Genomic DNA, 72089 nt, shown 5'->3' on the forward strand with positions numbered 1-72089 from the left:
TGAAACGAGCACTGTATCAACATGGGCTGAAAGGCCACTCTGCCAGGAAGAAGCCATTACTCCAAAAGAAACATAAAAAAGACAGATTAATGTTTGCAAATGCACACAGGAACAAAGACTTTAATTTTTGGAGACATGTCCTGTGGTCTGATGAAACGAATATTTAACTTTTTGGGCATAATGACCATCATTTTGTTTGGAGGAAAAAGGGAGAAGCTTGAAAGCCTAAGAACACCACCCCATCTGTGAAACATGGGGGTGGCAGCATCATGTTGTGGGGTTGTTTTGCTGCAGGAGGGACTTCTGCACTTCACAAAATAGATGGCGTCATGAGAAAAAAAGATTATGTGGAAATACTGAAGCAACATCTCAAGACATCAGCCAGGAAGTTAAAGCTTGGGCAGAAATGGGTCTTCCAAATGGACAATGACCCATAGCATACTGCCAAAATGGTAACAAAGTGGCTTAAGGAAAACAAAGTCAATGTTTTGGAGTAGCCATCACAAACCCTGATCTCCATCCTACTGATAATTTATGGGCAAAGCTGAAAAGGCAGGTGCGAGCAAGGTGATCTACAAATCTGGATTAGTTACAACAGTTTTATCAGGAGGAATGGGCCCAAATTCCGACCAACCATTGTTAGAAGGTTTTGGAAGGATATCCCAAACATTTCACACAAGTTATTCAGTTTAAGGGCAATGGTACCAAATACTAATGAAATGTATGTAAATGTTTGACTTTGCAGTAAGTAATAAAAATGCCTTAAAACATTTCTCTCTCATTACTTTAGCATTTGGCAAATATTAAAAATTACGGTAATCCTATTTGACCTAAAACGAGAAAGGTTTATTCTGATTTCATGTCAGATATTGATAAAAAAACATGCATGTGTGTCTTTTTATATAGTGTATGTAAACTTCTGGTTTCAACTGTATGATACACAAAATAGTTCAGATATGTCACACAAAATAGTTAATAAATAAAGTTTCCCACATGTCTACTTTACATCAGCACAATTTTTGCAACAACATTTTTTTTTGTTAGGAAGTTATAAGAGTTAAAAGTTGATCAGCGATTTCTCATTTTTCCAACATTTACAAAACAATTTTTTTAGGGACCACATCACATTTGAAGTGACTTTGAGGGGTCTATAAGACAGAAAATCCTCAAAAGTGACACCATTCTAAAAACTGAAACCCTCAAGGCGCTCAAAACCACATTTAAAAAGTTTATAGTGACCATTTTGAACCTAGAGGTACGACACAGAATTTGATAGCATTGGGTTGTCATATTGAATATCTTGTCATTAGTGTTAAGCATAAGTGCTCGCTACTTGAGTTTGCATTGGGTGCTTGGGTATGCACCGAGTATCGCGGGTGCTCGAGTGAGATGCTTGAGTCCCTGCTCCACATGTTTCGCGGCTGTTAGACACCCATAAAAAACATGCGGAGATTGCCCGTGTATGGCAGGCAATCCTATGTGTTTTTATTTGCTGTATAACAGCCGCAAAACAAGTGGGGTGGGGACTCGAGCATGTCACTTGAGCATCCGCGATACTCAGTGCATACCCGAGCACCCGATGCAAACTCAAGTAGCGAGCACTTGTGCTCAACACTAGTCGTCATATCGTCATCATTTGTTTTTACTTTACTTTTGAAAAAATCCTAACACCAACACAACCCTAACTCCAACCCGAACACAACCCTAACCCTACCTCTAATCCTACCCCTAATTCTAACCTTAATCCTAACCCTAAATCTAACCCTAATCCTAACCCTAATCTTAACCCTAATTCTAACTCTAATTCTAACCCTAACCCTAACCCTACCCCTAAACGTAACACAACCCGAACCCTAATTCTAACCCTAATTATAACCCTAATCCTAACCCTAACCCTACCCTTAATGCTAACACAACCCTAACCCTAATCATAACCCTAATCATAACTCTAATTCTAACCCTAATCCTAACCCTAACACTAATCCCAAACCTTACCCCAAACCCTAATTCTAACCCTAATCCTAACCCTAATTGCAAAGAATGGAAAAAAAAATATTTTAGAATTTTTATCTAACTAAGGGAGTGATAAAAGGGAATCTAATTTCTTTATTTTTTTCTTTTGATAGGATTTATCACAGTGATCAGAAGGAACCAATATGGAAAATTCCCTATTGTTGCAAGGTGCATGCTGGCAGATCTCGGTGGGCACACTGTGCATGCGCCCGCCATTTTTTTTTTATCGGAAGATGATGGAGGGCCGGGGAACAGATCAGGAGATCCGAGGGACGGTGGAGGTACCAGGTGGGCTTGGGAGGCTTCATTTCTCTTTCCTCTGACATGTATATCATGTCAGACAGAGAAACCATTGTAAACATGGGCAAACATGTTCCTTCACGTGATCGGGGACTGGAAAAACTGGCCATGATCATGTTCACCAGGGTCTAAGCTACCCTGGTAGCTGACACCTCAGAGAATTTTTGATGTTGGGGGGTGCTACAGCCTTAAACCTCAGCGACGTGAAAGAGCATCGCTGAGGCATAAGTACCCGTAACTGCCGCCGTTAAAATGCATTGCAGCGGTCGTTAAGGGGTTAAACCTGTTTATCATTGAATAAATGAGGACAGCTGTTGCTCCCTTTTCTCATTTTTGGGTGTCATTTTGTGATTGTACATCCTAGTAATTGATTTTCATTTAAGGCACCATATTACCCATTCTATGTAATTATAAAATATTGGGTTTTAAAATAGATGCTTATTTGATGGCTCCTTTGGATAAATCATTAATGATGCTTGTTTGCATTTTATAATGTAACCTGGATACTGGTCATGACTCGTTACTGCCTCTCCTGTATTTCATCCTGCATACCACAGACCGTAAATCACATGCGGTGTCATCTGGGGGCAGAGAGGCAGGATGAGATACGTGAGCGTTCCCCCTGCGTTCCACGATGCGAACCATAAGCAAGATATGATGTGCCTCGATGACCGGAAAAGAATCAGATGAGTTGCATGGTGAGATACATAGGCTTTTCATCTGCGTTCCACCATGCTGGCCATATACCGGGTATGATGCGCCTCGGCACCTGGAAATGAGTCACCAATGACCCCGGCGCACACATACTTGAAGGGTATATCAGAGTGAGTACCCTTAGAGATTTACTATGTCCTGTTGACTGTGGTTAAGTGGTGGAACAAAATCCCAATTTTTTTTGGCTATTTACTGGATGGAGCATTATCAATCCCCCAATGAACCTAAGGATAGGTAGAAACGCGTTGGATGAATACTCATAGCCAACTTTTTAATCTCTCTATGCTCCACTAACCTGACGGAATGAATGGAATAATCAACTATCAAGTTGGGTGAGATCAATCCTTTGTTTTAAGGTATAAATACTATACATTATGATATGGATTGTTGAAACCAACTATGAATACTGTCATTGTTATAGCATCCCTTGATTGATGTTTGACGGATCATGACTGGCATTGAGATAACTGTATTTACTCTGTGGATGACTTGACCACAGCTACAGCATTATCTCTTACTGGATTACCACAGCAATATTTCTCTATTTGAGTATTCAGTAATAGACTGTGATTTGTACTGAGGTAACTACATTTACTTTGCTGATGACACAGATAAGATCGTACTTATCTGTTCTATTACTCCATCACAGTTCTGTAATACTTCTCTGTCTGGCTGATCGGTGACAGACTATGTTGGATTTTTGAGATATCTGTATCTTAGATTGATCTCACACCCACAAATGGTATTAAGAGAGCCAAATCTACCGATTTCAGATTTCCCCTTCATCAGGATGGACAAATAACTTTCTAACTGCTTTATATACTACAGCACGTGGCTTCCTGAGATGTCTCTCACAGGAAATTACATATCTTCATCCTGTTTAGACTATACTCTCGTCTTTTAAAATATCTATATAATGTTCTAAAAAATACAAAAATACTAACAATAATAATATTAAAAAATAAAAAAAATCTAACTTTAAAAAAAAAAAAAACTTCCAATTTTTTTTTTTAAATGATTTCCTTTTCCTTTCCCTTCATCCCCCTATTCTCAAAAACTTTTTCTTTGTTATATATTAAATTAAAACTAAATTATATTTTTTTTTGGGGGGGGGAATTTTTACAAGAATATTTTTTTGAGAAAAGGGGGAAGAAGGGAAAGGAAAGGAAAATAGAAAAAAAAATGTAAAAAAAAATTTGGAAGCTTTTTTTTTTCCTTTTAAAAAAATTCGATTTTTTTTAAATATTTTTTTAAATACTGTTATTGTTAGTATTTCCGTACTCTATAATCTATAATTCCATAGTCTATAACCTGCAAGCCCATATTAATAGCTTAGATAGGACAAATGTGGTGACAAATTCCCTTTAAAAATATGCAAAGATAGATGCCATGTTGCCATGTTCCGTTCAGACTGTTGCTTCTTGGTCGAGGTAAAGGTTCCTAATGAGGCTGATCACGTGGTTCTGCACACCCGTATTTCAAAATTTTTGGTGATCAACACGGTCGAAGGCTTTGCTATAGTTGATGAAGCAAAACTACATCTCCTTGTATTCTTTGGCCTATAAAAAATTAAAACTAAAAAGGATAAACTGGACTATGGATAAACTGGGCTGGATAAACTGGACCACGATAAACTGTTGTATTAATTATTGAAACATTGAATGCTCTTGGCCCACTCTTTCTCATGTAGCAGCATGTGTCAGAGTGCATTGCCTTCAACACTTTTAACTTTAGCATAGCCATTCCCTTTTACATAAAGGCCTAAATCACATGATGTAGAATTTACTGCTACAACTTTTTACTTAAGCATTGTTCAACTTAAATAAAGATCATCACGTCTTAAGGTATTTCTTAGTGCTTGAGTGCTTGCATTAATATGGAAGTGCTGTTCCATTTCTTGTTTAGTATTCTTCATCTCTGGCCTCTTTCTACCACTAATGCTTACAAAAACAAAGGACATTGCACAGTGCTAAGCAGCACTGCAGACATTAAGCTCATGCTAATGAGAAGGAACAAACACATCTGTTACACTATTTCTTTCTAATATACTGTACTTAAAGGCTGACATTTCTGAGAAGGACAACCTAAGATTGCTATTCTTCAGCTGATATTGCAATTTGAGTAATAAAAAAAGATTTGCATGTAAAATAATTGTCTCGAGACTTCTTTGGATTAACAAGAATATGTTTAATGCTCACTTAAATAAGAAATGAATGTGTATTATGGCAATAAAACCAATATTACAATTGCCACATATTTTATCCCCCAAGTTTTATTGATTAGAGAAGTCTCTTTGGGGCTTTTAGGACCGCACTAAATTTTTACATTTTTCTTCTTCACGTGTGAGAAATATCAACATTTTTAATTTTTACATTAGGCACTATTATTTGCTGTTTTTACAGCAGTTTATTTTTGATTTTTTTTTTACATATATGTATATATATATATACAGTATATACATAAATAATGCAGCTAGGTATCTTCCATTAAGCCTGAGTGCACACTATTCTTTAGCTATAGGCCGTGATATATTGTCTGGCATCAATTTTGTTGAACTTGGATATGTGAGAGAATAATTTCTATGAAATTGGATGACGGAACATGTTTTTTTGTTTGGGCATATAAAAGGTTAACGAATGCTGCAATGAAGTTAGAGTAGAAAGTGTATAAAACAGCATGTGAGAATGATGATGGGACTGATGACAATTACAAGGCACTTCTTGTGGTTGCTGACTGGTTGCCAGGAGGATGATCACAAGGAGAGGAAGGAGGATAGCTTGAGCCTTGCTCATCTTGCTGGTCAGTTCGCTTTATCCACATAAGCAAGTGATGCCATTTCATGTGCTGATTGAGTGACGTATTTCCTACTCATTGTGTGCTAGGATGTACCTGGCTTATTTTCTGACAACACACACTGCAACAGATTGGTCCTCTGGCAACGCTGAAAACTGACAGCAGAACAAGAATATTTTGCCCCACATACTGTTTTAACTACACAGAGCCTGTCTAGTTCCAAAGTTCTCTCCTTTACAGAAACATCGTCACCACTGATTTATCTGACAGGTAACTCAGTGTTGGAAATAGTCTGACCTCCTTGTGGCTATGCCTGATTCCCATCTTGAAATTTGCCTTCACATAGGGGTTTACTATCATTACCGGTGGCCCTACCACCACAACTCCCAGAGCCAGAACCAGATCTTGGCATTAAAATTTTATTCTCCTTCTCTTTCAGCCTCATGTCATCTGAGAACAAAGGCTGTTCATACCTTTCAATAAATCAACGGGAGTAAATTATTCTGGTGTATTCAAGTTCCTTAGCCTCCATGGGTGCCATGGTCAGGCAATAATGGAGCAGAAAAAAATAGGTTTAATTGATGGATTAGAAATTCCACTGGCGGTAGACTAAGCAGAACACTGACTCCAGTTGACACCGTCACTGTCAGAGTCCACATCAACCTGCTGTGATTGAGATGACTAATGGGACATATACATCCCTATTCCCTCCACTTCCTACACATTTTTATGCACAGAAGCAAAGAAAGCAAAATGCTACCTGCATTTGGTACTGCAACTGCCAGGACGTATGTGCCAGCAGTGCCGGTGATGCTGTTGCTAGTGGCTAACACATTATCATCCATGATATTAGTATTTTTTTCTATTACACTACGATGTCTATTGCCCGTGCCACTTTTAGATTTAGAATACATTTTGGATACAGTAATAATGTATTAATGTAATAAATGTAATAATGTTTAATTTATTTCTAAACTTTGTTGACAACTGAGCCAACCCGAGATAAAAAAAATGATGTCAAGTAGAAATGCTAGGCACTGGAAGAGATGATGTGATGGGCAAAAAGGATAATTCAACAACAGCCTGGATATAATATCAGTGTGGAATATATGTGTCTGCGTTTTGAATATTTAGACAGATGTGGCAAAAACAGAGCATACAATTAAATGTCTCGATTTACTATAATAATTTGTGTACAGATTTTTGGGATAGTTCACATGAATTTCCCCTGGCCAAATAGGATCACGTAAGAACTAATGCTAAGAGGTAGGAACACTGCCTAAAAATAAAGCAACAGTCCACCGTATGGTTATTTGGTGTGCTGTTGCCAAACTGCAATATTTAAATAGGTAGGCAAATGGTAAAATGTGTGTTAGGCCAGGGTCACATGACCAGAGATTGGAATCTGGTCTATTATACTAATGACACCCAGATCAATGTCTGATCCGGGTTTGCTCAGTGTCAAGATAGTAGGATCCAATCCTTTTGTGAGGACCAGATGGAGAGCAAAATTTCTCCATCTTCTTCATTCTGTGAGTCGGCCAAAAATAGACTGCACTCAGATGTCATAAAAGTGCAATCAGATATTTTTTCACTCATCCAGAGTGAAGTCACAGCATGCTGCGATTTTTAAAGTCAGATTCTGTCAGTGAAAAAAATTGGCCATCAGCACTGCCCCATTGAATAACATTGATCAGAGTGCTATCCAATAAAAAAAATTGAATAGCACTTGTCCAATTCATACGCTTGTGGGACCCTAACTTAGCTGTGTCTATTTTTTTTCCCTTCTTTTGATATGGGAGGGGATTTTTTTGGTTAAATTCTCCTACCCTTCTCAAAAAATGCTTAACCTTCAATACATTATGTTGACTCAGATGAATCCGTGACTTGAGAGATAGGGAAAATATAAATTCTTGTACTGTGTTAGCCAGTAGATAGAAAAATATTTAGATTTGAGAGTCCTCAGTGGTTGATACCTTTTAATGGCTAACTGAAAAGATGGTAACAAATTGCAAGCTTTCGAGACTTCTCAGGTCTCTTCATCAGGCATACTATACCACAAAATCTGAAGAGTCACATATTTATACACAATAAGACACACAATTTTTTGCATTTTTTGTGTCTTATTGTGTATAAATATGTGGCTCTTAAGATTTTGTGGTATACTATGCCTGATGAAGAGACCTGAGTAGTCTCGAAAGCTTGCAATTTGTTACCATCTTTTCAGTTAGCCATTAAAAGGTATCAACCACTGAGGACTCTCAAATCTAAATATTTTTCTGCCTTGAGAGATAATTTTCTAACAGTTTCAAAATTAATAATGAGGGATTTAATACTGACCCTCTTTGCTTGCATTGTGAAAAAAATGCAGCTATTAAGGTCTTGTTACTGGAGTACATTTTAGAACAATCAATTCACAGTTGCACTGACTATGCTGCTAGTGACTATACAGCGTATTACTTGAATTTTGGATTAGTATTACAGACTGGAACTGACACGTGGTGAATGACTGGATAGGATGGTGCAGGAGTATCTAGAGGTCAATATCAATACCATCAGGGAGGGTTTGGACCCTTTTACATTTTGGTCTTCAAAAATGGATGAATGGCCTGACCTTGCCTCTCACGCCTTGGAGGTTTTATCATTCCCGGCAGCCAGCGCTCTCTCTGAACATGTCTTCAGTGCTGCTGGTAGTGTCTTGACGAATAAGTGCACCCGGCTGTCCCCTGAAAGTGAAGACCGCCTAACTTTCATCATGATGAACAAGTCATGAATCTCCAAGGACTTTTGCACCCCTATTGCAGACTGTACAGAGTAGGTGATGTTGTCGTTTTGAGTGTGCTGCATTGACCTCTTGAAATTGCAGTCTGTGATGTGGCTTCTGTGCCTACTCTTGCTGCTGCTGCTGGTGCAGGTTTTAGGCCCTAATTTTGGGAAATGTGGAAAATTCTGATTATGTCTCCATCCATTGGGTTGGCTGTAGTGGAACAGGTATGAGTCTGCGTTAAACTACTTGTAGTCTGATGACATTAACCCCTTTCCAAATCTTGCCGTATTAGTACGCACATTTGCGTACCCCCGGTTCAGTGAGGGCTGCTGCGCTGAGCCCTCACTGAACCGAGCACATGTCAGCTGATTCTTACAGCTGACATGTGCCTGCAACAGCCGCGGGTGGAATCGCGATCCACCCACTTCTGTTAACATGTTAAATGCCGCTGTCAATCTCCGACAGCGGCATTTAACGCGTGCTTCCGGGTTGCGCGTCATAAGCCCTGCCCACCGGCGACCCCGTCACGTGATCGCGGGTCACTGATGGGCTTGCATGACAACCCAGGGTCTGCAGCAGACGCCTGTGGTTGACATGATCTCGTCGCTATGAGCGCCACCTAGTGGTCGGCGCTCATAGCACAGGACCATTTCTGCTATATGCAGGGGATCTGCTGATCCCCTGTATGTAGCAGAGACGATCAGACAACTGCTTCTTCTAGTCTCCTATGGAGACTATTGAAGCATGCAGTAAGTGAAAAAAAAATGTTTTTAAAAATATAAAAAAAATATAAAAGTTTAAATCACCCCCCTTTTGCCCCATTCAAAATAAAATATATAAAAAAAAACCCACATACACATATTTGGTATCGCCGCGTTCAGAATCGTCCCATCTATCAAAATAAAAAAAGAATTAATCCGATTGGTAAACGGTGTAACGAGAAAAGAATTCTAAATGCCAGAATTACGTTTTTTGGTTGCCGCAAAATTTCAATAAAATGCAATAACGGGCGATCAAAACATCAGATCTACTCCAAAATGTTATCAATAGAAACGACAGCCCGGCGCACAAAAAATAAGCCCTCACCCAGCCCCAGATCCCGAAAAATGGAGACGCTACAGGTCTCGGAAAATGGCGCTATTTTTTTTTTGTTTTTTTTACCAAATTTTTGAATTTTTTTTCGCCACTTAAATATAAAATAACCTATACATGTTTGGTGTCTACGAACTCATAATGACCTGGAGAATAAGAATGGCAGGTCAGTTTTAGCATTCAGTGAACGTGGTAAAAAAAATAAATAAAAAAACACTGTGGTATTGCACTTTTTTTGCAATTTTACCTCACTTGGAATTTTTTTCCATTTTCCCGTACATAATATGGTGAAACTAGTAATGGTGTTGAAAAGTACAACTTGTCCCGCAAAAAATAAGCCCTCACACGGCCATATTGTCCAAAAAATAAAAATGCTATGGCTCTGGGAACAAGGGGAGCAAAAAACGAAAAAGCAAAAATGACAAAACCCAAGGTTGCGAAGGGGTTAATGTCACTTTGGTGGTGTTAGGCCCTCATTTAGAGCAATGTGAACACTCCTGGTTAGGTCTCCATCTCCTGGGTTGGCTGTATGGAAAAGGTGTGGGTCTTATTTACACTATTTCTACTGTACTGAAATTGATGCCACTTTGCTGGCGTCTGCCACAAATTTTTTAAATGTGGGGAATCCTGATTGGGTCTCCATCTATTGGGTTGGCTGTAGTGGAACTGGTTTAGACCACCTTTGCAATACTTATAATCTAGTGAAATTGATGCCAATTCGATGGTGTTAGGCCCTCATTTATGGCAATGTGAACACTCCTGGTTAGGTCTCCATCTCCTGGGTTGGTTGTACTGGGACAGGTGTGGGTCTTATTTACACTATTTCTACTGTAGTGAAATTGATTAGACATTGCTAGTGTGTGCCACTAATTTTTTGAAATGTGGAGAATCATGATTGGGTCTCCATCTTTTGGGTTGGCTGTAGAGGAACTAGTTTTGGCCTCCTTTGCAATACTTATACTCTAGTGAAATTGATGCTACTTTGATGACGTCTGCCGCAAAATGCGAACACTCCTGGTTAGCTCTCCATCTCCTGAGTTAGCTGTACTAGAAGAGGTGTGGGTCTTATTTACACTATTTCTACAGTAGTGAAATTGATGCCACTTTGCTGGCGTCTGCCACAATTTTTTTTAAATGTGGGGAATCCAGATTGGGTCTCCATCTGTTGGGTTGGCTGTAGTGGAACCTTCCTATTCTGTAGTCTAAGTTGTGTAAGGTTGCGTACCAGTCCTTGCTGCACTCCTAATACAGAATCTGCCTACTGCATTCCTGATACAGACTCTGCCTGCTGCACTCTGATACAGACTCTGCCTGGTGCACCATCTAGTCTGTCCTATTGGGTCCAGCTGCTGCGCGTCCGTTGGTCTGTCCTGAAGTGACATCTGGCGTTGATCATCGGGAGCCAAGTCTAACGTCACCATCAGAGGCTCTAGTGAACAGTCCGGTGCTCGCTTAGTCAAGCCCCTCCAGGCTTTCTGGGGTCCGTGGTACAGTGGTTCAACAAACCACATCCGTGACAGTGCACCCTCTCAGGCAGGGTCCTCGCTCCTGTTGTATCAGTCGGTGACCCTTTTTGACAAGTAAAGCGCAACTGAATAAATGTCGCTGTCACAGTAATAATAATTATAGTACTTGTAATCTGGGTCAATTGATGGCACTTCCCTGCTGTCTACGACTAATTTGATGTGTTTTGGCATCTTTTGGTCCCGTTTCTATGTGTTGTATATGCATTTTTTTTGGTCCCCCCATTGACTCCGATGGGATTCTGTATCAGTATCAGAGACTGTATTATTCTGGCATTTGGCAAATATTAAAAATTATGGTAATCCTAATTGACCTAAAACGGGAAAAGTTCATTCTGATTTCATGTCAGATTTTGAGAAAAACATGCATATGTGTCTTTTTATATAGTGCATGTAAACTTCTGGTTTCAACTGCATGTTTAGTAGAAAGGATAGGATCCTGCACTGTGGATCTTACAAGACAGGATCAAATTTCAATCTCAACTCTTGCATTTACCTCTTAGCACTATATGATGGATATCCATCATGAGCCCAGGTCTCTTATTGCATAATGATGGATATATCTGTCAAGCTTGATTGGACAGTACAGCTTCTACACCAATGCGAACAGCTGCAGGAGGCCAACTGATATTTACAGCCAGGCTCCTCCTAAAACTGCTAGGACTGGCATTCTCACCAATCCTAGCAGTTTAACCCCCATTTATTTCACTTTCAAAAGTTAAAGAAAGGGGAATCGATACCTTTGTCAGCCCATTGACATTCCCACAGTGCCTGACAAAAGGCATCAGGGATTGCCATAAATCACAGTGATTTGATTGATAGTCAAGCAATGACAGTGTAGTGTAACACACTGCACTCCTAAGAAAGTACTGTGCATTATTAAAGCTATCATGAGATAGCATGTTAAGGTCCTCTTTGGAGACTAATAAATATTGCAAAAATTAAGTTAAAAAATAAATTTAATTGTTTAAAACAAACACCCTTCCCAAAATCCAAGTTTTCTCCGCCAAAAATGTTTTCATCTATAAGAAGAAAAATGTAGCTAAAAAAAGTCCCATATTTGGTATTGCTGATCCTACAAAAACAATTATAACATTATAATATTATTCATGCACTGTGAATGCAGCAAATTAAAAATTAATTTAAAAAAAGTAATCAAAAAGTATTATGTATTTAAAAATGGCACCAATAATTACGCAAAAGAAATACCGTTACTCAGCTTTGTAAATGAAAAAAAAAAAAAAAGTTATGGCTGTCGGAATATGATGCATATGTAAAACAATGATAAAAGTTGCATATCACTCTAATATTATTTGTTGCATATTGTGCAAGCTGTAAGAAAAAAATATATAAAAAAAAACTATTCTAGAATTGATGGATTTTGCCAAATCAACCTCAGAAAAAATAAATTATAAAATGATCAAAAAATTTTTAATGTAAAAAACAAAAAATGCAAAAATGAAAAATAGCTATAATATGAAGGGGTTGAAATATAAAGTGCAGACAAACACTGTGCATCACACCTATCTGTGTGACTGGCGTCCTATGGAAGCCTGATCTGTGTGCATTTGTAATACTGCACAGCCACTCACATACCTGCCAATTCATGGAGGGGGGTGACTATCACATCACTATTTTGCACCTGCGCTTGCCCCAGCTTTTATTATAGGGTTCTGCTGCATCCTGCTTGTGCTTTGGTAATCTGACCTTGTGTTGGTAAGGCCTGTTTCTTTTCTGTGATGTTTTTTGAATTCATGTCCTTTGCTGTGAGGTTTTTAATTTTAGAGTAGGCACTCGCAAGTATGAGGACCCTTGACGCGGGTTGCGAGCTTGCGTATTTTGGCCAATATATCGACCAATACCTTATGTAATGTGTTTATCTTATACATTATTTTTCATCTTTTTATTGAACATTTTTCATCACTTTCTGGATGCAGCCAGGCCCTTTAGCGTTGGTTGGGTGAATTGGGGCGTCTGTCTTGTGGGGTGCAAGTATATTTTGCTGGACAGTCCGCTTGATTTAAAATTATGGGTGTCATTAATAGGCTGAAAGCCAGACACTGTTCAGCACACCTATCTGTGTGACTGGCGTCCTATGCAAGCCCCATCTATGTGCATTTGTAATACTGCACAGCCACTCATATATCTGCCAATTCATGGAGGTGGTGGCTGTCGCATCAGTATTTTGCACCTGTGCTTGCCCCGGCCTTTATCATGGGGGTCTGCTGCATCCTGCTTGTGTTTTGGTAATCTGTCCTGGTGTGGGTAAAGCCTATTTCTTTTCTATGATGTTTTTTGAATTCATGTCCTTTTTAGTAATGAGCGAGCCTGCTCGCCACTACTTGGTACTCGCCCGAGCATCATTGTGCTCGACATGCTCAGCACTCGGCGAGTATTTCCGGATTGCTCAGGCGGGAGCTCGGGTCCCTGCCCTGAATGTTTGGCGCTCTTTAGAGAGCCAAAAAACATGCAGTCATTGGCTGCAAGGCACTGTAATGCCATAGCCATGTTGGTTGTGGCATTACAGTGATTGGCTGGCTGCATAGCGTCATCGGGTCTATATAAGACCAGGTGCCCCTATGCTCGTCACAGTCTAACCCGGAAATAGGCAAAATAGTGAGAGATGCTGCTGAGTCAGGGAGAGATTTCCTTACTTATTAGATAAAATAGGTATTCCACAGCATACATATCAATATATATACAGTACAGACAAAAAGTTTGGACACACCTTCTCATTTCACTGAAACTTGGTGGGACGATACACATGATTGGAATAAAAGGCTAAAAGGATACAACTTATTTGCAAGAAACAGACTTGATAAAGGAGGAGGAGGTGTCGCATTGTATGTTAGAAAAGCGTATATCTGCACAGAGATTGAAGCTTCAGAGACTGGGAGTTCTGTGGAAACTGTTTGGGTAAGAATACAATGAGAGAACAACGGAAAGGACACCATTGTAGGCATTTACTACAGGCCACCTGGGCAAGCTGAAGATATGGATGAACTCTTTATGTATCAAATGACCAAGTTCTCAAAAAAATATGACGTAGTGGTCATGGGAGATTTCAACTATCCAGACATTTGTTGGGAATCTCTCTCAAGTAAAACTAACAGGTCAAGCAAATTCTTATCCTCTCTTGCTGACAACTTTATCTTCCAAAAGGTAGGGGAGAAAACAAGGGGATCTGCTACTTTGGATCTAATCCTTATAAACAGGGATGAAATGGTTGAGGAGGTAAAGGTGGCTGGGACCCTAGGAGGCAGCGATCATGCTATTATAGAATTTTCGATAACTAGAGGAGGAAGACATGTGAAGACTCAAACTTCAAGGTTAGATTTTAGAAAGGCAGATTTTAAGAGACTCAGAAAGAGAATAGGAGGGATCCAATGGCTGGATGTCCTTAAGGACAAAAATGTCCAGGAAGGATGGGAAATTTTTAAAACTGAGATTCTCAAAGCACAATCGTTAACAATCCCGAAAAGTAGGAAGAATGGGAAGCATTTAAGGAAACCAGGATGGATGAACACAGAACTTAAACACATGCTAAAAAGAAAGAAAGAAATGTTTATTAAATGGAAAGAGGGAGGCATATCTAAAGAAGATTATAATGCAGTCTGCAGATCCTGTAGGGCACGTATCAGGTTAGCTAAAGCTGACAATGAATTAAGGCTTGCAAGAGATGTCAAAAGCAACAAAAAAGGATTTTGGGGGTATGTCAAAAGTAAAAGAAAAGTCAAAGATGCTATAGGATTTTTACAGGATGAAAATGGAGAAATGGTAAGAGAGGATGTTGAGAAGGCCGAACTTTTTAATTCCTATTTTGCATCTGTTTTCTCTCAGAAAGAAAATGTATCATCAACTGATCTTCACTGTCGTTTTAAAGGAATAGAAGAATCCAAGTTATCTGTAAACAGAAAGATTGTGAGGGAATATTTAGCTAACATAAATGAGTTCAAGTCTCCAGGTCCAGATGAATTACACCCCAGAGTACTGAAGGAGATCGTAGAAGAAATTTTAGAACCACTCTCCATAATCTTTGAAAATTCTTGGAGAACAGGAGAAGTCCCAGAAGACTGGAGAAGAGCAAATGTTGTTCCTATCTTCAAAAAGGGGAAGAAGGTGGACCCAGGGAACTATAGGCCGGTGAGTCTGACTTCTATACCAGGAAAGATCTTTGAACAAATTATTAAACAACATGTAGGTAAGTACATGGATAAGAATGAAGTGATTAACCAGAGTCAGCATGGGTTTGTAACTAACAAGTCATGTCAGACTAACTTAATTTCCTTCTATGACAGAATCACTGACTGGGTGGATCAGGGAAATGCTGTAGATATAGTATATCTTGACTTCAGCAAAGCATTTGACAAAGTATCTCACACCATCCTTATTGAAAAAATGACCAAGTATGCAATGGACCAGGCAACTGTTAGGTGGATTCATAACTGGCTTAGTGATCGGACTCAAAGGGTGGTTGTAAATGGCTTCACATCCAGCTGGATGAATGTCTCAAGTGGGGTACCACAGGGCTCCGTCCTGGGACCTGTATTGTTCAACATCTTTATCAATGATTTAGATGAAGGAATTGAGGGTAAACTGATTAAATTTGCTGATGACACAAAGCTAGGAGGGATAGCTAATACTAGAGAAGAGAGAGAGAGGATTCAAAAAGACCTAAATAAACTGGAGCAGTGGGCAGCAACCAACAGAATGGTTTTTAACAGGGAAAAATGCAAAGTACTACATCTGGGCAATAAAAATGAAAAAAGCATATACAGAATGGGAGGAATAGAGCTAAGCAACAGTACAGGTGAAAAAGACTTAGGTATACTAATAGATCATAGACTGAACATGAGTCAACAGTGTGATGCAGCAGCAAAAAAGGCAAATACAATTCTGGGATGTATTAACAGAAGCATACAGTCTAGATCACGCGAAGTCATTATCGGACTTTACTCCTCTTTGGTCAGACCTCATCTGGAATACTGTGTACAGTTTTGGGCACCACATTTTAAAAAAGACATAGACAAACTGGAGCAAGTTCAGAGAAGAGCGACCAGAATGGTGACTGGTCTGCAAACCATGTCCTATGAGGAACGGTTGCAGGATTTGGGAATGTTTAGCTTGCAAAAAAGAAGACTGAGAGGAGACTTAATAGCTGTCTACAAATATGTCAAGGGCTGTCACATTGTAGAAGGATCATCTTTATTCTCATTTGCACAAGGAAAGACTAGAAGCAATGGGATGAAACTAAATGGGAGGAGACACAGATTAGATATTAGAAAAAACTTTTTGACAGTGAGGGTGATCAATGAGTGGAACAGGCTGCCACGAGAGGTGGTGAGTACCCCTTCAATGGACGTCTTCAAACAGAGGCTGGACAGACATCTGTTTGAGATGATTTAGTGAATCCTGCTTTGAGCAGGGGGTTGGACCAGATGACCCAGGAGGTCCCTTCCAACTCTACATTCTATGATTCTATGATTTAAAGATTTTTCTGTATTTTCATGACTATGAAAATTATACATTCACACTGAAGGCATCAAAACTATGAATTAACACATGTGGAATTATATACTTATCAAAAAAAGTGTGAAACAACTGAAAATATGTCTTATATTCTAAGTTCTTCAAAGTAGCCACCTTTTGCTTTGATGACTGCTTTGCACACTCCTGGCATTCTCTTGATGAGCTTCAAGAGGTAGTCACAGGAAATGGTTTTCACTTCACAGGTGTGCCCTGTCAGGTTTAATAAGTGGGATTTCTTGCCTTATAAATGGGGTTGGGACCATCAGTTGTGCTGTGCAGAAGTCTGGTGGATACACAGCTGATAGTCCTACTGAATAGACTGTTAGAATTTGTATTATGGCAAGAAAAAAGCAGCTAAGTAAAGATACACGAGTGGCCATCATTACTTTAAAAAATGACGGTCAGTCAGTCCGAAAAATTGGGAAAACTTTGAAAGTGTCCCCAAGTGCAGTTGCAAAAACCATCAAGCGCTACAAAGAAACTAGCTCACATGAGGACCGCCCCAGGAAAGGAAGACCAAGAGTCATTTCTGCTTCTGAGGATAAGTTTATCCAAGTCACCAGCCTCAGAAATCGCAGGTTAACAGCAGCTCAGATTAGAGACCAGATCAATGCCACACAGAGTTCTAGCAGCAGACACATCTCTTCAACAGCTGTTAAGAGGAGACTTTGTGCAGCAGGCCTTCATGATAAAGTAGCTGCTAGGAAACCACTGCTAAGGATAGGCAACAAGCAGAAGAGACTTGTTTGGGCTAAAGAACACAAGGAATGGACATTAGACCAGTGGAAATCTGTGCTTTGGTCTGATGAGTCCAAATTTGAGATCTTTGGTTCCAACCACCGTGTCTTTGTGCATGCAGAAAAGGTGAACGGATGGACTCTACATGCCTGGTTCCCACCGTGAAGCATGGAGGAGGAGGTGTGATGGTGTGGGGGTGCTTTGCTGGTGACACTGTTGGGAATTTATTCAACATTGAAGGCATACTGAACAAGCATGGCTACCACAGCATCTTGCAGCGGCATGCTATTCCTTCCGGTTTGCGTTAAGTTGGACCATCATTTATTTTTCAACAGGACAATGACCCCAAACACACCTCCAGGCTGTGTAAGGGCTATTTGACCTAGAAGGAGAGTGATGGGGTGCTACGCCTGATGACCAGGCCTCCACAGTCACCAGACCTGAACCATATCGAGATGGTTTGGGGTGAGCTGGACCGCACAGTGAAGGCAAAAGGGCCAACAAGTGCTAAGCATCTCTGGGAACTCCTTCAAGATTGTTGGAAGACCATTTCCGGTGACTACCTCTTTAAGCTCATCAAGAGAATGCCAAGAGTGTGCAAAGCAGTCATCAAAGCAAAAGGTGGCTACTTTGAAGAACCTAGAATATAAGACATATTTTCAGTTGTTTCACACTTTTTTGTTAAGTATATAATTGCACATGTGTTAATTCATAGTTTTGATGCCTTCAGTGTGAATGTACAATTTTCATAGTCATGAAAATACAGAAAAATCTTTAAGGTGTGTACAATCTTTTGGTCTGTACTGTATATCCATCTAAGCTAACAGTCCTTCTGAGGACTAATGCAGCTGCATATATATTCAGTGGTGATAGCAGGAGTTAGGCAAGCAGGCAGTGTATGTGGCAGACTGCAGTGCATATAGTGCAAGAGGGTCCATAGCACGTTTCTGCTGCTGCTGTTCTTACAGATATTTGTAGAAATAGCCCCAGGTATCAGGACTTATTTCTTTTTTTATCTTAATCCTGATTATTTGCTTAAAAATCAATACAGGGTACACCATTTTAGTGTTCAATTTGACTGTTAGCACTGTAGAATACAGCCCGATCTTTTCCATCATCAGACGTGATCCCATATTACAGAGATAAAAATCCACAAATTTGTAGTGAACGTGGAAAATATTGTCCTCCATTTAGAGTTTTGCATCAGTTTGTCAGTGAAGCTATTTACACGTGGTCACTGTGAAGAATAGTAAACTAAAGGGCCGCTATTTAAAACCCTGGGTGTCCGTCAGACATAACACATATAACTGCGGTACAAATCCAGTCGTTTGTAGAGAATGTGGAAAATATTATCCTCCATTTAGAGTTTGTAGCAGTGTGTCAGATAAGCTATTCATATGAGATCGCTTCCAAGAATAGGAAACTACAGGGCTACTATTTATAACCGTGGGTGTCCGTCAGACGCAACACGTAACACATATAACTGCTGTATAAATTCAGCCATTTGTAGTGAACGTGGAAAATATTGTCCTCCATTTAGAGTTTTGCATCAGTGTGTCAGTGAAGCTATTTACACGTGGTCGCTGTGAAGAATAGTAATATACAGGTCCGCTATATAAATCCGATGGTGTCCTTCAGACTTTTCCCATATAACTGCGCTACAAATCCAGTCATTTTTAGAGAACGTGGAAAATATTATCCTCCATTTCCAGTTTGTAGCATTGTGTCAGATAAGCTATTCATATGAGTTTGCTTCCAAGAATAGCAAACTACAGGGCCACTATTTAAAACCGTGGGTGTCCGTCAGATGTATCACATATAATTATGGTTCAAATCCAGCCATTTGTAGTGAACATGGAAAATATTATCCTCAATTAAAAATAGGCAAGGCGCGTGGCAAGGGATGGGGAAGTGGACGTGATGGTGATGGTGCATGCAGAGTCTGAGGCCATGGGCAAGCTGAAATTGTGCCACAGCAAACACCCACATCTTGTCGCTTGACCTTCCTGTCCCAATTGCTGGGGGACTGAAGCACACCACTATTGAACCTAGAGCAGTGCCAAAAGGTTGTTGGTTGGCTAGCAGATAATGCTTTCAGTCACTTTGCCACCAACACCACCACAACCCTGTCTTCCACATGGTCAAGTCTACAGTAGCCATGAGTCTGGACCACATATTCCTCACCCTGATCATCCTTCGTCCCACCATGCTGAGTACCTGCAGACAGCTGATCCCACACTTGTACACTCCGAAGAGCTGTTCACTTTTCCATTTAAAGATTCGGGCCTCTCGCCTGGTCAGCTTCAAGCAGGGCAAAATGAGAACGAGAGTAGCAATGCCCAAATATTTGAGCAGCCACGGTCACATGAAGGCAACGGTGGGAAAGTGCAATTACTGTCGCAATAGGTGAATGATGATGAGACACAATTGCCAGAAAGTCAGGAGGAGGACCAGGGTGCGGAAGTGGAAAACAAGGTGGTGGACGATGAAGTCACTGACCCAACCTGGCAAGGTGACATGCAAAGCGAGGACAGCAGCACACAGGGGGAGGGAGGCGTAGCACCACAACAGGCAGGAAGAAGCAGTGTGGTAGATGCAGACACAAGGCGGGAAAGCTTTCCCCGTAACACCAAGATGACGGAAGTTGCCAGGACAACTGTTAGATCTTCACTAGTCTGGTTGTTTTTAAAAGACTCTGCAGATAACCCCAAAAAAGCCATTTTCACCATCTGCCAGGCAAGCATCAGCAGGGGTAGCAAAATTACCAGCTTGTCCACCACCTGCATGTTCAGGCACATGACAGAAAGCACTCGACTAGGTGGGCCGAACCCCAGGGTCCAGAAACAGTGTCTGCTGGTGACACCACTGCTTGTTCCGCTATTATGCATGCACGCCAATCCTCTATCCATGGCGCATGCGAAGATGCCTCCCGCCCTGCACCTATTGTTGCACACTGTCAATTAGCACCATCAGCAACCTCGTCTACGTCCTTGTCCCAGCGCAGCCTTATGTTGTCCCTACCCAAGTCCTTGCAATGCTAATGCAAATATGTAGCCAACGCCCCACAAGCCACACTACTATATTCACACATTTTGCAAAGGCTTGTTCTCGAAATGTTGCCTTTTAGGCTCATGGAGATGGAAGCTTTTTGCAACCTGATTGTGACAGCTGTCCCTTGTTACTCAGTCCCCAGCCACCACAATTTCTCCCCGTGTGCCATCCCCGCATTACACAATCACGTGCCCCAGAACATTAGCGTTGACCTCAACATCGAAATTACTGGGAAGGTTCACTTAACCACGGACACATGGACAAGTGCTTGTGGGCAGGCATGGTATATCTCGCTGATGGCACACTGGGTTAATATAGTGGAAACAGGGACCCAGTCGCACTTTGGGATGGAAAATGTCCTCCCGATGCAGAGGATTGTGGGCCCTGGGTCAATCAAGGTTGCCCCCCACATTCTACTGCTCCTGCACCTCTTCCTCCTCTTCAGCCTTCATCTCCAAAATGGCCACATCATTTACAAGATGGGAGCACTGCAGCACTGACTCGGCCATGCAGCAACAGGCTGTGCTAAAGCCAATATGCTTAGGTGACAAACCGCACAATGCTGAAGAGTTGTGGAAAGCTTTGAAAGAGCAGGTAGATCTGTGGCTGCCACCGCTGAACCTACAGTAAGGCATGGTCATGTGTGATAATGGCCGGAACCTGGTGGCGGTTCTGAAGCAAGGCGAGCTAGCACATGTACCATGCCTGGCCCATGTGCTTAACCTTAACCTGGATCTGCTTTTCAAAGTACGTCGCCATGTGTGCCCATTTTAGAAAGTCAGCTACAGCTTCTGCCACACTTGTCATGCTCCAGCAGGATTTGCAGCTTCCAGCTCACCGAAGAAAGGATTTGGGAAGGATTTGTGAGCAGCAGAGGGCAGTTATTTACTACCAGCATCAACATGGCCGTCGGTATTCTGGTCAGCCTCCACACATAAGAGCTAATGAGTGCGCATGGATGTCATACATCTGTGCCCTCCTCCAAAACTTTGAAGACTCCACCAAGACGGTGAGCGGCAAATATGACATAATTAGCATCACCATCCCGCTTCTCTGTCTTCTGAAACGCTCGCTGCTCACAATTAAAGAGGAGACACTGCAGGCGGAGCACGATGAGAAGGAGCATGGAACAATACAGGGTGATTCTATACAGACTAGCCTCATCTCTTCCCAACATGGATTGGGTGACAAAGAGGAAGAGGAGGAGGAAGAATAGGAACTAGTTTCCTGCGCTATAGATGGTGCTACCCGCACAACTGTCATACCGTCTCGTCAGCGTGGATGGCCTGAGGACAGGGAGGAGGAGGAAGAGGAGGAGGATGAGGAAGAGAGCATGGTCAGTCGTCCTCTTGGTGAGGACACGGAAGTCTTGCCTCTTTGCAGTCTGGCACACATGGCTGAGTTTTTGTTACGCTGCCTTTCCGTGACCCTCGCGTTGTCCAAATTTTGGGTGACAGTCATTATTGGTTGGTAACACTTCTAGACTCATGCTACAAGTAGAACTTTCGAACTTTCTATCTTTTATTCTCGTGGCGGACAGGTCTGCTAAAATGGAGCAGTACCAGAAGGCCCTTGTTGCGGAATTCTTAAAAAAAAATTCATTTGATAACACTGGCGGCAGAGGTCACAGTTCATTGGACAACCAAGGAGTACAGGCAAGAGAGACACAAATCTAATCCAGCAGAGGTAGGGGAACACTGTCAAAGCTCTGGGACAGTTTTTTCAGACCCTACCATCGCGCAAGCCCTGATGCACGGGGTAGTCTCACAAAGAGCACCTCTTCATACCCAGACATGGGTATACACTTACTAATTTTGTCTATTTGATCTTATCCTGCTCCTTCTCCTCATCCTCATCCTCCACAACCATATCACTGTCATATCTACCATATCACCATATCTACGTCTGTTCGCCTCCAAATTTTTGGCAGCCCTTGTATTCACTGCTTAGGCAATAACAGTTTGGGAGAACCACTTCCTAATAATGAGAACACTTTTTTCATAAGGCCCTCCTCTACAGATCTCCCATGGGGAATTGGAGTGCATCCAAATTTTTGTCAGCCCTTGCATTCCCTGCATAGGCAATAACAGTATGGGAGACCTACTTCCTAATAATGGGAACATTTTTTTCATGAAGATCTCCTCTACGTCTCTTCCAAGGGGCATTGGAGTATTTCCAAATTTTTAGTAGCCATTGCAGTCACTGCATATGCAAGAAAAGTATGCGAACATGTCGTTACTGAGACCCACCTCTAGGTGTCTTACTCTTTAAATTGTTATTGTTTTTTTTCCCAAATTTTGGCATCCGTTGTACTCAATGCATACCTTATAAAAGTATAGCAGAACCGCTCCTTTCTAATGGGAACATGTTGTTACTGTGGCCCAGCTCTATGTGTCTTTAAATTGGTATTGGGGTTTTTCCCAAATTTAGGCAGCCGTTTTACTGACTCCATACCTTATAAATGTATAGCAGAACTGCTCCTTTCTAATGGAAACATCTCGTTACTGAGGCCCACCTCTATGTGTCTTGAAATTGATATTGGGGTTTTTCCCAAATTTAGGCAGCCATTTTACTCACTGCATACCCTATAAATGAATAGCAGAACCGCTCCTTTCTAATGGAAACATGTCGTTACTGAGGCCCACCTCTATGTGTCTTGAAATTGATATTGGGGTTTTTCCCAAATTTAGGCAGCCATTTTACTCACTGCATACCCTATAAATGAATAGCAGAACCGCTCCTTTCTAATGGAAACATCTTGTTACTGAGGCCCACCTCTATGTGTCTTGAAATTGATATTGGGGTTTTTCCCAAATTTAGGCAGCCATTTTACTCACTGCATACCCTATAAATGAATAGCAGAACCGCTCCTTTCTAATGGAAACATCTTGTTACTGAGGCCCACCTCTATGTGTCTTTAAATTGGAATTGTAGTTTTTCCCAAATTTGGGCAGCTGTTGTACTCACTGCATACCCTATACCTGTATAGAAGAACAACTGAACACCCAGTCCCTAAATAAACGAAGAATGGAGGGACAATTTATAGATAATAAAATACCTTTATTAACCTAGTGATACACCATAAGAGGAGAGAATTACGTACGCAATTAGGCATATGTGTTGCTTCAAAATTTTTAAACATAAGAGCAACCAATTAGGACAAAGGGTCCTCTCTCCATCCTGTCCTCTACGTTAGCAAAAAGAAAGTAAGAAAACAGACAATACAATAGATAATTGGCAACTAAGCACAAGGAAAATACTTGGAGTAGACTATATAGGTAATATAATCCTCATAAGGAATGAATATGTCAAGGATACGATTTACATGTGAAGATCACACAAAATATTCCAAAGATATATATAGTCATATTCCCCAAAGAAAGTAATAGTGCCAAAATAGTATTTGTCCTAAGATTAAAGAGGAATGGACAGAAGTCCAAAGGTCAATGTATCAACTGTTCAAGTCATCTCATACCTGTGGGTAGTAAGCCAGTCGCGTAGCGTAAACCCCGACGCGCGTTTCAGGCCGCCGTCCTTCGTCCTTATGAGGATTATATTAACTATATAGTCTACTCCAAGTATTTTCCTTGTGCTTAGTTGCCAATTATCTATTGTATTGTCTGTTTTCTTACTTTCTTTTTGCTAACGTAGAGGACAGGATGGATAGAGGACCCTTTGTCCTAATTGGTTGCTCTTATGTTTAAAAATTTTGAAGCAACACATATGCCTAATTGCGTACGTAATTCTCTCCTCTAATGGTGTACCACTATGTTAATAAAGGTATTTTATTATTTATAAATTGTCCCTCCATTCTTCGTTTATTTAGGGACTGGGTGTTCGGTTGTTCTTCTTTTCTTTTAGTGCATTTATACCGAATGGTCTGCCATTCCATGGTCCTTGTGCTGATCTCCAACATTTGGATTTTATGCCAGAGACTGGATTCTAATATATATTCCATATGATATATAATTTCGTTCGGTGGTTCTTTCTCCTGTTTCCTATACCTGTATAGCAGAACAGATCCCTTCTAAAGGAAATATGTCATTACTGAGGCCCACCTCTATGTGTTTTTAAATTTGTATTTGGTTATTTCCTCAATTTAGGCAGCCATTGCAGTCACTGCATGGGCATTACCACTATAGGAGACCTGTCTCCTTTATTTTTTTTAATGAGGCCCTCCTCTATATCACTTCAAAGGGGTATTGGGGTGCATCCAAATTTTTGGCAGCCCTTGTAGTCACTGCATACTGTAAGGCAGTGACCGGGATCATATACGAGGAACGTTATATATCCCCCAGAATGTGTACAGAGACATATTAAATCCATTGGATTGCATTGCAGTTGCAAACTCACCTGCGGCTGCAATGCAGGAATGAAAGTGAGCATTGACCTGGTCAGGCTATCTGGCCAAGGCAGATTATGTAAAACCCGGCAGGGCCTTCATTTCTTGGGGGAGGCTACAGGAAGGTGGCCTGCTCCTTCCAACCCGGGTTTTCTAGTGGCTCTTGAGACAGGTCCTTTAAAAACCCTGCACTAAGGATTAGTGTTGCTCTATGTTGAAACCTGCTAGGAGCATAGCAGGAAAGCTCAGCAGGATTGAGTGTGGCTGAACCCACGCCTGGGAAAGATCTGCACCTGTCAGGCTCTGAGCGGCCCGGCGCTGCCTTGCCCCCTGCAACCGTTGTTTAAGGACTCGTGCGAACCGGAGGACTTTTCTGTTTACCCGTGAGTTGCTGAATAAAGCTATTTATGTTGCACTTGCTTAGGTCACTGCCTCAGTTACTGCACGGTGTGAACACCGCCACCTTACAGCTTGGTGGAGAATGCGGCCATAGTGACTGAGGCATACCCTACCGGCCGCTGCATGACCACAATCCGGCCGGCCACCTTTCAGCCCAACCTCGTGGACAAAATGGAGGAGCTGTTAAAGCAGCTGGTACTCATCCAGCAGCAGAAGCTACAGTCTCAGTGGCAACAGCAGGAGCGGGAGCTGAAGCATAATCAGCAGCAGCAGCTACTGTACCAGCAGCAGCAAAAAACATACAAATTGTTGCTGCAACAAATTACTGCCCTGCGGGAGACGCTGGCGGCACCAGCCCCGGAACCTCGCGAGGCCCGGGACAAGGTTCGTTCAGCGTTGAGGAAGATGGGAGGGGAGGACGATATGGAAGCCTTCCTGACCATTTATGAGCACACAGCAGAGCGGGAAAACCTACTGGCCGGCCAGTGGGCAGAAGTGGTGGCTCCGTTTCTGGTCGGCGATGCCAAGAAACAGAGAGGATGCCCAGGACTACCAGAGGCTCAAAGTGAGATCCTTGCCCGACTGGGGGTCAATACATACGTGAGGGCTCAGTGTGTATTGTCATGGGCCTATGTGGAGACCCGACCCACCCGGTCTCAGGCTTATGACCCCCTGCAGCTGGTAAAGAGGTGGCTCCAGCCAGAGACTTTGTATCCAGCCCAGATGGTGGAGAGGGTGGTGGTTGACCGGCTGGTGAGGACTCTGCCAGCCACTGTCCAACGTTGGGTGGGGCAAGGGGACTCATGCACACTTGACCAGGTGGTCAGCCTGATCGAGCGCTACTCGGCCACTCAGGACTTTATCCGGGACTCTGCCCCCTCACAGCTGTCACGCCGATCCCTGCCAACCCAGGAACCGGGAAAGGGGTTGCGTCCCTCTGCTGAGGACAGTCAGCACCGTACCCGTGCTGAAGGGGTACCCTGGAATGAGAGTGGCAGGAAAAGGTCCCCTCCCAAACAGTCATAAGACCTAATGGTACCTCAACCATTAGGTGCAGGCAGTGTCAGGGGTGGGGACATGTGGTTGCTAACTGCCTCCTGACTACGGAACCCATGGACTGCGGGTTTATCCGCCAGGTCTCAATGTACGCCCAGACTGTCTGCACAGCGAGCACCGACCCCCTGGACAGTGAACCCCAACTGTTCCAGGTACTGGTTAATGGGTACCCCACGGAGGCCCTCCTAGATTCGGGGAGCCTAGTGACTTTGGTACATGGGTCGCTGGTGGCAGGAGACAACCCCAGTGGATATACTGTCGGGGTTGTGTGTATCCATGGGGACCCAACCGCGGAGGTAGTTTTGTCCACGCGATGTGGAGACATAAAACATGTGGTGGGGGTGGTAAAAACTCTTCCCTATGGGACTGTGTTGGGAAGAGACTTGCCCCTGTTCTCGACTCTGTGGAAAAACAAAATCCACTCTCCCCCGGTAAAATGTGTTACAGGCGCTGTACCCGACGGACCCGAGTCAGGGGTACCTGCCGTAGGGGCGTCCAACCTAGGGACAGAGTGTGACCCCGATAGGTCTCCCCTAGAGGTGCTGGCAGGAGAGGTCAAGGAGACCCCATCGATCCCTGAGCTGGAAGTGTCCCGGGGCATGTTTGGGACAGCTCATCTACAGGATCCCACTCTGACTTGGGCGCGGGAAAGGGTGTTAGAGGTAAATGGCATAGCTCAACAGCCCGGTGCAGATACTGTATTTCCACGCATGGTAGTCAACGGTGTGTTGCGCTATAGGGTAGACAAAATCAGGGACGAGGTCATGGAACAGTTAGTGGTACCTCAGTCGTACCATCGGGCAGTTCTTGAGTTGGCACACAGACACCTGCTGGGTGGACACTTAGGGGTTAAAAAGACACAAGAGCGTATCTTGCAGCGGTTCTTTTGGCCGGGGATTTATGCGGAGGTCCAAAAGTACTGCGAATCCTGCCCCGAATGTCAGTTGACCACACCCACCACAAGTTTCCGTAGCCCACTGGTACCCCTGCCAGTGATAGAGGTACCTTTTGAATGGATTGCAATGGACTTGGTAGGGCCCATTATAAAATCTTCTCATGGCCACCAACATATACTGGTGTTCATCGATTATGCCACCCGGTATCCGGACTCTATACCGCTACGCCACACCTCGGCAAAACTCATTGCACGGGAGCTGTTTGCATAGTTCTGTCGCCTTGGACTACCTAAGGAGATCCTGATGGATCAGGGGACTCCTTTTATGTCCAAAGTGACAAGGGAACTGTGCAAACTGCTAAAAATTAAACAATTGCGCACCTCGGTGTACTAACCTCAAACCGACCGGCTAGTAGTACAGTTCAATAAAACCCTTAAGTCCATGTTAAAAGAGGTGGGTCCTAAGTATGGAAGGGATTGGGACATGTTGCTACCCTATTTGATGTTCACCCTCTGTGAGGTACCCCAGGCTTCTACAGGGTTCTCCCCCTTTGAGTTATTGTACAGCAGACACCCTAGGGGTCTGTTGGACGCAGCCAAAGAGTCGTGGGAACAAGAGCTGACTCCACATAGGAGTATAATTGAACACGTAGCTAGTATACAGGACCACATCGTGGCGGTCATGCCTATTGTGAAAGAACATCTGTTAGATGCCCAGGCAGCCCAGAGGAGCACATATAATAAAAGAAACATGAGCAGCTTGAGCAGCTTTATGATGTAAACCTGCTAAAACCTTGGAAAGATCGAGAGTGTTTAGTTACAGATGTCACTCCGGGCATATCACGAGAGAGTTCTCTACCTTCAGCCAGGGATGCATCCGGGGGAGAGGTCAGGATAAGTGATGCTCTCACTAAACAGCAGCGATGGGAGGCTCGCTCACTGGTGCAGCAGAATACCGACGTGTTCTCAGAGCTACTGGGTAGGTGTTAGAACCCTCCTGTTAATTTTTGCTATCTTGTGTTTTGCGGTCACGTGACCAGCTGCCTATATATTCCAGCTCCGCCCTTCTGGCTTTGCTGGACTTCAGTGTTTTTTGCCTGTCTCTCTAGCCAGGTGCTTTGGTGCCTATCTCTGTCTAGTTTGCTGGGTCCTCTGGGACCTCTAGTACTTTTTGTCAGTTTGTCTTTTTGCTCTGCAACAACTTCTGTTAGGAGGTGTCCCATTTTTTTCCCAGTCCTTAGTTCTTTTAGGGACCCCTCCCTTTATTCTATAGGTCTCCGTTCAGACTATCCGAGGACAAAGGCGGGTCTGTTCACAAGGAACAGGCTGCCCGCTACATCGTAGGGATTCAGCTTAGTCTTACTGTAGGGACAGCTTTTCCCATTCTTTCCTTAGTTTATGTTGCAGATCCTAACCTTAAGTCCAGCCCAAAAAAAAAAAAATAAAAGGAAAGAAATTCAGGGATCAATATGGTTTCCGTCCAGGAGTTGGCTCAACGCCTGCAGGGATTGTCTGTGGTAGTGGCTGAGCTTCAGCAACACGTGAGTAGCTGTCCTGGAGCGCATTTTGTGGAACCGAAGGTAGGACTGCCTGATATTTTTTATGGTAAACAGCAAGATTTTTTTTCCATTAAAATTGCTTGTTTGTTATATTTTCATTTGAGACCGAGGTCCTCTGGGAATGAATCACAGCGCATTGGTTTTATTATGTCACTTTTGCTCAAAGAACCACAGGGGTGGGACTTTTCTCTCCAACCTAATGATCCGTGTTTAAGTTCTGTTGAGGAATTTTTTTCTGCTATGGGGCTATTATATGACGATCCTGATCGAAGCTCATCTGCTGTATCAGAACTAAGACGATTGAATCAGGGGTCAGATGATGTTGAAATTTATTGCACACACTTCAGGAGATGGGCTTCAGAAGTTAAGTGGAATGATTCGGCGCTGAAAAGTTTATTTCTTGCTGGTCTGAGTGAAAGGGCTAAGGATTTGCTAATTGCATTCCCTGCACCTGAGACTCTGCAGGAAGCTATGCAGTTAGCTGTTCGTGTGGACAGGAGAATAAGGTCCAGGGTCAATGATGTAAAAACTCCTGTAACTTCAGGTCCTAGTTTCCAGAAAATCTTCTCTGACAGCGGAGAACCAATGGAGGTTGGGGCTATGTCACTCAGCTCTCAAGAAAGAGATCAGAGATTCGCCTAAGGTTTGTGTCTTTATTGTGGTAAAGCTGATCATTTGATTATGTATTGTGAGCGTTGTTTAAGTAAAGAAAAAAAAAAGGTCAGTTACGCCCATATAGCTTGTTTACGCTCTGCAGGAGTGTTCCTTTCTGGGTGTACAACTTTGCAGGGAGATTTGATTGAATTTCAGGTATTTGTGGATTGTGGTTCAACACTTAATGTGATTGATAAAGGGTTTTTGGAAAAACTTAAATTGAAATCCAAACCTTTGTCATCTCCTATTTCTGTGGTTGCAATTGATAACACTCCTTTGAAATGTATTACTCACAAGACTGCTGCATTTCCTCTCACTATTAGTGTTGAGCCACCCCCGTAGTGTTCGAGTTCGGTTCGTCGAACACCCGTATGTTCGCCGAACTCTTCATCGAACTGTTCGCCGAACACCTTCGAACACCGTTAAAACAAATGGCAGGCAAACAAAAACACATAGAAACACATAGAAAACAACTTCAAAGGTGTCCAAAAGCTGACAAACTGCTCAGAAGACACAACTAACACATGGAAAAGTGACAAGTACATATAGTCATGCGAAAAGAAAAGAGGTGGAGGAGTAAAAGGAGGGGGAGACACAGATATAGGCATGTCATGCCCTTCTAAATCCAAAAAAGTGCGAAGCCGACACGGCCAGTCCGTTCCTGCCCGTGCGACCTCCGTGTCGCCGGGTTTGTGCCAGAGCCGCGGTGGACCCTGACGGCCAGCCCTCCTCTCCTAATACTGGTGCCTGTTCGCTGGTGGGTCGAGCGAGCTCCCCTGCGGTGGAGGCAGGTGTAATCTTTTTAATTTAAATAGTCTCTCTAATTTGAATGAGTACACTTTAAATCCTTTTACAAGGATCTATTGGAGGGCAAGTCTCATGCCAGCAGCCGCGTAATTCCAGCTCCAGTTGCGTCCACTAAAGCTGCTGCAGTTAAAAAGCTTTTATAAGGAGTCTCCTGGCACGCCATATATTATTCTCTTAAAAGGCTTGGGGTAGGGGTCTAGAGGACCCTTTTATAGCCAAAATTATGACCCTGTATAGCAATACGTCACCTAGGCTGAAGATAAATGGAACATTTTCATCACCTTTCATAATCACCAATGGGACAAGGCAGGGATGTCCTCTGTCCCCTCTCTTATACATCCTAGTGACGGAGCACCTATTCTCATCAATTCACCATAACCCCAATATTAGGTAGAATGAGGTGGGAGGCACTGAGTACAAGTGCTCTGAATTTGCTGATGATGTCCTAGTATATATCACTCAATCACATATATCCATCCCTGCTGTTATGGCTGAAATAGATCACTTTGTTACATGGTCAAATTTTAAAATCAATGCAGAGAAGTCGGAGGCCCTCGATGTCTCCCTCCCAAAATCCATACAAGATTCCATCCAGTCCAACTTTCCCTTTGCCTGGCCCTCACAGGGTATCAAATACTTAGGAATTCGTATTCATAGAGACCTCTCCCGTCTATGTTATCTTAATTTTGGGCCCTTTATTGAACAACTCCATACAGACCACGGTTGGTAAGTTAGAACTGTAAGATTCACTACGTGAACCACTGGTGTTTTGTGGAAAAGCACATGTACACTGTGTTCCAAATTATTATGCAAAAAGTGTTTAAAAGTGATAAGGTAAGAATTTTTTTGTTTGTCAGTTAAACTCATTGATGGTGATGTGTGTCAGGGCTCTTTATATCACTGTAAGCAATTGCAGACATCTGTGCTAATTAGTTTGGCAGGTGTGTCCAATGAAAGGCAAGACTACTTAAGAAGGCTGTCACACATTATTAAGCAGCCTACATTTTCTGCCAAAACGTGAAAGAAAAAGGATGTGTCGGCTGCTGAGAAGCAACAAATTGTGGAGTGTTAAGGTCAACGCATGACTACAATCAACATTGCCAAGACACTTCATCCTGATCATCGCACAATCAAGAAGTATGTAGCTGATTCACAGTGCACACGTGTGCGTGCTGATAAGGGAAAATTGAGGACTCTTTCCTACAGGCAATTACGTCAGGTTAAAAGAGCAGCAGCAAAAAAGCCTTGTCATAGCAGCAGACAAGTTTTTGAAGCTGCTGGTGCCTCCAACGTCCCCCGAACAACAAAATGCAGAGTCCTTCAGAGGTTTGCAGCTGTGCGTAAGCCATCCTGTCGACCTCCTCTATCCACTGCACACAAGCAGAAACGGCTCCAGTGGGCCAAACAATACATGAAGACTGACTTCAAAACTGTTTTGTTCACCGATGAGTGACGTGCAACGCTCGATGGTCCAGATGGATGGAGTGGAGGATGGCTGGTTGAAGGACAACCCATGAAAACACTGCTACGGCACCAACAAGGAGGAGGTGGAGTAATGTTTTGGGCTGGAATCATGGGGAGAGAGATTGTCGTCCCCTTTAGGATCCCTGAAGGGATAAATATGAACTCCATAATGTATGTGGAGTTTCTCAAACAGCACTTCCTGCCATGGTTCAAGAAGAAGAACTGTGTATTCCGCAGCAAGATCTTTTTCATGCTTGATAACGCACCGTCTCATGCTGCACATAACACATCTGCATCTCTGGCTGATATGGGCATAAAAGGGGACAAACTTATGGTGTGACCCCCATGCTCCCCTGACCTCAACCCCATTCAGAACCTCTGGAGCATCATCAAAAGGAGTGTCTATGATGGCAGGAGGCAGTTCACATCTAAGCAACAGCTCTGGGAGGGTATTCTGTCCTCATGCAAAACAATTGAAGCAGAAACCATCCAAAACCTGACAAATTCAATGGACGAGAGAGTTCAGAAGCTCCTTTTGAACAAGGGGTCCTATATGCAAATGTAACATCACCTAGAATAAAGTTTTGAGTTGAAAACTGTTTCATTTCAGTTTCTAATAACCTGCTAATGCTTATAATTTCAAAAATGACCATTTTTTTGTTCTTTATTAAAATGAAAAGGTTGATCGAAGAGTGTGGGGGATCTAAGAGTGTGGCAACCCAGTTGTCAGAATTATTTTGAATTCTGACAATCTGAGGGTCTAGTTGCAGGTAGTGCAGCAAGAAGGCACTCATGTATCTTGCGCATCTAGGAGCCCCAAAATTATTTTCCGGGCTAGATGCAGCTAAAAATTATTATTAGTTTGAAAGCTGGTGGAGCTTAGTATAGATGGCCTACTAGAATCAGTACTGCAAACTGCTACAAAGCCCAAATTATTTTCCAGCCAAGATACAGATAAACATGATTAGTAATTTTAAATCTGGTGGAGCTTAGTATTGATGGCCTAATAGAATCAGTACTGCACACTGCTACAAGGCCCAAATTATTTTCCAGCCAAGATACAGATAAACATGATTAGTAATTTGAAAGCTTAAACGGTTGGTGAGGTGATTTTAACAAATCATCAAGCTTTTACTCTCCCCAGGATGACACAGGGGTAGAAAAGTCGTTTCGGATCCATGATTTGCTCATCTTTATGAACGTGAGTTTGTCTACATTATCAGTGGAGAGCCGCGTGCGCTTATCTGTCAGCACACCACCAGCAGTGCTGAACACACGTTCAGACAGAACGCTGGCTGCGGGGCATGACAAGATCTCCAAGGCGTAAGTGGCGAGCTCTGGCCATTTATCCAGATTGGAAGCCCAAAAAGAGCAAGGGTCCAGTGACACAGTCATGGATTCAATGTTTACTTGGAGATACTCCTGTACCATTGTCTCTAGGCGTTGACTATGTGTCAGACTTCTTGTCTCCTGTGGTCTTGCAAAGGATGGGCTAAAAAAGTGGTTAAATGATTCCGCAAAATTGATGTTACCAGCAGATACTGTGTTTATGTTACGTTTTGAGTGCTGAACATTCGACGGTCCCACGGTTGGCAAGTTGGAACTGTGAGATTCACTACATGCACCACTAGTGTTTGGGGGAAAAGCACATGTAAGATTCTGCAACAGTCTCTGCTGATACTCCTGCATGCGTGCATCTCTTTCTATGGCAGGAATAATTTCTGCAAATTTACTTTTGTACAGGGGATCGAACAGTGTGGCAACCCACTAGTCAGGAATATTTCTAATTCTCACAATTCGAGGGTCATGTTGCAGGTAGTGCAGCAAGAAGGCACTCATGTGTCTTGCGCATCCAGGAGCACCAAGTCACTGTTGTTTTGGTGGCGAGGTAACAATCATGCTTCCTTCCTCTGGCCTCTCCCCATAACCTCGCACAACTGAAATGTGTCCAAGGTCTCCCTCATCTGATGAGTCTTCCGTCACTTCGTCCTCCACTTCTTCCTGGGCTCCTGCACCTTTCTCACTAGTTTGGCTGCTACCATGTGCCCTGGTAAAACCATCTCCCCCACCCTCACATGCCTGCCGCCTTGGTGCTGCCGACCGTCTGGATCTTGCAGATGTTAGCCCTTCCGCATACAACTCCTCCTCCTCTACTTCCTCCACCTCCTCTTGTGCCACCACCTGACTCCGAATTCTGTTTAACATATGCTCCAGCATGTAAATCACCGGAATAGTCATGCAGATAATGGCATCGTCAGCACTAAACATCTTCGTCGCCATTTCAAAACTGTGCAGAAGGGTGCATAGGTCCCTGATCTGAGACCACTCCTCCAGCGTGATTTGCCCCACCTCTGGATCTCGATGGCCCTGGCTATACATCACAACGTATTGCACCAGGGCTTGCCGGTGCTGCCATAGTCGCTGCAACATGTGCAGAGTTGAATTCCACCGGGTAGGCACATCGCATTTTAGCCAGTGAAGTGGCAGGCCCAACGACTACTGAAGAGATGTAAGTCACTTAGCTGCGGGATGCGAACGGCGGAAGTGAGCACACAGCGACCGTGCCCTCTGCAGAAGGCCATCTAGTCCGGGAGAGTGGGCTAAAAATTGCTGGACGACCAGTTTCAACACGTGAGCCATACAAGGCACGTGTGTGACATTGCCCCGGCGAAGGGCCGCACCCAGGTTTGCAGCATTGTCGCACACGGCATTCCCAGGTTTCAGGTCCAGTGGAGACAACCATTCATGAAACTGGTACTCCAGAGCCGACCACAACTCCTCAGCTGTGTGACTCACATTTCCCAGACATTTCAAAGTAAAAACCGCCTGATGACGTTGAGCCCTGCTGCCAGCATAGTAAGGAGGTGTGCAGGATCCCTTCTGCACAGTTAGAAAGCTTGTGGCATGACCAGACAGGCTTTGGGTGCAGGTGGAGGACTGAGAGGAGGTTGAGGAGGCAGAAGCAGTGGAGGAACTTTGAGATAAAGAGGATTGACGCACAAATCGTGGGGATGGCAAGACTTGGACAGCAGCCCCTTGTCCTGCTGTCACCATAGTTACCCAGTGCCCAGTCAGCGACATGTAACGCCGCTGTCCATGCCTACTTGTCCAAGTGTCTGTGATGAAATGCACCCTGTCACACACAGAGTTTCTCAAAGAAGCGGTGATGTTGTGTGCGACATGCTGGTGGAGCGCAGGCACACCTTTCTTTGAGAAGTAGTGCCGACTGGGAATCTGGTACTGGGGCACAGCGACGGACATAAGGTCTCAAAAATCCTCTGTGTCCACCAGGCGGAAAGGCAGCATTTCTGTAGCCAAGAACTTGTAGATGGTGAAATTCAACCTCTTAACTTTCTCATGGCTAGGAGGAAATGGTCTTTTACTTGTCCACATCTGAGAGATCGAGGGCTGGCTGTTGTGCTTAGACGGGGTTGAGAAGGGTGTCCCCGCCAAACTGCCAGTCTGTGAGGAAGATGCAGGCGGACATGTTAGGTTGCCTTGATCCAAAGGTGGTGCTATCGATGTCGGACAGCGCTCAACACCAGCTGGTGTTTCCACCTCCAAATAAAATGATGACCTGCAATTCACGCTTGCTGTTGCGGGTAAAGAGGTGGCAGGTCTGCGTCCCAAAACAGGTGTGACTGCTATCCCCCCAGTCACAGAGGATGAAGAGGCCGCGGATGCACAAGATGTGGCAGACGGTGGTTGTCCCGGTCGGCTAGGCCGCATTGTAGCACAGTGAACTTCCCACTGCAACTTATGCTTCATATCCATGTGCCGGTTCATGCATGAAGTACTTAAACTATGTATTTTTTGGCCTCTACTTAGCATTTGCTGACAAATGTTTCGGATAACACGAGTTCGGTCATCTTTATCGATCTGAAGAAATGCCCAGGCTATGCAAGGCTTAGCACCCATGCGACCTGAAGAGCCACCACGACTTGTGGTCTGAGGCAGAGTTGTGTTTGAGGATGCAGTTGTTGACATGCTTCCAGTACTAGGTCTCTGTCCAGGAAGGCGCAACCTGACCTCGTCGTCACTAGCATCCTCCTCCACCTCCTCTGCTGACCTCATCTCTTGGCTGACTGTGGGTTGACAGTAAGTGGGATCTCCAACCTCGTCATCATCACCCTGTGTGTTATCACACCTGTCGTCCTCAGAGCCAACCTCTTCCTGCCCTGACAAAAAACTAAAGTTGTCGCTCCAATCAGGTATTTGAGTCTCATCATCATCTTCCTCATTGTCTCCACCAACAGGAGTTACAGTTTGGGAACGAGCGTCTACATTATGGTCAGAACCTTCTGCGTCTGGTCCTGGATCCGACTCATAAAGATTCTGGGCATCAGTGCAGATCATTTCCTCGTCTGGATTCACAGAAGCTCTGGAGCCGACCTCTGATTCCCAGGCTATAGTATGAGTAAACAGCTCTGCAGACTCAACAATCTGTTCTACCCCATACTCAGACGGGCAGCTGGAGACTGGGGAGCTGCGAGGAAGCAAGTGCGATTGGGGTGACACCTCTGAGGACTGGAGAATTTGTGATGTTAAAGTTGATGTGGAGGAGAGCCCACTTAAAGGAGCACTTGATATCCGTTGAAGCACCTGCTGTTTTTGTGCCTCATCTGGAATTTGTAGCGATTGGCGTGGCCGTAAGAAAGGGATCTTATCACAATGTCCGCTAAAAGAAGTAGACATCTTAGTTTGGCTGGATGATGGTCTTTCTTCTGCAGATGTTACTGTTGCTTTAACACCTACCCCAAGGACACAACCTTTTATTCCCTTCGAAACATGCCTATTCCCCTTTCCACCAGCAGCAGGCCTTTTTCCACTCATTTTGGTGGTTAACTAATTCACAAATCTGGAGTTATTTGCACAAAAAACAATGGATGGGAACCGAGCAGAGCTGAGTGGCCAAGCTGTGGTATTAGCCCAAAAGTATTGGCTGGGTTAGATGCCGATTAAAATTATATTGAATTTGCAACCTGGTGGAGGTTAGTATAGATGGACTAATAGAACAAGTCCCACACACTGCTGCAAGCCAAAATATTTTTTCAGAGCTAGATGCAGAAAAAAATTATATTGAATTTGCAACCTGGGGAGGTTAGTATAGATGGACTAATAGAACAAGTCACACACACTGCTACATGCCAAAATACTTTTTCAGAGCTAGATGCAGAAAAAAATTATATTGAATTTGCAACCTGATGGAGGTTAGTATAGATGGTCTAATAGAACAAGTCCCACACACTGCTACAAGCCGAAAAATTTTTTCAGAGCTAGATGCAGAAATTTTTTTTATTGAATTTGCAACCTGGTGGAAGTTAGTATAGATGGACTAATAGAACAAGTCCCACACACTGCTACAAGCCGAAATATTTTTTCAGAGCTAGATGCAGAAAAAAATTATATTGAATTTGCAACCTGGTGGAGGTTAGTAATGATGGACTAATAGAATGATGCTATGCCCAAAAGGTTTTACTTCACTAAGTGCAGTAAATAAATTTTTATTGTATACACAGGTGGTGTAGCTTGCAACACAGAAATGCTTCTCCACTGACTAACACACACTGCAAAAGGACAAAAAGGATTTGCTTTGCTAGATTTAGCCAAATGATGTGAAATAAACTTGCACAGCACTGGCACAGACCTGCCTGGCAAAAAGTGATAGGAACTGATGTAACCTAGCCCTGAAAAGGACTGCAATTACAATTAGTCTTTACTCCCAACCTATCTATTTAAGAGCACAGATGTCACGCTGTCTCTGTATACTGGAGGTAGGGGGCCTAAGCTGACCCTAAGCTGGGGCCCTGACTAGTCCCTCAACCTGGAGGTACTGTTAAAGGTACAGAGGTCCAGGCCGCCAGCGTAACCCCTACCTCCTGAGGATCCCTGCACCTAAGTAATCTAGTCCTGAGAAGGACCCCGATCACAACAAAAGGGGACAAGTAATAATATGCCCACACACAGTACTTAGACGAACGAGACAGTACAAGGGAAAAACCAAAACCACCTTGCATACAACAACTACACAACTACAACAGAGGGAACACCAACGGGAAAGGAGATAAATGATAAAGCGAGGAAGGGAAAAAACACTCCAAATACACTTATCTCAGAAACTCCAAACACCACGATCCGCTCTGTTAGTCTGAATGAAATGCTTTCACCGACACTTCCCAAACAGACCAGCAGGCATTTGAAGGATTCTCACTACAGCAGTATTGATTGCAGCTGGGCGAGGCTGGACCTCGTCTAGCACAGAGAGAGAGAGAATTAACTCCCTCACTGCCGAAAAACACAAAGCACCAACAAGTCAGCTGCGAGAAGTCAGGCTGTGTACTCGTGACGATCTTCGTGACGACACACCCGTGACAGTACCCCCCCTTCTACGAGGGGCCTCCGGACCCTCAGGGCCAGGTTTATCCGGGTGAGTCGTGTGGAAGGCCCGAACTAATTGGTCTGCGTTAATATCCGACGCAGGAACCCACATCCTCTCCTCAGGACCATACCCTTTCCAATGAACCAGGTACTGAAGGGACCGGCGATTAAAGCGTGAATCGATGACCCTCGATACCTGGAGCTCCAAGTTACCATTGACCACCACTGGAGGGGGAGGTAAAGGTGACGGTACCACCGGCGCCACATACCTCTTAAGCAACGATCTGTGGAACACGTTGTGAATTTTAAACGTAGGGGGGAGGTCAAGACGGAATGCCACCGGATTAATAATAGAACTGATTCTGTACGGCCCGATGAACCTGGGACCCAGTTTCCAGGAGGGAACCTTAAGTTTAATATTCCTGGTAGACAACCATACCCGATCGTTCACACTTAGGTCCGGACCAGACACTCTCCTCCTATCAACCATACGTTTGAATCGGTTCCCCATAGTATTCAGATTCTTCAGCACCCCTCTCCATACTGAAGCGAGTGATGAGGAAAATCGTTCCTCCTCAGGAACCCCCGAAGAGCCCCCCCTACTGAAAGTACAAAACTGGGGGTGAAAACCATATGCCCCAAAAAACGGGGACTTACCAGTGGACTCGCTCCGCCTATTATTAAGAGCAAACTCTGCCAGAGGTAAGAAAGAAGCCCAGTCCTCCTGGTTCTCTGACACAAAACACCGGAGATATGTCTCCAAGCTCTGGTTCATACGTTCCGTCTGACCATTGGTCTGAGGATGAAAAGCCGATGAGAATGACAAATGCATCCCCCGCCGTGCACAAAACGCCTTCCAGAACTTGGACACAAACCGAGACCCCCGATCAGACACCACCTCGGAGGGTACCCCGTGAAGCCTCACAATCTCCCCAATGAACACCTGCGCAAGAGTTTTAGCATTAGGGAGAGCCGGAAGAGCGATAAAATGTGCCATCTTGCTGAACCTGTCCACTACAATGAGTATGACCGTTTTACCCGAAGACGGAGGGAGGTCCGTAATAAAGTCCATAGACAGATGAGTCCAAGGACGCTCCGGGATCTTCAAAGGTAAGAGGGCCCCAGACGGACGGGTATGTGAGGTCTTAGAGCGCGCACAAACCCCACAGGACGCGACAAAAGTTACCACCTCCTTATGTAAGTTAGGCCACCAAAACCGACGCGAGAGGAGATCCACAGTTGCTTTACTCCCCGGGTGTCCTGCAAAAACTGAGTTATGGTGTGCCTCGATCACCTTTTGTCGCAACTGATCTGGAACAAACAGTCTCCCCGGAGGTCCAACAGGGGCGTCCCCCTGAGCCTCCAATACCTCCTCCTCCAGCTCAGAGCATACTGCCGAAACCACCACCCCCTCCTGAAGGATAGGAATCGGGTCGTCTGTATTCCCGGCCCCAGGGAAACTACGAGATAAGGCATCCGCCTTTACATTTTTTGACCCAGGACGATATGTAACGACAAAATTAAACCTGGTAAAAAACAATGACCACCTAGCTTGTCTGGGATTCAGACGTTTCGCGGACTCCAGATATAGCAGGTTCTTGTGATCGGTGATGACGGTGACCGGATAGACTGCCCCCTCCAAAAAATGGCGCCACTCCTCAAAAGCTAACTTAATGGCCAAGAGTTCCCTATTGCCGACATCGTAATTCCTCTCAGCGGACGACAATTTTTTAGAGAAAAAGGCGCACGGATGCCACTTACCAGGGGACGAACCCTGTGACAATACTGCTCCCACCCCTACCTCGGAAGCGTCTACCTCTACAATGAATGGCTGTGACGCATCAGGTTGAATGAGTATGGGTGCCGAGGCAAAACATTTTTTCAAGGAGGAGAATGCTTGACAAGCCTTGTCAGACCACCTAGAAAAATCCGTCCCCTTTTTAGTCATGTCTGTGAGAGGCTTAACCATGGACGAGAAATTACGAATGAACTTCCGGTAATAATTAGCAAACCCCAGGAAACGTTGTAGTGCCTTAAGATTCTCTGGCCGATCCCACTCAAGAACTGCCCGCACTTTCCCAGGGTCCATACGAAAACCGGACGCTGAAACCAGGAAGCCTAAAAACTGGAGTTCCTGTACGGCGAACACACACTTTTCCCATTTGGCATACAGTTTATTATCCCGCAAGATCTGTAACACCTGCCTAACGTGCTCCTGATGAGACACCAGATCCGGCGAGTAAATTAAGATATCATCCAGATATATGACAACAAACTGTCCCACCAGGCGGCGAAAAATGTCATTAACAAAGTGTTGGAACACCGCCGGGGCATTAGTCAGACCGAATGGCATGACAAGGTTCTCATAATGCCCCTCCGGAGTGTTAAACGCCGTCTTCCACTCATCCCCCTCCTTCATCCTAATCAGATTGTACGCCCCCCTGAGATCCAACTTAGAGAACCGTTTGGCGCCCACGATCTGATTAAAGAGATCGGGAATAAGTGGGAGCGGATACGGATCTCGGACCGTAATCCGATTAAGTTCACGGAAATCCAGGCAAGGGCGTAGGCCTCCATCTTTCTTCTTAACAAAGAAGAACCCCGCAGCCACCGGTGAAGATGAAGGTCTAATATGCCCCTTAGCCAGACTTTCTGAAATATAATCCTTCATGGCCTGCCTCTCAGGACCAGAAAGGTTATACAACCTAGCTTTAGGTAACTTGGCCTCAGGGAGCAGTTTTACAGAACAGTCATACTCGCGATGAGGAGGTAGTTCCTGACACCCTTTCTCCGAGAATACATCCTCAAAGTCCGCCAGAAATGGAGGTAAGACCCAAGGAGTAACCGCACCGATGACCGTGCTCATGCAGTTTTTATTACAGAATTTACTCCATTGGCTTATCTCTCTGGTTTGCCAATTAATAACCGGGTTATGCTTAGCTAACCAAGGAAGGCCCAACACTATAGGAGTGGGAAGACCCTCCAACACGTAGCAAGACAACAGTTCTTTATGTATCGCCCCCACTTGAAGTTTTACGTCATGCACAGCTTGCAAAACACTTCCCTGACCGAGAGGCCTGGCATCGATCGAGAATATGGGGATGGGTTTAGCCAACTCACTCAATCGCATACCTTGAACCCGGGCAAACCGAGCATCAACCAGATTAGCCCCGGCCCCACTATCCAGAAGAACAGATATCCTCTCAGTTCTCGTACCCACCACCACCTCCGCCGGTACGAGAAACTGAGACGAACCTAGGGACGAAATACCTACTCCCAGATTGCCATCCACCACACAACCTGGGATCAACAGTTTTCCGACGACTCTTCACTCTGCAAGGGACGGGATGGACACCCCCCAATAAAATGTCCCTTTCTCCCGCAGAAGAAACACCTTCCTGTCTTATGGCGCACCACCGGTCCCCTCCCCCGAAATGATGTCCCTCCTAATTGCATAGGCTCCTCTGGACTGACCAGGGGAACCACCATATGAGGGGACCTTGTAGGAGGTGGAGTCATCACAGGGGGTAGAGTTATCCCGCACCTCTCCCGAAGCCGTCTGTCAACGCGAATAGCAAGGGCCATAGCGGCTTCCAGTGACGCGGGAGAGTCATACTGTGCCAACACATCCTGTAATTTGTCGGATAAACCATGACAAAACTGGCTCCTAAGAGCCGGGTCATTCCACTGGGTGTCCGTGGCCCACCTACGGAACTCCGAACAGAATTCCTCCGCCGGACGATCTCCCTGCTGGATCCTACGTAACTTAGACTCAGCAAGGGAGATCCGATCTGGGTCATCATATACGAGTCCCAGAGCAGCGAAAAACCTATCCACTGACTGGAGAGCCGGGGAGCCCGAGGGAAGAGAGAACGCCCAAGATTGTGGGTCCCCTTGTAGGAGCGAGATGACAATTCCCACCCTTTGTTCTTCACTCCCCGATGACCGAGGCCGCAGCCGAAAGTACAACTTGCATGCCTCCCGGAAAACAAAAAACTTGTCCCGCCCCCCAGTGAACCTGTCAGGGAGAGCTACTTTAGGTTCTGGTCCGGCTTGCTCCTGAGGATGCAAAACCTTGGACCTAACGTCCGCCAGCTCCATGGACAAACTCTGCAACTGCCGAGCTAGACCGGCTACTGGATCCATGGTAGCTGGAGAAAAACTAAGTGGGTCGGTGAAAATGTCACGCTGTCTCTGTATACTGGAGGTAGGGGGCCTAAGCTGACCCTAAGCTGGGGCCCTGACTAGTCCCTCAACCTGGAGGTACTGTTAAAGGTACAGAGGTCCAGGCCGCCAGCGTAACCCCTACCTCCTGAGGATCCCTGCACCTAAGTAATCTAGTCCTGAGAAGGACCCCGATCACAACAAAAGGGGACAAGTAATAATATGCCCACACACAGTACTTAGACGAACGAGACAGTACAAGGGAAAAACCAAAACCACCTTGCATACAACAACTACACAACTACAACAGAGGGAACACCAACGGGAAAGGAGATAAATGATAAAGCGAGGAAGGGAAAAAACACTCCAAATACACTTATCTCAGAAACTCCAAACACCACGATCCGCTCTGTTAGTCTGAATGAAATGCTTTCACCGACACTTCCCAAACAGACCAGCAGGCATTTGAAGAAGTCTCACTACAGCAGTATTGATTGCAGCTGGGCGAGGCTGGACCTCGTCTAGCACAGAGAGAGAGAGAATTAACTCCCTCACTGCCGAAAAACACAAAGCACCAACAAGTCAGCTGCGAGAAGTCAGGCTGTGTACTCGTGACGATCTTCGTGGCGACACACCCGTGACAACAGACTTGCCTGATAAAAGTGATAGGAACTGATGTAACCTAGCCCTGAAAAGGACTGTAATTACAATTAGTCTTTACTCACAACCTATCTATTTAAGAGCACAGACCTGCCTGATAAAAGTCGCAGGAAATGATGTAACCTAGTCCTCAAAAGGACTGCAATCACAACTGTTCCCTACTCCCAAGCTTTCTGTAGATTTGTGCGAAAATTGGCTTGAAATTAACAAAGTATAACGCACACAGCAACAGCGGTGCCATCTAACACGCAGCTGCAGCAGTGAGAAAATGGTGGCGACGGGGAAAATGGCTGGGTCTTATAGGGCAAAGACATGTGACATACACTGCCAATGACACATGCCCTTGCTTGTGTGAAATAAAGCAGTTCGCTCCGTGTGTGCGCTGCTGATAGGCTGACAGATTGCACCTCCCCACTGTAAATGCGGGAAAGAGAAAAAAAAATGGAGATCTTCATTATTTCTGCAGAGATCCATCCCCTGCCCCTCCCCCCACCCCGCTGTACACTCAAACTGCGTATTAACATTAATTTTCAGCATTACTGAGAAAAAATCCAGTTATGATTTTGGTGCACGAACAGTTATCGAACATAACCTCGAACAGCCAAATTTTTTTCAAATCGTTCGGGTACGCCGAACGGCCCGAACACCGTCCAAAACAGCTCGAATTTGAGATTGGCGAACAGTTCGAGTTGAACACCGCTCATCTCTACTCACTATCAATGGTGTTCACCAAGAAATTTTGGACTTGGCTGTTTTGGATAATTTGCCCTCTCCAGTTGTTCTAGGATTACCTTGGTTAAAACTGCACAATCCTTTGTTGGACTGGTCTACTAATGTGATTAAGTCTTGGAGTCCGAAGTGCTATGATAAATGTTGTAATGGTCACATTCCGGCTGTGGAAAAAGGGGAATTACCAGTACCTATTCAAGATTTTTGGAGGGTTTTTTCGGAGGAGGAGTCGCAAGTTTTACCTCCTCATAGAGATTATGATTGCGCCCTTGAGTTTGTTCCAGGTGCTACTCTTCCCAAAAGTCACTTGTTTAATCTTACTATCCCTGAAAGAAATGCCTTGGAGGAGTACATAGAGACTAGCCTGGCTGCTGGTCACATTAGACCTTCTAAGTCGCCTGTGGCAGTCGGATTCTTCTTTGTTAAAAAAAAGGACGGCGGTTTACGTCCATGTCTGGATTTTCGTGAAATAAGATTACCGTACGCAATTCCTACCATTGCCGTTAAATCCTGACTTGTTTAAACAGTTAGTGGGAGCCAAGTGGTTCTCAAAATTTGATCTCCGAGGGGCATACAATTTGTTACGTGTGAAGGAGGGTGATGAATGGAAAACTGCTTTTAACACTCTGATAGGTCACTTTGAGAATCTGGTGATGCCCTTCGGTCTTACCAATGCACCTGCATTTTTTCAGAGCCTTATTAATGACATCCTGGGACCTTTGATTGGTAAAAATGTGGTTGTGTATTTGGATGACATTTTGATTTATTCACCAGATTTAGAGTCCCATTAACAGAGTGTACATGAAGTTTTGCAGTTATTGAGTGATAACTCACTCTTTGCTAAGCTGGAGAAATGTGAGTTTGCTGTGCAGAAAATTAGTTTTTTGGGCTACATTGTCTCCAGCGAGGGCTTTGAGATGGACCCTGTGAAGGTTCAGGCTGTGCAGGAATGGCCTAGGCCTATTGGTTTGAAATCTATACAGAGGTTTTTGGGTTTTGCCAATTATTACAGGAAATTCTTTAAGAATTTTTCTGTAATTGTTAAACCTCTAACCGATCTCACCAGGAAAGGTGCGAATACGACCCAGTGGACTACTGAAGCCATTGAAGCGTTTGAGTATCTCAAAGAGAGGTTCAGTTCTGCCCCTATCCTTATACAGCCTGATGAGACCAAACCTTTTTTGGTCGAGGTCGATGCTTCCTCGGTGGTGGTCGGAGCAGTTTTGTCTCAGGAGAACAAGGGTGGAATACATCCTTGTGCCTCCTTTTTGAAAAAAATTTCGGAAACCGAAATGAATTATGATGTTGGAAATCGGGAGTTGCTGGCTATTAAACTTGCGTTTGAACACTGGCATCCTTTTTTGGAAGGAGCTAGATTTCCTATTCAGGTTTTCACAGATCAGAAGAATTTGATCTATCTGGATGCTGCCAAGCGCTTGAATGCCCACCTAGCTAGGTGGGCACTTTTTTTTTTCTCGGTTTCATTTTTCTGTTACCTATATCCCTATTACTAAGAATGTTAAAGCCGATGCTTTATCTCGCAGCTTCTCTCCTACGGTCGGTACCAAGGAGGAGGAGAGCATTTTGCAGAAAGGAGTTGTGGTGGCGGCATTGGACTCCGATTTGGAGAATGGGATTCTGAATGCTCAAGATGATGCTCCATCTAACACTCCCCATGGGAGGTTGTTCGTGCCTAGAGCCTTTAGGAGAGATTTGTTTGTGGAGTGTCATGAGTCTCGGTTGGCAGGTCATCCAGGAGATCCGGAGACTAAAAGACTTATCAGTCGCAGTTTTTGGTGGCCTGGATGGCAGAGGAAGTGGGTGCATCAGTGTACTGTGTGTGCTAGGTCAAAGGCTTCACATACTCCTGCTGCGGGGTTGCTTTGCCCTCTGGAGGTTCCTAGTGCACCTTGGACGCATCTCTCTATGGATTTTATTACTGATCTTCCTGTGTCTGAGGATTTTACTGTCATCTGGGTGGTCGTAGACCGTTTTAGTAAAATGTGTCATTTGGTTCCATTCATTAAGTTGCCCTGCGCCAAGACACTCGCTAAGGCGTTTGTTAAGGAGATTGTCAAGCTCCATGGCGTTCCCACGGATTTTGTTTCTGATAGAGGACCTCAGTTTGTGGCTTGCTTTTGGCGTGCTTTTTGTGACAGGTTGGGAGTTCATTTGTCATTTTCGTCTGGTTATCATCCTGAGTCTAATGGACAGACTGAAAGAAAGAACCAGGATGTTGAACAGTTTTTGCGTTGTTTTGTGGCGGACAATCAAGAGGTGTGGTCTGAGTTTCTGCCTCTCGCAGAATTTGCTCTTAACAATCATACATCCTCCTCTGCTGGGTGTTCTTTATTTTGTTGCACTGGGAGATATCCATCTTTTGGTTCGTTCTCCAAATTGGGGTCGGCGGTGCCGGAGGAGGAGAATTTTTCCTGTGATTTGGAGAGAGTTTGGACTAATGTACGTTGTAACCTGCAAGATGCTAACAAGAAGTCCAAGAAGTATTTTGACAGGAAACGTAAAGAAGTTTTGTTTACTGTGGGTGACATGGTTTGGTTGTCCTAGAAGACCTTGCGGTTGAGGATTCCCTCTAAAAAACTGGGTCTAAGTTTGTGGGTCCATTTAAAGTGCTTCAGGTTGTTAACCCATCTGCTGTCAGGTTGGATGTCCCTACTTCCTGGAAGATTAATTCTGTGTTTCATGTTTCCTTGTTGAAAAAGGCTGACGTTTCTAATAGGGACGCCACTGTCACAGTTCCTCCTGTGGTGGAAGACGGTGAATATGAAATTTCTCGCATTTTGAATTCAAGATGGCATAGAGGGAAAATACAGTATCTTGTCTCCTGGAAGGGTTTCGGTCCCGAAGACAACTTCTAGGTAAGGACGGATGATGTGTCTGCTCCTAGGCTTGTTAAAGCTTTCCACAGGAGGTTTCCTGATAGGCCTGGGACTGGAGGATCCGGAGGATCCTCATAGAAGAGGGGGTACTGTTAGAACCCTCCTGTTAGTTTTTGCTATTATGTGTCTTGCGGTCACGTGACCAGCTGCCTATATATTCCAGCTCCGCCCTTCTGGCTTTGCTGGACTTCATTGTTTTTTGCCTGTCTCTCTAGCCAGGTGCTTTGGTCCCTATCTCTGTCTAGTTTGCTTGGTCTTCTGGGACCTCTAGTACTTTTTGTCAGTTTGTCTTTTTGCTCTGCAACAACTTCTGTTAGGAGGTGTCCAATTTTTGTCCCAGTCCTTAGTTCTTTTAGGGACCCCTCCCTTTATTCTATAGGTCTCCGTTCAGACTAGCCGAGGACAAAGGCGGGTCTGTTCACAAGGAACAGGCTGCCCGCTACATCATAGGGATTCAGCTTAGTCTTACTGTAGGGACAGCTTTTCTCATTCTTTCCTTAGTTTATGTTGCAGATCCTAACAGTAGGACTACAGTTCTCCAATATGACATTGTCACCGAACCTTGGGTAAGGGTGCGAATGAGACCGTACCGGGTACCCGAAGCCTGGAGGCAAGCCATCACGGCTGAGGTAAAACAGATGCTCCAGTTAGGCGTCATAGAGGAATCACGTAATAAGTGGGTTAGCCCCATCGTTCTGATTCCGAAACCAGACGGATCGTTGCGCTTCTGTAACGATTTCTGAAAACTAAATGAAGTGTCGAAGTTTGACCTTTATCCATTGCCCAGGGTGGATGAGCTAATTGAGAGACTGGGGCAGGCCCAGTACTTTACCATGCTCGATCTCACCAAGGGTTACTGGCAGGTACCTCTCACAAAATCGGCGAAGGAAAAGACCGCCTTCATAACTCCAAAGGGTCTATATCACTATGTGGTCTTATCTTTTGGGTTACATAGGGCCCCGGCTACATTCCAGAGGTTGATGGACATAGTGCTCAAGCCTCATCAGGAGTACGTGTCCGCGTTTCTAGATGATAGTATCATCTTTAGCACTGACTGGCATACTCATCTATCCAAGGTACAAGCAGTGCTGGATTCTATCAGAGCCGCAGGGTTAATGACAAACCCAGAAAAATGTGCGATAGGGCTAGAGGAAGCCCGATATTTGGGGTATGTGATTGGCCAAGGAGTTATCAAGCCCCAAATCAATAAAGTTGAGGCCATAAAAAATTGTCCTAAACCGTCAAGTACAAAGCAGGTGAGGGCGTTCCTTGGCATCCTTGGGTATTACCACCGGTTTATACCTAATTTTGCTTGGAGAACAGCGGCCCTGACCGATCTCTTGAAAGGAAAAAAATCTGTAATGGTTCGGTGGAACCCTCAGACAGAAGTAGCCTTTCAGTCCATGAAGTTGGCCCTGTGTGGACAGCCGGTCCTCATCAGCCCCAACTTCAAGGAAACCTTCATTGTACAGACAGATGCCTCGGAGATAGGCCTAGGGGCGTTACGGTCACAAAAAGTGAATGGCGAAGAGCACCCGGTCACCTACTTCAGTAGAAAACTTGTCCCGGCAGAGAAAAACTATAGCGTGGTAAAAAAAGAGTGTTTGGCTATTAAGTGGGCCTTGAAATCGCTACGTTATTATTTACTCGGTAGTCAGTTCCGCTTGGTGACAGACCACTCACCCTTGGTATGGATGAGAAATGCCAAAGAGTGGAATGCGCGAGTCACCAGGTGGTTCCTGTCACTAAAAAATTTCAATTTCTCTGTAGAACATCAAACTGGGAAGTCGCAGGCAAATGCGGATGCCCTGTCCCGGGCACCCTGTATAGTGCCAAATATTCAACCCAACAAGTTTGAACAGAGGGGGTGGATATGTGAGGCAGTGACCAGGATCGTATACGAGGGTCGTTATATATCCCCCAGAATGTGTACAGAGACCAATTAAATCTATTGGAGTGCATTGCAGTCACAAACTCACCTGCGACTGCAATGCAGGAATGAAGGTGAGCATTGACCTGGTCAGGATATCTGGCTAAGGCAGATTAAGTAAAACCCAGCAGGGCCTTCATTTTTGGCGGAGGCTACAGGAAGGCAGTGGGGTGGCCTCCTCCCTCCAACCCGGGTTTTCCAGTGGCTCTTACCACAGGTCCTTTAAAAACCCTGCACTAAGGATTAGTGTTGCTTTATGTTGAAACCTGCTAGGAGCATAACAGGAAAGCTCAGCAGGATTGAGTGTGGCTGAACCCACGCCTGGGAGGGCTCTGCACCTGTCAGGCTCTGAGCGGCCTGGCGTGTCCATTGCCCCCGGCAACCCTTGTTTAAGGACTAGTGTTAACCCGGCTGCGAACTGCAGGACTTTTCTTTTAACCCGTGAGTTGCTGAATAAAGCTGTTTATGTTGGACTTGCTTGGGTCACTGCCTCAGTTACTGCATGGTGTGAACACCGCTGCCTTACAATACGCAATAACAGTATATGAGACCCACTGGATAATAATGGGAACAACAAAGCATAGCCATCTGATGGCTCTCTAACAAAACTGAGAGCCGACAGCTGGCCCTTTAAGAATAGTAAGGGCTGCCTGATGGGCCTATAAAAATAGGCTTTGCGGCTTTCAGAGTCCCTCCTTCATAAATTAAACAGGATTTGTCTGATCATGTCTCATATACAACATGGCCAGATAAGGTACTAAAATGTAAAAATTACATTTACTGGTGAATGTAGTTTTCACCGTTGAAAGCAATGCAAAAGTGCAAATACGCGTCAAAAACGCTACGTGTGAACATAGCCCAAGGTGTGGAGGTGCATTTTTGTTTCTGTAAATTTATCTTGCCTTATATACAAGTCTTTACTCTGGTAAGGATGTTTCTTAACTAGTGTTGAGAGAGCACTAAAATGCTCGGGTGCTCGAAGCTCGGGCCAAGCTCACCATGATACTCGGGTGCTCGACCCAAGCAATGAGCCCAATGTTAGTCTATGGGAGACCCGAGAATTTTTGCGGCGGCACCCCCGGCAGTCTGTAGAAAGCCTAAAAAGTGCACAAAGCGATAGTGACAGTGCTCAAATGACATGGGGACAGCATGGGGATAGCCCCAGGAAGAATTTCTGACCCCCAGGTCACTGCTGTCAACAACGTGGTCAGAGGTATTAAGCCACTTTTACGGACTCACAATAAAACTTTCAAAAACGAAACTGAAACTGTTTTCCTGTGAAATATGTTAAGGAACATCCTTTCCAAGGTAAAGACTTGTTTTATAAGGTAAAATAAAAAAACAAAAACAAAAATACTCCTCCACACCTTGGGCTATGTTCACAAGTAGCATTTTTTATGCGTTTTTGCACTTTTGTATTGCTTTCAACTGTGACAAATGCATTCACTGGGAAATGTCATTTTAACATTTTACAACTTTATCTGGCCATGTGCTGTGTGACACATGCATACAGTGCTGAAAAGACATGGGAACAGCATGGGGAAGACCCCTGGAAGCATCTCTGAAACCCAGGTCACTGCCTAAAAGTGTGCCCATCATAAGTGATCCTTGCCGCATCTGAAGATGCAGACTTGCAACTATCCCCCTGCAAGTCCTTGTCCCAGGGCAGTGTTCAATTGTACCTCCCCCATTCCTTGCAATGCAAGCGCAAATATGCAGCCAACCACCCACCCACCCGCAGGCTGTAATACAATACTGCTAGCTTGCACTTGAAATGGGGCCTTTTATTTTGGAGGAGGCTGAAGCTGGCCACTATCTCATGGCTGCTTCGGCAGCGAGGTATCCATATTCAGTCCCCAGCCACCCGGCGGCCAGGTGTCCACACTCGGTCCCCAGCCGCCAGAGGGCGGCCTGGTGTCCATACTCGGTCCCCAGCCGCCCCGCGGCCGGGTGTCCACACACGGTCCCCAGACGCCTGGGGGCCGCCGGGTGTCCATAAACGGTCCCCAGCCGCCCCTATTTCTCCTTGGAACATCCCCCCACACTTTTCTTAGCCCGGCCTGCTTTGGACGATCCCAACAGACTCCTCCGGTGGGCCCTGGCTTCTCTATCAGGGGAGTTGAGAGTGCCAAGGTGAGGAGCATGATGATGAAGATGATAGAAGTTAGCATCTGCTTTGTTTTCTTGGAATGCAAGCGTAAGTGTGCAGCCTGTCACCCACCCACCCGCAGACTGCAATAACATATTCCTAGCTTGCACTTGAAATGGGGCCTTTTAGTTTGGAGGAGGCCGAAGCTGGCCACTACCTCATGGCTGCTTGGCAGCGAGGTCTCCATACTCATTCTCCAGCCACCACTATTTGTCCCGGTTACCTTCCCCACACTTTTCTTAGCCTGGCATGCTTTAGGGCAGCATTGGACAAGCCCACCAGACAACCAGACTCCTCTGGTGGGTCCTGGCTTCTCCATCAGTGGAGTTGAGAGTGCCAAGGTGAGGAGCATGATGATGATGATAGAAGTTAACATCTGCATTGTTTTTTTAGAATGCAAGCGTACGTGTGCAGTCTACCACCCCTCCCGCCAAGCTGCAATACCATACTGCTAGCTTGCTTGCACTTGAAATTAGGCCTTTTAGGCTTGTGGGGGCAGACGCTGGCCACCATGTCATGGCTGCATCGTCGGCCTGGTATCCATACGCAATCCCCAGCCGATCGGCGGTCGGTTGTCCACACTCGGTCCCCAGCCGCCAGGGGGCGGCCGGGTGTCCTTGCTCGGTCCCCAGCCACCCCTATTTGTCCCAGTGCACCTTATACACAAGCGCGCATACCAAAACATTACCTGTGCCCTCCCCAGTGCATTTAGTGGGAAGGACAGCCTATTCCGCTTTAGTATGTGCACGCCAACCCCCTGTTCATGGCACTTGCGAAGATGCCTCGCGCCCTGCATCTGTCGTTGCAGACTTGCAACTATTCCCGTTCAAGTCCTTGTCCCAGGGCAGTGTTCAATTGTAGCTCCCCCATACCTTGAAATGCAAGCGCAAGTATGCAGCCAACCAACACCCACCCACAGGCTGCAATACTATATTGCTAGCTTGCACTTGAAATGGGGCCTTTTAATTTGGAGGAGGCCAAACCTGGCCACTACCTCATGGCTGCTTCGGCAGCGAGGTATCCATACTCAGTCCCTAACCACCCGGCAGCCGGGTGTCCACACTCGGTCCCCAGCCGCCAGGGGGCGGACGGATGTCCATACTCGGTCCCCAGCCGCCTGGAGGCAGCTGGGTGTCCATAAACGGTCCCCAGCCGCCCCTATTTCTCCTTGGAACATCCCCCCACACTTTTCTTAGCCCGACCTGCTTTAGGGCATCATTGGACGAGCCCACCAGAGAACCAGACTCCTCCGGTGGGCCCTGGCTTCTCCATCAGGGGAGTTGAGAGTGCCAAGGTGAGGAGCATGATGATATTGATAGAAGTTAGCATCTGCTTTGTTTTCTTGGAATGCAAGCGTATGTGTGCAGCCTGTCACCCACCCACCCCCAGGCTGCAATAACATACTGCTAGCTTGCACTTGCAATGGGGCCTTTTAGTTTGGAGGAGGCCGAAGCTGGCCACTACCTCATGGCTGCTTCGGCAGCGAGGTCTCCATACTCAGTCCCCAGCCGCCACTATTTGTCCCGGTTACCTTCCCCACACTTTTCTTAGCCTGGCCTACTTTAGGGCAGCATTGGACAGGCCCACCAGACAACCAGACTTCTCTAGTGGGCCCTGGATTCTCCATCAGAGGAGTTGAGAGTGCCAAGGTGAGGAGCATGATGATGATGATAGAAGTTAACTTCTGCTTTGTTTTCTTGGAATGCAAGTGTAAGTGTGCAGTCTGCCACCCCTCCCCCCAGGCTGCAATACCATACTGCTAGCTTGCTTGCACTATAAATTAGGTCTTTTAGGCTTGTGGGGGCAGACGCCGGCCACCATGTCATGGCTGCTTCGGTGGCCTGGTATCCATACCCAGTCCCCAGCCGCTCGGCGGCCGGTTGTCCACGCTTGGTCCCCAGATGCCCCTATTTGTCCCAGTGCGCCTTATACACAAGCGCGCATACCAAAACATTACCTGTCCACTCCCCAGTGCATTTAATGGAAAGGACAGCCTATTCTGCTGTAGTGTGTGCACGCCAACCCCCTGTTCATGGCACTTGTGAAGATGCCTCCCGCCCTGCACCTGTCGCTGCAGACTTGCAACTATCCCCGTTAAAGTCCTTGTCCCAGGGCAGTGTTCAATTGTACCTCCCCCATTCCTTGCAATGCAAGCGCAAGTATGCAGCCTGCCACCCACCCACCCCCAGGCTGCAATACCATACTGCTTGCTTGCTTGCACTTGAAATTGGGCCTTTTTGGCATGTGGAGGAGGAATCTGGCCACAACTTCATGGCTGCATCGGCGGCCTGGTGTCTATACTCAGTTCTCAGCCGCCCGGCGGCCGGGTGTCCACGCTCGGTCCCCAGCCGCCAGAGGGCAGCGGGTGCCCACACACGGTTTCCAGCCACCTGGGGGCGGCCAGGTGTCCATAAACGGTCCCCAGCTGCCCCTATTTGTCCCAGTGCACCTTATACACAAGCGCGCATACCAAAACATTATCTGTGCCCTCCCCAGTGCATTTAGTGGGAAGGACAGCCTAACCACAAACACGTGGACAAGTGAATGTGGCCTGGGATGGTCCATCTCACTGACGCCTTCACACTGGGTTAATATTGTGGAAGCCGGGACACAGTTGGACACTGGGATGCAACATGTCCTCCAGACATAGAGGATTGCGGGTCCTGGGTTAATCTGGCTTCAACACAAAGTTCAGAAGGTAGACAGCAGCAGTGGTCGGCCTCCTACACAACGAGTAAATTATTCATGATCATGAGGCCATCCATCTCCTCAGCTTTCTGTTCCTTGGAATGCAAGCGCATGTATGTAGTAGCGGCTAGGCCTGAGGTGGTCAGCATTTTGGCGCATATCCTACCTCCTCTGATGATTGCTGGATGTTTTCCTGCTACTATCCCAGTTCTATGACTCCTGTTAAAGCAAAGCTTCAGGTGATGAATGATGAATGAGGTGGTGGCAAAGGAGAAAGAGCAGGAGGAACAGGGACCATTCACGTCAATATCAGGCCAGTCAACCACACATGTCTTGTAGGATATGTTTCTGTACCAAAAAGAGCAGTTCAGCTACACAGTTATAGGGCATACAGTGAGTTCAATGCCTACCAAAAATTTTGAGGCACTCCAATGCCCCTTGAAAGTGACATGGAGGTCAGAGGGCATTAACTAAACCGCTTTTTCCATTTATAGCAACTGAGTCATCTGTACACTGTTGGCCTAAGCAGTGAATGGAAGGCTTTCCAAAAATTATGAGGAACTGCAATGCCCCTTGAAACATACGTGGATTACAGCATACTAAAAACCATCTACCCGTTATTTGGGAGTGGGTCTCCCTTAGTGTTCACTAGTGTTGAGCCACCCCCGTAGTGTTCGAGTTCGGTTTGGTTCGTCGAACACCCTTGTGTTCGCCGAACTGTTCGTCGAACTGTTCGTCGAACACCTTCGAACACCGTTAAAACCAATGGCAGGCAAACAAAAACACATAGAAACACATAGAAAACACCTTCAATGGTGTCCAAAAGCTGACAAACTGCTCAGAAGACACAACTAACACATGGAAAAGTGACAAGTACATATAGTCATGCGAAAAGAAAAGAGGTGGAGGAGTAAAAGGAGGGGGAGACACAGATATAGGCATGTCATGCCCTTCTAAAATCCAAAAAGTGAGAAGCCGACACGGTCAGTCCGTTCCTGCCCGTGCCACCTCCGTGTCGCCGGGTTTGTGCCAGAGCTGCGGTGGACCCTGACGGCCAGCCCCCCTCTCCCAATACTGGTGCCTGTCCGCTGGTGGGTCAAGCGAGCCCCCTGTGGTGGAGGCAGGTCTAAGCTTTTTAATTTAAATTGTCTCTCTAATTTGAATGAATACACTTTAAATCCTTTTACAAGGATCTATTGGAGGGCAAGTCTCATGCCAGCAACCGCGTAATTCCAGCTCTAGTAGCGTCCACTAAAGCTGCTGCAGTTAAAAAGCTTTTATAAGGATCGAGCTCGGCGGTCTACCGCAAGGCGTCCTACCACCAGTCCCAGCCCCTATGCCTTGGGGTGCCTCCTGATGCTCTTCACTGAGTATCCCGGGGTCCCGAAGCATTTCCATTGAAAAAATTAAGTGTCCAAACAACAGGTGGTGTAGCTTGCTTAACAGCTGGGATAATCCGCTGACTAGCAGACACTGCTACTAGGCACAAAGTATTTCCTGGGCTAGATGCAGTTAAAAATTTGTAATTAGATACTCTCGTTGGATGCTGAGAAAGCATTCCATAGAGTCTCCTGGCACGCCATATATTATTCTCTTAAAAAGCTTGGGGTAGGGGTCTAGGGGACCCTTTTATAGCCAAAATCAAGGCCCTGTATCGCAATACGTCACCTATGTTGAAGATGAATGGAACTGTAGCTGTTATGTTCTGCTAACAGAGCTAAGGAAAGAGAGGAGATCTGTCCCTACGATAGAACTCAGCTTAATCCCTACGATGTAACAGGGGACCTGATCCTGCGATCAGACCTGCTAAAGTCCTAAGCTAGTCTGTACGGAGACCTATAGATGTGGGGAAGGAATCCCTACAAGTACTAAGGACTGGGAGGAATATGGGACACCTCCTAACACAAATAGTAGCAGACAGACGAACAAACAAAATATATAGAGCAAAGAGGTCAGTAGACCAAGCAAACTAAAAGAGCAAGACACAGAGCACAGGCTAGCTAGAAAGTAGATATACAATGAAGTCCAGCAAAGCCAGAAGGGCGGAGCAGGCTTAAATAGGCCAACAAGGTCATGTGACCAGCAAAGGAAAAAAAACCTAAGAGCAAGGTTCTAACAGTACCCCCCCTTCTAAGAGGATCCTCCGGATCCCCTAGGACCAGGCTTATCAGGAAATCTCCTGTGAAACGCTCTGATAAGTCTGGACGCGGAAACATCATCCGACCTCACCCAAGAGTTATCCTCGGGTCCGAAACCTTTCCAGGCCACAAGATACTGCAAACTACCTATATACAGTCTAGAGTTAAGGATGCGAGAAATTTCATATTCCCTATCCTCCACCACCGGAGGAACAGAGGCAGAGGCGTCACAATCCGATACAACAGCTTTTTTCAACAGAGAGACATGAAATACCGGATTAATTCTCCAGGAAGTAGGAACCTCCAACCTAACAGCAGATTGGTTGACAACCTGAAGCACCTTAAAGGGCCCTACAAACTTGGGACCCAATTTCTTTGAAGGAATCCTCAACCGCAGATTCCTAGAGGACAACCAAACCATGTCACCAACAGCGAACAAAACCTCCTGTCGTTTCCTATCAAAGTAGTCTTTAGATTTTCTGTTGGCCTCCTGAAGATTACCACGCACATCCGTCCAAACTCTCTCCAAATCACCGGAAACATTCTCCTCCTCAGGCACGGCTGATCCCAACTTGGAGAACGACCCAAATGACGGATGTCTCCCAGAACAACAAAAAAAAGGCAAACAACCAGCAGAAGAAGATGTATGATTGTTCAGAGCAAATTCAGCAAGTGGCAGAAACTCAGACCACCCCTCTTGATTGTCTGACACAAAACAACGCAAGAACTGCTCAACATCCTGGTTTTTCCTTTCTGTCTGGCCATTAGATTCAGGATGATATCCGGACGAGAACGACAAATGAACTCCCAACCTATCACAAAAGGCACGCCAAAAACGAGCCACGAACTGAGGACCCCTATCAGAAACAATGTCAGTAGGAACGCCATGAAGTCTGACAATTTCCTTGACAAAGGCCTTAGCGAGAGTTTTAGCGCAGGGCAGTTTGACAAAAGGAACCAAGTGACACATCTTGCTAAAACGGTACACGACCACCCAGATGACAGTAAAACCCTCAGAGGGGGGAAGGTCAGTTATAAAGTCCATAGCCAAATGTGTCCAAGGAGCACTGGGAACCTCCAAAGGACAAAGCAACCCCGCAGCAGGAGTATGTGAGGACTTAGATCTAGCACATATAGTACATTGACGCACCCACTTAATGACTTCCTTCTGCCATCCAGGCCACCAAAAACTGCGACCCACCAGTCTCTTGGTCTCAGAGATTCCGGGATGACCTGCCAACCGAGATTCGTGACACTCAACAAACAAATCTCTCCTAAAGATCCCAGGCACAAACAACCTCCCATGAGGAGTGTTAGATGGGGCATTCTCCTGTGCTTTAAGAATCTCATCTTCCAAAACGGAGTCCAAAGCAGCTATCACAACACCTTCTTGTAAAATGTTTTCCTCTTTCTCATCACCGACTATGGGAGAAAAACTGCGAGACAAGGCATCCGCCTTAACATTCTTAGTACCAGGGATGTAAGTAACGGAGAAATTAAACCGCGAGAAAAACAGTGCCCACCTAGCCTGACGGGCATTCAGGCGCTTGGCAGCATCAAGATATATCAGATTTTTATGATCCGTAAGAACCTGAACGGGAAATTCCGCACCTTCCAAGAAGTGGCGCCAGTGTTCAAATGCGAGTTTAATAGACAATAATTCCCGATTACCAATATCGTAATTCAGTTCAGTCTCCGAAAATTTTTTTGAAAAAAAGGCACAGGGATGTAATCCATCCCCGTTATCCTGAGACAATACTGCGCCAACCCCCACAGAGGAAGCATCAACCTCAACCAAAAACGGCCTAGTCACATCAGGCTGCATAAGGATGGGAGCAGAGGTGAACCTCTCCTTGAGATACACAAAAGCTTCAATGGCCTCAGAAGACCACTGAACCGCATCAGCACCTTTCCTGGTGAGATCAGTCAGAGGTTTGACAATACTAGAAAAATTTTTTATGAATTTTCTGTAGTAATTGGCGAAACCCAAAAACCTCTGTATCGATTTCAAACCAATAGGCCTAGGCCATTCCTGCACAGCCTGAACCTTAACCGGATCCATCTCAAAACCTTTGCTGGAGATAATGTAGCCAAAAAAACTAATTCTCTGTACAGCGAACTCACATTTCTCCAGCTTAGCAAAAAGCGAATTGTCCATTAATAACTGTAATACCTCACGCACGCTCCACCAATGAGACTCCAGATCCGGCGAATAAATCAAAATGCCATCCAAATACACAACCACATTTTTGCCGATCAAAGGTCTAAGGATGTCATTAATAAGATTCTGAAAAAATGCAGGCGCATTAGTAAGACCAAAAGGCATAACCAGATTCTCAAAATGACCCACAGGAGTGTTAAAAGCAGTCTTCCATTCATCACCCTCCTTCATGCGCAACAGATTGTATGCCCCCTTAAGGTCAATTTTAGAGAACCACTTGGCCCCCATTAACTGGTTAAACAGATCAGGAATCAATGGCAGTGGGTAAGGATTGCGTACAGTAATTTTGTTAATCTCACGAAAATCCAGACAAGGACGTAAACCGCCGTCCTTTTTTTTTACAAAAAAAAATCCAACCGCCACAGGAGACTTAGAGGGCCTAATGTGACCGGCGGCCAAACTTGTCTGTATGTATTCCTCCAAAGCCTTCCTCTCAGGAATAGTAAGGTTAAATAAATGACTTTTAGGAAGAGTCGCTCCAGGGACAAATTCAATAGAACAATCATAGTCTCTATGGGGAGGCAAAACCTGCGATTCCTTCTCAGAAAAAACTCTCCAAAAATCCTGAATAGGAACAGGCAATTCTCCCCTATCCAAAGCTGCAATACGCCCGTTACAACACTTGTCATAACATTTATGGCTCCAGGATTTAATTTCACTGGTAGACCAATCCAGTACAGGATTGTGAAATTTTAACCAGGGCAATCCCAATATTACTGGAGAAGGCAAGTTATTCAAAACTACCAAATCCAATTTCTCATGGTGAACACCATTAATAGTGAGAGGAAATTCACAGACCTTGAGAGTAATATTCTTCAAAGGGGAACCATCCACCGAAACCACAGCAATGGGGGATGATAAAGGTTCGGGTTTTAAATTGAGTCTTTCCACGAATCCCCCATCAATTACATTCAGAGTAGACCCGCAATCAACAAACACCCGAAATTACATTAATTTTTTCTGAGGAATCGTGGAAGCAGCTAAAAATATACCCTTGGAATTTAAACAGGCAATACGGGCGTGACTGACCATTTTTTTTTCTTTCTTCATACGAAGCTCACAGCCTTTAATCAAATGACCAGATTTTCCGCAATAGAAACACAAGCCTTCAGAAAATCGACGGTCTTTTTCTTGAGAGCGAGGTGCCACCGATCCAATCTCCATCGGTTCACCACTGTTAGTACACACATTCTCATAACCAGAAACTGACATAGCAGAGGATTTGCTCTCATTAACCCTAGCACGCAGTCTTCTATCCACCCGTATAGCTAATTGCATAGCCTGTTGCAAATCTTCAGGTGTAGGATAAGCAATTAGCAGGTCTTTAACCCTTTCACTGAGCCCAGCAAGAAATAGACTTTTCAGAGCAGAATCGTTCCACCCTGTTTGAGTAGACCAACGACGGAAATGAGTACAATATTTTTCCACATTACCTGATCCCTGTTTTAAATGTCTCAACTCAGTCTCAGCTGATGCGACACGGTCAGGATCATCATATAATAGTCCCAAAGCAGATAAAAAACTATCCACTGATCTGAAGCATGTATCACTAGGTTGCAAAGAAAAGGCCCACTCCTGAGGCTCTTTGCGCAAAAGTGACATTATGAACCCTACGCGCTGGGATTCATCCCCAGAGGACTTAGGTCTCAAACGAAAATACAATAAGCAAGCATTTTTGAATGAAAAAAATTCTCGGTGTTCACTAAAAAATAAATCCGGCAAACATACCTTAGGCTCCAAGAAATGTGCTCCAGGACAGTTACTCACGTGCTGACGGAGCTCGGCCACCTCCAGAGAGAGTCACTGCAGGCGATGAACCAAATCCTGAACCGACACCATGATGGAACAGAAAAATCTTTCCTTAGAGAATTTGCTGGCTGGACTTACTGTTATGTTCTGCTACCAGAGCTAAGGAAAGAGAGGAGATCTGTCCCTACGATAGAACTCAGTTTAATCCCTACGATGTAACAGGGGACCTGATCCTGCGATCAGACCTGCTAAAGTCCTAAGCTAGTCTGTACGGAGACCTATAGATGTGGGGAAGGAATCCCTACAAGTACTAAGGACTGGGAGGAATATGGGACACCTCCTAACAGAAATAGTAGCAGACAGACGAACAAACAAAATATATAGAACAAAGAGGTCAGTAGACCAAGCAAACTAACAGAGCAAGACACAGAGCACAGGCTAGCTAGAAAGTAGATATACAATGAAGTCCAGCAAAGCCAGAAGGGCGGAGCAGGCTTAAATAGGCCAACAAGGTCATGTGACCAGCAAAGGAAAAAAAAACTAAGAGCAAGGTTCTAACAGTAGCACCCCAAGGGCTTGGTTGCTACAGAGGTATTGCACCTCACCCAGAGGTGTGATATCTCACCCTCAGGTAAGGATGGACTGTGGATCAGGACCCCGACACCTGCATGCATTACACCACATTGCCGTGGGGCAGGGCCACCAATATGCCTCTGAGATGGTCACGACAGTCCCTGTCCCTGGCTGGAGTGGGGGGAGGGAACACTGAGGAAGGGGAACCCCTGTAGTGCAGGAGCAGGGAGGAAGCAGTTCCTGGGTGCATTGAGAAGGAAGTATAAAAGGGGGGCACCAACTTAGTTCAGTGCAGAGAAGTCTGAGCAGAAGTGACCGGGAGCAGGGGCTCTGCATGACCTCTGCTCCGGAGGCGGGCATAGTAACAGAGGCCCAGGCCTGGAAGAGTTAGAAGGAAGGAAGAGGAGCGGAGAAGGCTCCAGGAACGAGGAATGAAGGGATCTCAGGGGTGCGGACGGGCGAGTCGCCACCGCACACCCGAATCCACCTGCGTGGAGGGGTCAGGCCAAAGGGGGAGACCGGTCCCCGAAACTAGTGGAGGCGGGAAACGACCCTCAGCTAGAAACCGGAGGCTGTGACATTTTATGTGTCACAGCCCCTCGCTACACCCGCTAGGAAGGCACCACATAGGGTCAGGGAAACTGGCGCCAAGTTTACCAAGAGGAGGCCTGAGGCAGTCGGACAGAAGCGTTGGTAAGAAAGGCCAGACAAAGGAAACACAAAGGTGGTCCTGTGAAACGCTCCAAAGTTATCTGGGATTTGTCTGAGCCCCTCACCTGGTAAGCACAGTACGACGTGGGCAGCCGTTACCTGCAGAAGTGGTCTGGATAATAAGAACTGTGAGTAAAGGTCCTGGACTGCATCACTAACTCTGTGTCGTTACTGCTGCTGCCCTGCACCATCACCCCCATCCTCCGCATACACTGCCCTGAGGCTATACTCCTCCCGTGGGGTGTTATTCACTCTGACCGCAATCCACGGGGGGCATAGTCGGACATTTAAACATCAAAGTTCCGCCACTTGTTTGACCGCCCTGAGCCACGGAACCGGGTCGCCGACACGGAGACTACAACCACCAGCATCCACCAAAAAGGGTCCGGCTCTGGGTGTCCCAAGGCCCAGGGGGCGCATCAGAACATTTTCATCACCTTTCATAATCACCAATGGGACAAGGCAGGGATGTCCTCTGTCCCCTCTCTTATACATCCAAGTGACGGAGCATCTGCTCTCATCAATTCGCCATAACCCCAATATTAGGTGGACTGAGGTGGGAGGCACCGAGTACAAGTGCTCTTTATTTGCTGATGATGTCCTAGTATAAATCACTCAATCACATAATCCATCCCTGCTGTTATGGCTGAAATAGATCACTTTGTTACATGGTCAAATTTTAAAATCAATGCAGCGAAGTCTGAGGCCCTCGATGTCTCCCTCCCAAAATCCATACAGGATTCCATCCAGTCCAACTTTCCCTTTGCCTGGCCCTCACAGGGTATCAAATACTTAGGGATTCCTATTCATAGAGACCTCTCGCATCTATATTATCTTAATTTTGGGCCCTTTATTGAACAACTCCATACAGACCACGGTTGGCAAGTTAGAACTGTAAGATTCACTACGTGAACCACTGGTGTTTTGTGGAAAAGCACATGTACACTGTGTTCCAAATTATAATGCAAAAAGTGTTTAGGAGTGATAAGGGAAGAATTTGTTTGTTTGTCAGTTAAACTCATTGATGGTGATGTGTGTCAGGGCTCTTTATATCACTGTTAGCAATTGCAGACACCTGTGCTTATTAGTTTGGCAGGTGTGTCCAATGAAAGGCAAGACTACTTAAGAAATCTGTCCCACATTATTAATCAGCCTACATTTTCTGCCAAAATGGGAAAGAAAAAGGATGTGTCGGCTGCTGAGAAGGAACAAATTGTGGAGTGTTTAGGTCAAGGCATGACTACAATCAACATCGAGCGATGATCAGGATGAAGTGTCTTGGCAATCAAGAAGTATGTATCTGATTCACAGTACACATGTGTGCGTGCTGATAAGGGCAAATTGAGGACTCTTTCCTACAGGCAATTACGTCAGGTTAAAAGAGCAGCGGCAAAAAAGCCTTGTCATAGCAGCAGACAAGTTTTTGAAGCTGTGGGTGCCTCCAACGTCCCCCGAACAACAAGATGCAGGGTCCTTCAGAGGTTTGCAGCTGTGCGTACGCCATCCTGTCGACCTCCTCTATCCACTTCACACAAGCAGAAACAGCTCCAGTGGGCCAAACATTACATGAAGACTGATTTCAAAACTGTTTTGTTCACGGATGAGTGCCGTGCAACGCTCGATGGTCCAGATGGATGGAGTGGAGGATGGCTGGTTGATGGACACCCCACGCAAACACGGCTACAGCACCAACAAGGAGGAGGTCGAGTAATGTTTTGTGCTGGAATCATGGGTAGAGAGATTGTCGGCCCCTTTATGATCTCTGAAGGCGCTAAAGATGAACTCCATAATGTATGTGGAGTTTCTCAAACAGCACTTCCTGCCATGGTTCAAGAAGAAGAACCGTGTATTCCACAGCAAGATCATTTTTATGCATGGTAATGCACCGTCTCATGCTGCACATAACACATCTGCATCTCTGGCTGATATGGGCATAAAAGGGGACAAACTTATGGTGTGACCCCCATGCTCCCCTGACCTCTACCCAATTCAGAACCTCTGGAGCATCATCAAAAGGAGTGTCTATGATGGCGGGAGGCAGTTCACATCTAAGCAACAGCTCTGGGAGGATATTCTGTCCTCTTGCAAAACAATTGAAGCAGAAACCATCCAAAACCTGACAAATTGAATGGACGAGAGAGTTCAGAAGCTCCTTTTGAACAAGGGGTCCTATGTGCAAATGTAACATCACCTAGAAGAAAGTTTTGAGTTGAAAACTGTTTGATTTCAGTTTCTAATAACCTGCTAATGCTTATAATTTCAAAAATGACCATTTTTTGGTCTTTATTAAAATGAAAAGGTTGATCGAAGAGTGTGGGGGATCTAAGAGTGTGGCAACCCAGTAGTCAGGATTACTTTGAATTCTGACAATCTGAGGGTCATGTTGCAGGTAGTGCAGCAAGAAGGCACTTATGTGTCTTGCGCATCTCGGAGCCCCAAAATTATTTTCCGGGCTAGATGCAGCTAAAAATTATTATTAATTTTAAATCTGGTGGAGCTTAGTATAGATGGCCAAATAGAATCAGTACTGCACACTGCTACAAAGCCCAAATTATTCTCCAGCCAAGATACAGATAAACATGATTAGTAATTTGAAAGCTTAAAACGGTTGGTGAGGTGATTTTAACCAATCATCAAGCTTTTACTCTCCCCAGGATGACACAGGGGTAGGAAAGTCGTTTCGGATCCATGATTTGTTCATCTTTACGAACGTGAGTCTGTCTACATTATCAGTGGAGAGCCACGTGCTCTTATCTGTCAGCACAATACCAGCAGCGCTGAACACACGTTCAGACAGAACACTGGCTGCGGGGCATGACAAGATCTCCAAGGCGTAAGTGGATAGCTCCGCCATTTATCCAGATTGGAAGCCCAAAAAGAGAAGGGGCCAGTGACACAGTCATGGCTTCAATGTTTACTTGGAGATACTCCTGTACCATTGTCTCTAGGCGTTGACTATGTGTCAGACTTCTTGTCTCCTGTGGCCTTGCAAAGGATGGGCTAAAAAAGTGGTGAAATGATTCCGCAAAATTGATGTTACCAGCAGATACTGTGGTTCTGTTACAGTTTGAGTGCTGAACACTCGACGGTCCCACGGTTGGCAAGTTGGAACTGTGAGATTCACTACGTGCACCACTGGTGTTTTGTGGAAAAGCACATGTAAGATTCTGCAACAGTCTCTGCTGATATTCCTGCATGCGTGCATCCCTTTCTATGGCAGAAATAATTTCTGCAAATTTACTTTTGTACCGGGGATCTAACAGTGAGGCAACCCAGTAGTCAGGATTATTTCTAATTCTCACAATTCGAGGGTCATGTTGCAGGTAGTGCAGCAAGAAGGCACTCATGTGTCTTGAGCATCCAGAAGCACCAAGTCCCTGTTGTGTTGGTGGCGAGGTAGCAAACATGCTTCCTTCCTCTGTCCTCTCCCCCCAACCTCGCACAACAGAAATGTGATCAAGGTCTCCCTCATCTGATGAGTCTTCCATCAGTTCGTCCTTCACTTCTTCCTGGGCTCCTGTACCTTCCTTACTAGTTTGGCTGCTACCATGCGCCCTGGTAAAACCATCTCCCCCACCCTCACATGTCTGCCGCCTTGGTGCTGCCGACCGTGAGGAACTTGCAGATGTTAGCCTTTCCGCATACAACTCCTCCTCCACCTCCTCTTGTGCCACCACCTGACTCCGAATTCTGTTTAACATGTGCTCCAGCATGTAAATCACCGGAATAGTCATGCTGATAATGGCATCGTCAGCACTAAACATCTTCTTCGCCATTTCAAAACTGTGCAGAAGGATGCATAGGTCCCTGATTTGAGACCACTCCTCCAGCGTGATTTGCCCCACCTCTGGATCTCGTTGGCCCAGGCTATACGTCAGAACGTATTGCACCAGGGCTTGTTGGTGCTGCCACAGTCGCTGCAACATGTGCAGAGTTGAATTCCACCGGGTAGGCACATCTCATTTTAGCCGGTGAAGTGGCAGGCCCAACATCTTCTGTAGAGATGTAGGTAGCTGAGCTGTGGGATGCGAACGGCGGACGTGAGCACACAGCGACCGTGCCCTCTGCAGAAGGCCATCTAGTCCGGGATAATGGGCTAAAAATTTCTGGACAACCAGGTTCAACACGTGAGCCATACAAGGCGCGTGTGTGACATTGCCCCGGCGAAGGGCCGCACCCAGGTTTGCAGCATTGTCGCACACGGCCTTCCCTGGTTTCAGGTCCAGTGGAGACAACCATTCATGAAATTGGTTCTCCTGAGCTGACCACAACTCCTCAGCTGTGTGACTCACATTTCCCAGACATTTCAAAGTAAAAACCGCCTGATGACGTTGAGCCCTACTGCCAGCATAGTAAGGAGGTGTGCAGGATCCCTTCTGCGCAGTTAGAAAGCTTGTGACATGACCAGACAGGCTTTGGGTGCAGGTGGAGGTCCGAGAGGAGGTTGGGGAGGCAGAAGCAGTGGAGGAACTTTGACATAAAGAGGATTGACGCACAACTCGTGGGGACGGCAAGACTTGGACAGCAGCCCCTTGTCCTGCTGTCACCATAGTTACCCAGTGCCCAGTCAGCGACATGTAACGCCCCTGTACATGCCTACTCGTCCAAATGTCTGTGGTGAAATGCACCCTGTCACGCACAGAGTTTCTCAAAGAAGCGGTGATGCTGTGTGCGACATGCTGGTGGAGCGCAGGCACACCTTTCTTTGAGAAGTAGTGCCGACTGGGCATCTGGTTCTGGGGCAATGCGACGGACATAAGGTCTCGAAAATCCTCTGTGTCCACCAGGCGGAAAGGCAGCATTTCTGTAGCCAAGAGCTTGCAGATGGTGAAATTCAACCTCTTAGCTTTCTCATGGCTAGGAGGAAATGGTCTTTTACTTGTCCACATCTGAGGGACCGAGGTCTGGCTATTGTGCTTAGACGGGGTTGATAAGGATGTCCCCGGCAAACTGCCGGTCTGTGAGGAAGATGCAGGCGGACATGTTAGGTTGCCTTGATCCAAAGGTGGTGCTATAGATGTCGGACAGTGCTCAACACCAGCTGGTGTTACCACCTCCAAAGAAAATGATGACCTGCCAATCACGCTGGCTGTTGCGGGTAAAGAGGTGGCAGGTCTGTGTCCTAAAACAGGTGTGACTGCTGTCCCCCCAGTCACAGAGGATGAAGAGTCTGCGGATGCACAAGATATGGCAGACGTTGGTTGGCCCGGCCGGCTAGGCCGCATTGTAGCACAGTGAGCTTCCCACTGCAACTTATGCTTCATGTCCATCTGCCGGATCATGCATGAAGTACTCAAACTATGTATTTTTTGGCCTCTACTTAGCTTTTGCTGACAAATGTTACAGATAACACGAGTTGGGTCATCTTTATCGATCTGAAAAAATGCCCAGGCTATGCAAGGCTTAGCACCCATGCGACCTGAAGAGCCACCACGACTTGTGGTCAGAGGCAGAGTTGTGTTTGAGGATGCAGTTGTTGACGTGCTTCCAGTACTACGTCTCTGTCCAGGAAGGCGCAACCTGACCTCGTCATCACTAGCATTCTCCTCCACCTCCTCTGCTGACCTCATCTCTTGGCTGACTGTGGGTTGACAGTAAGTGGGATCTCCAACCTCATCATCATCACCCTGTGCGTTATCACACCCGTCGTCCTCAGAGCCAACCTGTTCCTGTCCTGACAAAAACTAAAGTTGTCGCTCCAATCGGGTATTTGAGACTCATCATCGTCTTCCTCATTGTCTCCACCAACATGAGTTACAGTTTGGGAATGAGGGTCTACATTATGGTCAGAACCTTCAGCATCTGGTCCTGGATCTGATTCATAAAGATTCTGGGCATCAGTGCAGATCATTTCCTCATCTGGATTCACAGAAGCGCTGGAGCCGACCTCTGATTCCCAAGCTATAGTATGAGTAAACAGCTCTGCAGACTCAACCATCTGTTCTACCCCATACTCAGATGGGCAGCTGGAGATTTGGGAGCTGTGAGGAAGCAAGTGCGATTGGGGTGACACCTTTGAGGACTGGAGTATTTGTGATGTTGAAGTTGATGTGGAGGAGAGCCCACTTAAAGGAGCACTTGATATCCATTGAAGCACCTGCTGTTTTTGTGCCTCATCTGGAATTTGTAGCGATTGGCGTGGCCGTAAGAAAGGGATCTTATCACATTGTCCGCTAAAAGAAGTAGACATTTTAGTTTGGCTGGAAGATGGTCTTTCTTCTGCAGATGTTACTGTTGCTTTAACACCTACCCCACGGACACAACCTTTTTCCCCCTTCCCAACACGCCTATTCCCCTTTCCACCAGCAGCAGGCCTTTTTCCACTCATTTTGGTGGTTAACTAATTCACAACTCTGGAGTTGTTTGCCAAAAAAACAATGGATGGGAACCCAGCAGAGCTGAGTGGCGAAACTGTGGTATTAGGCCAAAACTATTGGCTGGGTTAGATGCAGAAAAAAATTATATTTAATTTGCAACCTGATGGAGGTGATTATAGATGGACTAATAGACCAAGTCCCACACACTGCTAGAAGCCCAAATATTTTTTCAGAGCTAGATGCAGAAAAAAAATATTTTTAATTTGCAACCTGATGGAGGTCAGTATAGATGGACTAATAGATCAAGTCCCACACACTGCTAGAAGCCCAAATATTTTTTCAGAGCTAGATGCAGAAAAAAATTATATTCAATTTGCAACCTGATGGAGGTCAGTATAGATGGACTAATAGAACATGTCCCACACACTGCTAGAAGCCCAAATATTTTTTCAGAGCTAGATGCAGAAAAAAATTATATTGAATTTGCAACCTGATGTAGGTCAGTATAGATGGACTAATAGGCCAAGTTCCACACACTGCTAGAAGCCCAAATATTTTTCAGAGCTAGATGCAGAAAAAAATTATATTCAATTTGCAACCTGATGGAGGTCAGTATAGATGGACGAACAGAACAAGTCCCACACACAGCTAGAAGCCCAAATATTTTTTCAGAGCTAGATGCAGATAAAAATTATTTTTAATTTGCAACCTGATGGAGGTCAGTATAGATGGACTAATAGACCAAGTCCCACACACTGCTAGAAGCCCAAATATTTTTTCAGAGCTAGATGCAGAAAAAAATTATATTCAATTTGCAACCTTATGGAGGTCAGTATAGATGGACTAATAGAATGATGCTATGCCCAAAAGGTTTTACTTCACTAGGTGCAGTAAAAAAATTGGTATTCTATACACAGGTGGTGTAGCTTGCAACACAGATAGGCTACTCCACTGACTAACACACTCTGCAATAGGCCAAAAAGGATTAGCTTTGCTAAATTTAGCCAAATACTGTGAAAAAAACTTGCACAGCACTGGCACAGACCTGCCTGGCAAAAACTGATAGGAACTGATGTAACTTAGTCCTGAAAAGGACTGCAATTACAATTAGTCTTTACTCCCAACCTATCTATTTAAGAGCTCAGACCTGCCTGATAAAAGTCGTAGGAAATGCTGTAACCTAGTCCTTTAAAGGGCTGCAATCACAACTCTTCCCTACTCCCAAGCAACTGTAGATTTGTGCGAAAATTGGCTTTAAATTAACAATTTATAGCACACACAGCAACAGCGGTGCCGTCTAACACGCAGCTGCAGCAGTGAGAAAATGGTGGCGATGGGGAAAATGGCTGGGTCTTATAGGGCAAGGACATGTGACATACACTGCCAATGACACATGCCCTTGCTTGTGTGAAAAAAAGCAGTTCGCTCCGTGTGTGCTCTGCTCATAGGCTGACAGATTGCACCTCCCCACTGTAAATGCGGGAAAGAGAAAAAAAAATGGAGATCTTCATTATTCCTGCAGAGATCCATCCCCTGCCCCTCCCCGCTGAACACTCAAACTGCGTATTAACATTAATTTTCAGAATTACTGAGAAAAAATCCAGTTATGATTTTGGTGCACGAACAGTTATCGAACATAACCTCGAACAGCCGAAATTTTTTCAAATCGTTTGTGTTCTCCGAACGGCTCGAACACCGCCCAAAACAGCTCGAATTTGAGATTGGCGAACAGTTCGAGTCGAACAACGCTCATCTCTAGTGTTCACCTATGCATTGAAAAGCAAAAGCTGACTAAAATTAGGAGGAAATGCAATGCCCGTTGGAAGAGTCGTGGAGGTTAGAGGTAATTAAAAACAACATTTCAATGCCCCTTGTAAGAGCTGTGCAGTTCAGAGTGGTTTAACAAGACAGTTTTAATGTCCCTTGGAAGAGATTTGGTGGACACAGTAGCTTAGCAAGATGGCTTTAATGCCCCTTGGAAGAGACGTGGAGTTCAGAGTTGTTTAACAAGACGGTTTTAATGCCCCTTGGAAGAGACGTGAAGGTCCCAGTGGAATAAAAAGACAATATCAATGCCCCTTGGAAGAGTGGTGGAGGTCCCAGTGGAGTAAAAAGACAATATCAATGCCCCTTGGAAGAGTGGTGGAGGTCCCAGTGGAATAAAATGACAATATCAATGACCCTTGGAAGAGACGTGGAGGTCACAGTAGCTTAACAAGACAATTTTAATGCCCCTTGGAAGAGACATGGAGTTCAGAGTGGTTTAACAAGACGGTTTTAATGCCCATTGGAAGAGACATGGAGGTCACAGTAGCTTAACAAGACGGTTAAGCGTAATTTTCCCATTATTGGGGAGTGGGTCTCCCATAGTCTTTGCCTATGCCTTCCAAGCAAAAGCTGTCAAAAATTAGGACAGAGGAACTTGCAATGCTGGCAACACGGACCACGTTCACCCTGGTAGTATAGTGGCGGTGGAGGCAGAGGATAAGGAGAGGAGCAAAAAACAGCCAAAATGAGGAAGCGTATACCCATGTGTGGGTGTGAAGCGGAGCATGGGAATGCACCTCTCAAAATAACACAGTGGATTTGACTTTATGTTACTCTGCTGTCATTTGGTGGTGATGAGTAGTGTTGAGCCACCCCCGTAGTGTTCGAGTTCAGTTCGGTTCGTCGAACTGTTCGACGAACTCCTTCGAACACCGTTAAAACCAATGGCAGGCAAACAAAAACACATAGAAACACATAGAAAACACATAGAAAACACTTCAAAGGTGTCCAAAAGCTGACAAACTGCTCAGAAGACACAACTAACACATGGAAAAGTGACAAGTACATATAGTCATGCGAAAAGAAAAGAGGTGGAGGAGTAAAAGGAGGGGGAGACACAGATATAGGCATGTCATGCCCTTCTAAAACCAAAAAAGTGCGAAGCCGACACGGCCAGTCCGTTCCTGCCCGTGCGACCTCCGTGTCGCCGTGTTTGTGCCAGAGCTGCGGTGGACCCTGACAGCCAGCCCCCCTCTCCCAATACTGGTGCCTGTCCGCTGGTGGGTTGAGCGAGCCCCCCTGCGGTGGAGGCAGGTCTAAGCTTTTTCATTTAAATTGTCTCTCTAATTTGAATGAGTACACTTTAAATCCTTTTACAAGGATCTATTGGAGGGCAAGTCTGATGCCAGCAGCCGCGGTACTTTCTGTTTGGTCAGTGGGAGGACTGCTGCTGAGGAGAGTGGTTGTGATTTTGGAGCTCCTGGGCCGTAAGTTTTTTTTTTTTTTCCTGGAAGGACCCCCCCCTTGGATCCGGAGGAAGGAGGGTGGTTGGTGGACTATAGTGGGGCTTGTCCCCTGTCTCCCACCCCTCGGTTGATACCGGGGGTGGGAGTCCCATTGTTTTGGACTGTGTGGACTTGCTGGGACTTTTATTTTTTTATTATTTCTATAGGCCTCCCCTGAGATGAGGGGCACCAAAAAGGCCAAAGTGGCCAAAGAGGCCAAGGCGGTGCAGCCGGAGAGAGGCGGCAGGGCGCGGGCTGCAGCTGGGCTGGGGGCATAGGGGATCTCTCCTCCCAGAAGGGAACCTGGTGCTTGCTGGGGTACAGCGGCAGTCCCCAAGGACTGGGGTGTCCAGGCCACGGGGGAGCCTATAACCACCTATGGCTCCCGCCTCAACTTGTACCTCAGCGAGCACAAAGAGGTATGCAAGATCTTGAAGCGACTCCGGGAGGAGCTGCGGAGTGCCCGGCAGGATGCAAACTACGCTTCAAAGAACCGGAGACCAGCCCTGTCGTCCCGAGTTGAAGAGCTGAAAAGTTCCATCACACTGGCGGAGGACAGGAAGGCAGAATTAGTGTTGAATGCGGGACCCTTCAAAGAGAAACTAATAAACGATGAAAGGTTCTGGGGGGCACCAGTGGGGTCTGGTTGTCCGACCCAGGCAGAGGTGGAGGAGGCCAAGGAGCCTGCCAAGATCAAGGAGTCGACCATGGAGGAGGAGGAGGAGAAGCCGGACAGCCTGCCTGGGGACCTGGTAAGTGATCACCAGGTCACACATAGTGGGCTATTAGACCCTCACCAAGTCGCGCTCCCATCGGACGCCAGTAGTGTGGAGGATGATGGTGGGAGTAGTGACAGTGGTGGCGAGGGGGGTTACCTCATGCGCCAGATCCGGCGGCTCGAGTCCCCGGGAGTGCATTTCTCCCAGTTTACATTTGGGGGCGAGGGCTGCCTGGATGAGGCAACTGGGAAGGTGAGGAAGAAAAAAGGGAGGAATAAAATCAGAATGGAAGAAAAACTCGTGTATGCCCCCCTTCCTGGGACCCCCGGGTCCCACTATGTGCCCGCTTCCCACCCCGGCCTGGTTTCTGGCGTGGGCCCAGTGCAAGGGGGCGGGAAGAAAAATGTAACTATGGTGAAGGCTGCCATCCATGCTGGCTGTAGCATGGAAGGGGGAAGGGTACCTAACATGAAGATGGTGCCGGAGGTCCAGCTGACCCGCGACCCCACCTTGGTGGGGGAGGTTGTGCTACCGGGGTCCCTGGAAAGTGTGTCATCTACCGGGTCTGCGGGGGCCCCGGGGCAAGCTAGTAACAGCAAGGGGTCGGCTGTGATAGCCGCCGCCATCCTACCCCCGCCCGCACGTTCAGTGGAGGGGGCCGGCCAGCCAGGGCCCCCTGCTGGCCTGTTTCCACCTGGGGCTGCGGGGGCCTTGGCACCGGTAACATCAAGGGGCGAGAGGTCTGTCGTGGCTGAGGTGCAGCCGGCCATGTCCCGGACCGCACCACCGGCGGTGGGGGTGGTGTCGCCGGGGTCCCCTGTGTGCCTGCCATCATCTGGGGCCATACGGGCCTCGGCGCCGGCAGTGAGTGAGGGCGGGCGTTTGGGGGCTAAAACTGCGGCTACACAGCCGGCCGTGTCCCTGACTGCCACTTTGGCAGGGGGCACGGCGCTGCCAGGGTCTGCAGATGTCCCGGTGCCAGTTTTAAAACCCAGAGAAGCAAAAACAGCAGCAAAATCAGTAAAAACAGTTAAAACTACAGTATCAGCTGTGGCCCCGCCCCCATCCGCGGGACGGGGGGTCGCGCCGTTGGGGGCC

The sequence above is a fragment of the Phyllobates terribilis genome, unplaced genomic scaffold (assembly GCF_046119375.1).
Source record: "Phyllobates terribilis strain yellow unplaced genomic scaffold, ASM4611937v1 Scaffold_2__4_contigs__length_985480577, whole genome shotgun sequence".
NCBI classification, from domain to species: Eukaryota; Metazoa; Chordata; class Amphibia; order Anura; family Dendrobatidae; genus Phyllobates; species Phyllobates terribilis.